Source organism: Antechinus flavipes, chromosome 2 (assembly GCF_016432865.1).
Source record: "Antechinus flavipes isolate AdamAnt ecotype Samford, QLD, Australia chromosome 2, AdamAnt_v2, whole genome shotgun sequence".
Taxonomy (NCBI): Eukaryota; Metazoa; Chordata; class Mammalia; order Dasyuromorphia; family Dasyuridae; genus Antechinus; species Antechinus flavipes.
The window spans coordinates 52,143,661-52,215,749 of record NC_067399.1 but is presented as its reverse complement, the minus strand read 5'-3'; the positions used below and the strand labels follow the sequence as shown (position 1 = coordinate 52,215,749).

Below are 72,089 nucleotides of genomic sequence, written 5' to 3'. Positions count from 1 at the left end.
TTTTTAATCCAAACATTTAACCAGTGTTTGCTATCTTACAGCTAAGACTTGGAACTTCACCACTAAAATACTAAAGACTGGGATTTGTTTTGTGTCTAATGGTAGCCATCTCTAAGGTGTGAGATGGGGAGGGGAAGGGAAGAAAAAAATAAAATTTCATAATAATTTTTATTATATAATTTTAAAAATAGCAAGTTGTACAAAACAGATTTCCATTTTATGAGCAGACATCTTTTTTATTATGTTATGTTATAGAAATGCTTGTTTTATTTGATAGATTAAAAATATTTTTTAAAAGAATTAAAGATGGTCCTCACACTCAAAAGGCAATGGTGAGGTCCACACATATACAACAAGGAAGAAGGATAACAGACAAGGCTATTATCCAAGAATTGTATGACAGAAAGAAAAGATGGACTGGCCATGTGGTGAGAGTTAGAGATGGCAGCCCAGAGTGTCTAGGGTCCAGAGAAAGCAAGAAAAGCCTCTATTAGGTGATCCCTCTGTGGTTAACTTGTGGGAGGATATAGATGAGAAATTCACAGAAAGGGCAGTCACGAATAAATTATGATCCACTTCTTGTGCCCTTCATTGGGTGGAACTCCAAAATCAATGAGGTCATCAATCCATTTTTAGGATTTTGTAGGAAATATGTCTTTAGGGAAATCTTAGCCAGTGTCTTCATAGAAGTAAAGAATCATGGAGTCAGAAAGACCCCCAGAGATCATTTGGTACATCCTATCTGTGCCAGAACAGAAATACACGTACAACATCTCTGGAAACCAACCATCTAGTCTTTACTTCAAGACTTATAGTCTTTCATTTTATAGCCTGATCCTTTTCTACTTTGCCAAAGTTTAAAAAAAATTATTCTAATTAGTTTTCTTGCAGATTCCCTGAGGTTTTCTAAGTACATCAGCAAGTCATCAGCAAATAGGAATAGTTTTTGTGTTTGAGACAACTTTAATTGGAAGGGAGTCTTTCATTAATCAGATCAAAATCAGGCTCTTTTTCCTCTGATAAATTTCCCCATAAGTAAGCAGATGTTTCCAAGTCATTCCAAGAACATCCAAAATACCCACAGCTGCATCCTAACTTTGAATAGTTCATTGAGAACTTTGTGAGAGTGTGAAGTGGGGGTGGGAAATCACATTATTTCAGAGCTGAAAGAGGCCTTGGAAATCATGCTATTCAAACTACTCATTTTACAAAGGAAAAACAATCTCAGAGAAATTCAGTGATTTGTCCCTGGTCACACATCAACTTAATGGCAAGGACAGGGATTCTCAAATGTGATATTCTTGTTCATTATTTTTATCTTTTCTCTTTCCAAATTCCTCTTCCATCCCACTGCCTTCTTTAGCACTATCAAGAATAGCTTTAGAAGGGTAAATAAGTCTCAGAAGGACATCCTGAAAACCCAGAACCTTGGTGGTAGAGAGAGATTATGATAAATGGGTGGAATAAATGGGAAAGCTTTGTTTTAATACAGGTGGGGATGGGAAATATTATTAAGTGCCTACTATGTGTCACACACTGTATTAAGACCAGACAGAGCTAGGGTACCTTTGACTCATAGAACAGTGTTGAGGGAAAAATCATGCTGTGACTGAATTTTTAAAAATGCAAGGAATTAGAGGCAAGGAATTAATGGTCATTTTAGAATAAGCAGAATAGGAAAATGAGACACAATTTTTAAAAATAACACTATACCACTAATTGGCTCTTCTGAAGTGGGAAGAAGGGGTGCTTTTCCCACGGGTGCCCAGCTGACTCTGTTAGTCCTAGAGAACTTAATGTGTGAATCATAGTAAATGGAATTCGCCTAATCATTCTTTTTTCCATGGGCCAGCTTTATCATTTCATTTATCCCATCATGTTTGCAGCTGGCTTTGTTGCCACAATTCCCCATGAGGGCCATGTTGTCACTCCCACAACACAGGAACCAAGCCGCTAAGTGAATTAGCCATATAGGGGGTCATTGGCATTATTAGCACACATTCACCATTCTTTGCCATCCACCATTGGACCACACCCAGATCAAATTCTGAAATAGTTTTTTTGATGGGAGGGAATTGCCTCTGGCTTCCTGTTTACTCTAAAAGATTTTATGTGTCCCAGAAAGTATCACTGCATGTTTGTAATTAGCTTCAGACTGCGACTTGTGGTTTTGAACTTAGTTGGGAAGATGGTTTCAACCAAAAACAAAACATTTCACTTTTATCTTTCAAAAAGGTTAGAAATGTATTGTGCTTCCAGCAAATATGGTAGAAGGTTTTGGTCATTTTAATATAACTGAGATGTCTAAGGAAAGGTCCAATAACACCTTACTTACCTGGATATCATTAATACAACAGCTTCACCTATTTGAAACACAGTAGAAAAACAAAAAGGAAATGTCTATGAAAAAACAAAGAGATATGCCACAAAATCCAAGCACTAAATCTTTATTGATAGCATAGACCACCACTTGAATCCTGTTTACTCTTGTTTTATATACAGTCCTAACCATTAGGAAATTTTAGGCAGGTGTATTTAATAAAAAGCAGTCTCTGCTTGTAGTCTTAGAGAATAGTGACATATCGAGATAAACCAAAAAGATTGTCTTAGATGCATTCTTGCAGAAAAGAAAAAGAAAGAACCCATTTCTGATCTTTTGGACAATTAAACTGATGTGTGCTAAACTTTAAATGCTATAAGTGGCAGATAATAAAGTTCTCCAGATGGTTGGGCAATGAGATATTCTGAAATCTAGAAGCATTCAACTCCCTTTTCCACACCCCTCAATACTTAGGATTGTTCCAAGATTCATGACATAAATTCTTGGCTGCCATCTCTAAAATGGGCATAATAGTTCAATCCAGATAATCTCTGAGATCCCTTTCAGTTCTGACATATTGTGATCCTCCCACTGATATTCCCACTGTCTGCCTCAGTGAATTGTGGAGAGCCTAGGTATTTTCAACTTTTTGAAACCTTGAACCATAATAAAGGGAATAAAACCCCATAAAACAAAATCCAAAAATGGTCATACATGATTTGAACATAAATATTTTAATTTAACAAATACTTCTCTAGGCTTTTTCTGAGGAAAATGCCTTGATTATTGAAAGTAAAAATTTAATTTAATGCAATATTATTGTAGTCATTCTCTTTAGGGAAGAAGTATCAGCATAGTTTCATAGAATAGATAAATGGTAGGTCACTAGCAAAAAAAAATTGAGCTTAGTTTCTGGAAAGTATTTTGAAATATCAGATAATCCTATATGATTATAGGATCCAATTTAGTTCCAAAAAATTTGTGCTCAGCTGTTCTAGACCCCAGCAAAATGAAAACAAAAAATAAAACAATCTTCTAATCCCAAGGAGTTGCCATTCTTGTACACTACAATATGTGTACAGATAAGTAAATGCAAAAGATATCCTGAGTAAATACAAAGTATTGGGAGGAAGGAGCAAGGAATCAGGAAAAGCCTCCTAAAGGAGATTATACCTGTAATATGCAAATGAGGAGAAAGAGCATTCCAGAAAAGGGAAACAGACCGCTATGCAAAAATATTGGAGGCGGGATATGGAACGTGTGGGAAATGACAAGTAGATTAATTGGTGTACAATCTAGGAATAGGGGTTCTTAATCTGGGGTCTTGTGAACTTTTTTTTTAAGTATCTTGATGACTATTTCAGGATAATTGGTTTCCTTTGTAAATCTTGGTGTTTTATTTCATGTCTTTAGAAATTATTATTCCAAGAATGGCTCTATAGATTTCACCAGACTTCCCAAGTGCCCCATCACACACACACACACACACACACACACACACACACACACACACACATCAATAATGTCTAATTCAGAAAATTAATCAGATTGTGAAAGAGGCTTTCAATAAAATGTGAATTTCTACTTTATCCTAGAGGTAATAGGGACCCAAGGAAGCTCCTTGAGGTGGGGAATGACACTATCAGTACAGAGAGAATTTCAGTTCAGGGAATAATTGGACTAGAAAGTCTCTAAAATTTTTCCAATCTGAGATTCTGTGTTTCTAAAAAATATTTCAATGCCAAAAATGTCCATTGCCTAAAGAGTTTCAGCGTCCCTGAACGCCCCTTAGGGCCTTCATCTTTTCTTGAGGCAGCAATGGTCCCACAACTATTTAGAAAAACGTCTCCTTGCATTATCAGCCACTACATCTCTGGCTGGTCTCCACCAGCCCTTTGCTGAGAGATCACCATGAGTCAGTGAGGCTATTTATAGCACTCTAGTAGGGCCTCCCTTCCTCTCCCTGCATTGAGGCTAGGCTTTCCTGGTGTTTCTCTCTCTCTGACATCATCCCATTTATCCCGGAGGGGAGTCCCTATCTCTGGCTTGGGCTCTGCCTACAACCTGAGCCCTTTAATCGCCTCAGCCTGGCCCATGGCACCAAGTACCAGCCGCTGGATTCCTTGGCCAGATGTTGGGCCACATCGCTCCTCTTTTCATCGGGCCCTTTGGCACTTGGTAGGCACAGCTGCAGAGTCTCTAACAAGTGAGGAAGAGAGCTTGGCTGAACCTAGGATTCGATGACTTTCATTTAAAGAAAGAAAAGGCCAGCAGTGCCTTCTGTTTCTGAGCAGCTCCAGACTCCCCGAACTAGAGGGAAGGTGGTGACATCCTTTCACTCACTCCTGGGGCTCCATCTTATTGCCTTTCTACATGCAACCACTCATGAACCACCCGAGGGGAGACGTCCTTCTGGCTCCAGGCCCACTCTTTGTAACAGAGCCCAAGAGTTCTTAGCAACTGCTGGGGATGAGGAGAGGCCTTATGGTACGTGGGACTGGAAGAGCATCACATTGGAATTGGGGTCCCAGCTCTGCTCTTGGATAGTTGTGTGACTTCAAGCAAGTCATTTAATCTCATTGGACCCCATCTATTAAACGAGTAGTAGCATGACATCACTCAATCAAGTATTTATTAAGCACCTTCTGTGTCAGTCAGTAAACATTTATTAAGTTCCTACTTTATATCAGGCTCTGAAAATGCAAGGACAAAAAACAAAACAATCTCAGCAAAGAATATTCAGCAAAAGTCCAAAATGAATGAGAACAAGTAGATTCAAAGTTGTTAAATACAAGTTCGGGAAGGAACATCAGGGATCGGGAAAAAAGCTGACTCAGAGATACTTGAGTTGCATCTGGAAGAGGTCAAGGTAAGGAGAGAATGCATTCCAGGCAGAAGGACCAGTGCAGAGACATGGAGATGGGAGATCCAGAGACACATGGGAGAAACAGAAGGACCAGATCACAGAATACAGGATGTGCCTGCAAAGATAGAGTGAGCCAGGTTCTGAAGGGCTTTAAAACAGAACAGAGGCATTCATATTTTATCCCAGAGGATTGACCTTGGAGTCAACAAGACCCTGGATGCCTAATCCCGTTAAGCCTCAGTTTCCTTATCTACAAAGTGAGAAAAATACCTCTATGTGTTATGTATGTATGTATGTATGTTCCATGTACCTCCCAAGAATCTGGTGAGAAACTGAAACAATGTGTCAGAAATGCCATATAATTATACAATATATATTTTATATACACAAATATATATGATATATATAATGTAATTATCAGCCATATGAGGTAAGCAGGGGAATCAAATTGGGCTTCAGAGTCCAGAAGATTTGAATTCAAGTCCCCCTCTATAAAAAGAAGACTGGATAAAATGATCTCTGAGGTTTTCAGGCAGCTTTGTCTCATGGAAAAAGGGATAGGCTTAGACTCAGGAGAGCTCTGGGTTCATTCTAAAATGACTGTGTGACTTCAAGCAAGTCATTTAATCTCATTGGATCCCATCTATTATTGATGTCTCTTCCCAAACATTAATCAATCAAGTATTTATTAAGCACCTTCTGGGTCAGCCAGTAAACAGTTATTAAGTTCCTACTCTGTACCAAGCTCTGAAAATGCAAGGACAAAGATCAGAACAATTTCAACAAAGAATATTCAGCAAAAATCCAAAATGAAGGAATACAAATAGATTCAAAGTTGTTAAATACAAGTTCAGGGAGGGACATCAGTAATTGGGGGACCAGGAAAAGGCTGATACACTAGCTATGTAGGCATGGGCATCTACCCTCCCTCAGCCTTAAAACTGAGATAATTGTGCCTGGAGGAATGGGTGTGATATCTACTCCTCAAGATTATTGTGAAGGTCAACTGGGACAATTCAAATAAGATTTTTTATAAATGTTCGTTATCATTATTATTGTTTGTTTGTTTATTTATTTATTGGTGATGAAAGGAACGTGTGGACATGGCAGAGAGAGCGCTAGCTTTGGAGTTAGGAAGTCATGGGTTCAGGGGCAGCTAAATAGTACAGTGGATAGAGCACCAGCCCTCAAATCAGGAGGACCCGAGTTCAAATCTGATCTCAGACATTTAACACTTCCTAGCTGTGTGACCCTGGGCAAGTCACTTAACCCCAATTGCCTCAAAAAAAAAAAAAAAAAAAAGGAAGTCATGGGTTCAAATCCTGCCTTAGACATATATTAATCATGTTACTATGGGCAAATGCTTTAACTCGCAGTGCTCTGCAGCCACTCTCTACTACTAGAAGTCACAAACACTTGCTGAATTACATATCTCCATCCCTGAAATGAGTTTCCTCCTAGCAAGTTTGTGATTGTGCATAAAGTCAGAAAATCCATCATAGGAAAAGACTTTGCATGGACTCTGGGCATCTAGCCCTTTCCCATTACAGAAATCAAACAGAAGCGCCCCTAGAGGTTAAAATGGGAATGGGCATTACGTTTCTTGGCTCAGGTTAGAAGCCACAGATTTTGGGCAAGAATCCCGGGCAAAGATGTGCTTAGATTTTCGAACCCTTGGCAGGACTGGACTCCTTAGCCCACCTCTTCCTTCCCTCAGCTCCCGATGCCACTCAAGCCCATAATTCCTAGCTTTACCCCAACTCCCCAAGCGCCTGTGTGGGAGCTCCCACTTAGTACATCCTCTGCCTGGCCCTGTCTCCAAGGACCCATTATCATAAACCATGGAATGGACAGAGCTGGAAGAGAACTTGGGATCATTTTATCCGACCCTCCCTCTTTTTATAAAGGAGAAAGTTATGGGTCTTGCCTTAGATTGCAGTTATTTTATGGCAAAGCCCAGGAGTTAACCAATCCCTTTGAGTTTCAGTTGACCAGTAGTCTGCCCTTCCTCCCCCGTTCCTCCCCTTTCCCCTTTTCATGATTTCAAACTTTATGGTGTACAAGGCTGCCAAAGTCACAGCTCCTTATTATGGATCCCAGGTCCTGGAAAAGCTAATGGACCTTCAGAGGGTAGAATTGGTAATTGCCACAAAGGGCAAGGATGTTTTTGGAGTTATTCAGCCAGTTACCGTGCACCATTACCCGGAAAGCAGTTAAAGGGTCATTTACCAGAAAGTTTGACACAGGGAGCCTTTAGCTAATGCTGTTCACACCCTGCTAGAACCCACAACCCTCGAAGGTATGCAGACTTTCAGCTGGCTCAGTGGTCAGCATGTTAGCACAAAGAGCAGAGTGGTCAGGGAGCTAGCGCTCAAGAATGTTCAGCTCACTAAGTCCCATGGCCCTCCTCGGAGTCGGCCCTGATGCAGTTCTGCAAGTTGCCACTGTGGTCGGCTACCCTAAGGGGACCAGGAATCTCAGGGGCTTTTACCTCTTCAAGTTTCAGGGGTTCTCAGTTCATGAATGATCTTGATTTGCACATTAATATAATGTCATCAGAGTAATCTGGCACCACTGGTGAACCTGGAAGTAACATAGGAAAGTTCTGTCTTCTCCTATTTCCATTATTCTTGGAAGGAACTAGAGTGTGAAAGGCGGAGTTTGGAACTGCCATCCCCATGAGCTCTCCATGCAGACTTCTGGCTTACTGGCCAAATTTAGCAGCCGAGAGCATTAGAAAAGAATTTTTATTCAATATCTCTCTGTGTCTCTCTTTCTCGCTCTTCTTTTCTCCCTTTCTGTCTGTCTGTCTCATAATTCTCAATTCTACCTCCAACTAAATTTAGTCCAGTGGCTACCAATGGAAGTAGGTACTCTCACTAAATATAGTTTCTCTCTCTCTCTCTCTCTCTCTCTCTCTCTCTCTCTCTCCTCTCTCCTCTCTTTTTTCTCTTTCTCTGTCTCTCTCCTTTCCCTCTTTTTCTGTTTCTTTGTGTGTCTCTGTTTTTGTCTCTTGTGTGTATCTTTTTCTGTCTCTGTCTCTCTGCCTCTCTGTATCTCTCTCTCTGTCTCTCTTTCTCTCCCCTCCTCCTCTTTGTCCATCTTCCCCCTTCTCTTCCTTCTCTCTGTCTTTCCTCCCTCTTTTTCTGTGTCTATCTTTCTCTCTTCTTTCCTCCCTCTCTTCTCTTTTTCTTTCTATCTTTGCTGTATTTCTCACAATTCTCAATTCTACCTCCAACTAAATTTAGTCCAGTGGCTACCAATGGAAGTAGGTACTCTCACTAAATATAGTTTCTCTCTCTCTCTCTCTCTCTCTCTCTCTCTCTCTCTTCTCTCTCTCCTCTCTCCTCTCTTTCTCTCTCTCCTCTCTTTCTCTCTCTCCTCTCTCTCTCTCTCTCCTCTCTCCTCTCTTTCTCTCTCTCCTCTCTCTCTCTCTCTCTCCTCTCTCCTCTCTTCTCTCTCTCCTCTCTTTTTTCTCTTTCTCTGTCTCTCTCCTTTCCCTCTCTTTCTGTTTCTTTGTGTGTCTCTGTTTTTGTCTCTTGTGTGTATCTCTTTTTCTGTCTCTGTCTCTCTGCCTCTCTGTATCTCTCTCTCTGTCTCTCTTTCTCTCCCCTCCTCCTCTTTGTCCGTCTTCCCCCTTCTCTTCCTTCTCTCTGTCTTTCCCTCCCTCTTTTTCTGTGTCTATCTTTCTCTCTTCTTTCCTCCCTCTCTTCTCTCTTTCTTTCTATCTTTGCTGTATTTCTCACAATTCTCAATTCTACCTCTCACTAAATTTATTAGCTAACCTAACTCTACTAGCCTTCAACCTGGGCTATGGCAAATTGGCCAGCTCAGCCCTCTTTTGATTCATATTAACTTGTTGAAATTTAACATAGAATTAGCACCTATATGTATACACAAGGACACTGCTGAAGAGATTGGGGAGATTGAGGAGGGGAGAGAAAGGATAAGGAAATCACCATATTTTTGCCTTGCTTTATCTCTCCAGGACTCAGCAGAGGGTCTCTCACATAGAAAGAACTTCATAAATGTTGACTGAATTACTGGGTATATGAGAATGAATAGAACACTGTTCCTGACTTCTAGGAGATTTTCTAAAGGAGATAAGACATATACATAGTTATTTTTTATATAGGTCTTTAAGATTTGCTTTCCATGTGCCATTTCATTTGAATCTCCCAATAACCCTGGGAGTTAAATGCTATTATTGTCCCCATTTTATAGAGATGCAAACTGGTACTGAGATAGGTCAAGACTCTTGTCCAGGGTCATATACCTAGTATCTGAGGAAGGATCTGAACTCAGTTCTTCTTGATTCTAAGCCCAAAATTCTATCTAGGATGCTTTCTGGCGACTCTTAATTATATCAGCAAATATGTTTCCTTCAAAATTTGCTTTAAGACATACACTTGAGATCTTTTCTGATTCCTTCCCACCCTCAGCTGCTGGTTCTGAAAATTTACCACATGTTCACTTTGTATTTTTGTATTCATTTAATATGTATATTACATTTATGTGAGTTGTTATTCCTTTCAATAAACCATATTCTTCTGCAGAGCAGGTAATGTTTCAGTTTTTCAGCAGTTTCTGGTGTACACAAGAGGTGCTTAGTAAATTCTCATTAACTGATTAATACAAAATTGAACCCATCCAATGACCAAACTATAAGAAGAGCACAATCAAGGGACCTGAATACACCTTGTAAAAGTCACAAAACCTTCATGGATTTGAGTTTTCTCCAAAAAAGAGGGAGTTGAAACTAGATGACTCTTATATCCCTTCTGCTTCTGGACCTAAAATCCTATAATCCTTATTTACATCATCTCTGCCTAAAAGAGATGTCCAGACAGAGCTCTGTGAAAACTCCCAGGAGGGACAGATTTTTTCCATTTGAGAACAAGAACGCTTCATGAGGACAATGGCATGGTACCTTCCATTCAGAGTGAGACTTGTGGCAATTATTGACATGAGAGAAATAGTCTTGTCTCTTAACAATGGGATTATGATAGGTCATAACAAAGAAAGGACATGGATAGATCTGTTGACTCAGCCCCCTGACCTCATAGCTTCTATTTATTTAGTTTCTTAAGGTTATCTCACATAATAAGTAGGATTGTTTTACCACTGAGGAAACAACTCCAAGATGAAATAATTTATCCAGGATGACAGATGTAGAAAAGACAGTGATACAGGTTGAAGTCAAACCCTGCCCTTCTAAAACTCCAAATCTAGGACTCTCTCCATCATACCACAGCTGCCCCTATGTAAAATATCATCTCCACTTACAAGACTGGGAAATTTAGATCCAGAGGATGAATGATTTACCTAAAGTCAAGTAACCAGCAAATGACTGAAAAGAGACTTAGAACTTCAGACTCTTGCGTCCTTAATGCATATGAACTTAGGCACATGGGTCACAAGCTAGGCAAGATGCTAGGACCAGTATACTTTAAATTCATCACCTTTCAGTTAAAGAACATTAGAGCTGGGTGGGACCTTAGACATCACCTAAGCTAGTAGTTCTCAAACTTTGTGATCTCAGAATTCTTTTATTCTCTCAACAGTTTATTAAAGATCCCCTATTGTTATTCTGGGTTGAATCTTTTGACACTTAATGGTATTAAAAATTAAAGCATCTTAGTTTTATTAGGAAAATTATTTGACTTTGAAGATTTCTTGAAAATGGTTTTAGAGACTTCAGAGTCCCAAGATGATTCTTTGAGCATTGCTGATCTAAGTCAACCTCTTCAGTTTGCTGATGAGTTTCTGAGCCCTTTCCACCTCCTGCTTTGGGAATGGTAATTGAATCAATGATATTATTACTCTAAAGGTTTTTCATTCTATTGCCTTCTTCTTCTACCCAGTATCATTTGACCTTCTCATCCAGAACACCTTTCCATGGCCACTCCTCCCCTCTATCTATTGTCTTCTGTAAAAATGAAAACTTCTCAAGGTAGGAACTTTATCTCCCACTGCATCCAGAACCATTTCCAGTCATCCTAATCTATATCTGGCCACTGGACCCAGATGACTCTGTAGAAGAAAGGGAAGCAGATGACTTTGCACAGCCCTCCCTTACTGCAATCAAATTCACTTGCATCTTATGGCATCACCTCCCTGATTTCATGGCCCTTTTTGAGAATGAAGGATAAGCAATGATAAGGTCTTCATCTCTATAGACTTTCCTAGTCCGGAATCTATGGCTTTTGGTCTTTACTACTCTACTCTCTGCTATTGCATATCTTTTTTTCTGATTCTTTCTTTCCTCCCATACTATCCCCCCTACCCCCCCAAAAAAGAAAATTGGTCAAATCATTCATGAATTGGAAGCTGGAGGTCTGGTGTGTTTCTATCTAGATTCTAAATAACAGGCCTCAACATTTTAACTTAATCCAGGAAACTGTAAGTCTCAAGAATATGTGACCACTTCAGAAGTCCTTAGATTTAACTTGTGTACTAAGTTAGGGCATGTGATAACTCAATGCCCAGAGTCACTTATTAGATTGGCTGGGCATAGTTAACAGAGCACTGAAGTTGAAGTCAGAAAAGATTGAGTTCAAATCCTCTTTAGATACTTTATAACTATGAAACCCTAAGAACCATGACTTCATTTTCTTCGTCGGTACAATGGGGATAATAAAGCACCCATTTATCAGGGTAATTATAAAGAAAAAAATCAACATAAAATAAAAGATTTGGAGCTGGAAAAAATCTTAAAAACCACCAAGTCCACTCCTTTCATTTGACAAGTGAGGAAACTGAGGCAGACAGAGGTTAAGTGACACAAGCTAATAAATATCTGAGGTAGGACTTGAACTTGGGCCTTTCTGACAAAACACAGAGCTCTGTCCACGGTGCCATCCAGCTGCCTAACTGACTCAGCTAATAGAATCAGCAGCTGGGTGGAGTTAAGAGTATCCCACTGCTGGAAAGCATTTTGCAAACTTTAAATCATTATATAAATGAGTTGTTATTATTATGTATGTCAGGGATTGGTACTGAAATTACTTTGTAGCAGAAAGCTTAGCTGAAAGATTTCCATGAGCCAAGGTGTATCTCCTTCATGTGCCGAGCATCACTCAGTGGGCTTCCAAACCAGCCATAGGCTCTGGCACTGCCGGGATGCACGTGGATACGGATATGGGTGGGTGTGGAGATTTGGCCCTGGGTGATGAGAGAGCTCCCTGGCAGGGCACCAGAAAGGAATGGTTTGGCAAAAAGCCTCCGACGCCTTGTGCTTTACTTGGAATTATTCGCCTGCTTGAAGCTGTGAACTTCTAAAGCTAATCTTCTACGTCCCTTGTTTTTGCCTCTTCAAGAGTCCCCCTTTGGAGCAAAGCAAACAGATGTTCTCATTTTCAGAGGAGCGTCTCCAGTTGGTCTTTCAGTTCCCAGCTCCACTTCACTAGGGGTCCCCCAGGCAGTTCCCAGGTCAAGGGAACAACATATGAGTAATGCAATTCTAAGCTGTGTTCCTGGTGGCTGGAACCACCGAGGTGCTAGCCCCACCGTAATCTGTCCAGTTCAAACCACATCTGGGACACTGTATTTGGTTCTACATGGCCCATTTCAAGAAAGACCTTAACAAGCCTGATCACATTTCAGGAAGGGATAACTGGGAAGATCCAAGGGCATTGGAAACTAGGATACAGGAATCAGTTCAATGTGGGAATGCTTGACTCAAGGGAAAAAATATTAAGAGAAGTTCAGAATATTCAAATAATACAAGGGTTTTCATAAAGAAGATGGACAAGATGTGTTCTTTTCAGTTCCTAGAGAACAAGGAACAAAAGGTAAAAGTTGATTAGAGAAACATTTAGGGCTAATAGAAAGTCTTCACAATGAGATCAGAATCAATTAATGACCAATTTCCTCTTAAACAGAGTTAATATAAACATATATGTGTATGTGCATGTTGTATGTACACACATACTTTCATAGGTGTACTTAGATTTACATATATACATTAGGTGTGGTATATACTTATCTCATATTGCAATATATATTATATATGATATGCATGTGTACAATATACATATGTATGTACACAAGCATATTTGCATCTATACAAGTCTATGCATAAATACATATATGCATGTGTGATACCTACATATAGATAATTCATAAAGATAATAAGATCATAAAATTTAAAACTAACTCTAGAGATTATATAGGACTCTTTTTGTGTCCTGGTCCCCTGTGAAAGTCTGGCAAAGTTTATAGACCCTTCTCAGAATAATTTTTTTTTTTTAATGCACAAAATACAACATATAAGATTGTAAAGAAAATCAATTATATTCAAATATAATTATCTAAATAAATCTTTTTTTTTAAGTTCATAAATCCCAGGTTTAGAAGCTCTGTCTTAATAGATAGGACAAATCTGATCAAATAGCAACCTTTAGTCCATCAAGGGTTCATCCATTTAGAAAGAGGAAAGTTGGATCTTCTGATCAGAACTGGACTCTATCCAATCTTCTAATTTTACAGACAAGGACATTAAGGTCAGGGAAGATTGAAGTAACTTACTAAGATCCCATAAGGATAAGAAATTATAGAAGCAGGATTCCAATGTATGTATGCTGATTCCAACCCCAGGGATCTTTCTGTGACTCTACTGGAAACAAAACAAATTACCATCACAGATGACATTTACATAGGACTCTAAGGTTTACAAATGACTTTTACATATCCTATTTGAGCTTCACCATAATTGGGAGGTAGATATTTTTGCTGTTCTGTCTTTAAAAGTAGGAAATTGACAATACAAAGGTTAAGCAACTTGGGAAGTGTTGAGAGCAGGAGCTGACTCCTCTCTCCATCTCCACGTCCACCTCTTTATCCATTAGCCACAGGATGAGGATTAAAAATTTTGGGATTTGGTCCTTTCCCTACTCTTACCCCCCCTGCCCCATCACTATGTTAGATGGGTGACTGTGACCAAATCATTTTCCCTTCCTGAACCTCAGTTTTCTCCTCTGTAAAATGTGTGGGTTGGATCAGACCTCAGCTTCCAATTCTAGCATGCACAGCTTCTATACGTAGGCTAACATATCTATGTCCCAAATCATCCATTTCTGCCTTCTCTGTGGTTGAAATGAAAAGTCTCAGCAAATTAAATGCCCCCTTTGGGGGATGGCTGATGATTGATTGAATATACAAACTTTTGGAATGCAGTTTCTCACATTTACTCTGGTAATAGACTCATAGCATAAATATGTTCTCCTGATATTAAATTCTCCCTTTTCCCTTGCTTAAAAGGGGTCCAAAGAGTGCTTGTTTTATTATTAAATCAAAGTCTAGTCCGGCTGAGGGCCAGCAGACTTTTAGAGGTAGCCCCAGGCTCTGGAATGCTCTGTATGCAGAAGGAAATCATCATGTGAGCTGATAAGCATGGTTATGATTGACATCTTGGCAATAGGAACTTTTCTCACTATAGCTGTCAATTCATGTCAGAGGCTTCAAGTTGCTTTAATGTCATCCTACCCTTTGGGCACTTGGTATCCCCATTGTTTTTTCGGGGTAATGTTCAAAAACCCATGGCAGCCTTCCCAAAGGATGATAATACAGAAGGTCTGCTCCTGTCAGTCAAAGATACCAAAATAACTCATCTCCAGAAACTCCTTCAAGGAGATTCTATAGTTCATCAGCATATAGGCTTGTGAAAATACACACAGAATAGGAATATTGTAGTTGAAACCGGGAGGAACTATCAAGAGTTGGAAGGGATCTTAGAACAAAAAATGGCAGAGAGGGTAGAAAATTCAGTGATCCACCAGCCCAATTGTTTAATTTTACAAAGGGGAGACCACCACCACCATCCTCCTCATCATCATCATAATCAGGGGTCCTCAAACTTTTTAAATGAGGGGCCAGTTCACTGTCCCTCAGACTGATGGAGGGCTGGACTATAGTAAAAACAAAAACTTTGTTTTGTGGGCCTTTAAATAAAGAAACTACATAGCCCTGGGTGAGGGGAATAATCACCTTCAGCTGCCACATCTGGTCCACGGGCCTGAATAATCCTCCATCTCATATTAGCACCAGAGTGCTAGAGTCTGAAAGATCTGAGTTCAAATCTGTCTCAGACACTTACTACTTGTGTGACTCTGGGCAAGCCACAACCCTATTTGTCTCAGTTTCCCTATTTGTAAAATGGGCAAGAAAAGGAAATGACATACATTCCAGTATCTTTGCCAAGAAAATCCCAAATGGGATCACAAAGAGTTAGACATGAAGAGAAAGGACTGAATGATGAATGAATAATAATAGCTCACAGTTATAGTACTTTGTATCCATGATCCCATTTAAACCTCAGACCTGGAATGAAGAAGATTTGAGTTCAAATCCAGTCTCAGACACCATGCGACCTCGGGCAAATTCCATCACTTCTGTTGCCTGTGTTTCCTCATCTATAAAATGAGGGTAATAAGAGCACTCACTTCCCAGGACTGCTATGAGGATCACATGAAATAATATTTATAAAGCATTTTATAAACTATATAAATGTTAACTATTATTATTACCACACTCCTATGAGGATATTGAAGCTGAGAAGAGTGACATACATAAAAGTTAAATAACTTTCCAAGACTGCCCAGTGATTGAACCTGAACTCTGACTCCATTCTAATGACCCAAGTCCCCAAAGAGATCCCATTAGTGACCCAGAACAGTTCCTCTAATTCCAATGTTTTCCTTTGGCTTAAGTCATATTCTCATGAATATGGCCCTTTTAAAAATGCACACGTGTCATCTGGGAGGGTTTACATGTTAATAAATCCATGAACTTGGAATACATTATCACATTAAAGACCTAGTGGGGGGGGGGGCAGGAAGGAAGCCTGAATTTAGAGGCTGAAATCCGAGTCAAATGCCAGTCAAATCTGGGAGTCTACCACCATGAGCCCAAAATCTGTAAAAATGGAAACACTGGCTAGATTATCAATAAAAGTCTACTCTAGTTAAATCTTAAAGTGTCATACTCTTAACCTATTTGACAAGGCACATAAGACAAGTCAGTCTTTTTTTCAGTTCAGTGCTGTCAGTAAATATCCAGAGCTCATGACTACATGAGAAGGCAAGATCCCAGTAGGGGTGGGGGCTCAGTGGCAGAGCCGTTGCAGATACAATCTGAGCTCTGCAGAAATCTGAGAAACAGGGCTGGAAAGGTAAGATGGAGACAAGCTTTTCTGGAGCCACAATTTTGTCTGAATCTATCCTGCTAATCATGGCAAAAGTACTGACATGGGCAGTATTGGTGGTGCTCTATGTAGTCTATACAAATTGAGATGAAAACAAAGACATGGTCGGGGCCCAGAGGAAGCATAATAATTACCCCAGGGGCCCCAGGTGTTGTTGGGAAACACACATTTCCCTAACTACTTCTGACCATTAGATTGGCTGTGGTCTTACTAGACATCCAAGCTCCATAGTTTCTTTGGAATGGAGAATTCTCTGCACTAAGACAGAACATAACCCCTTCTTAAATTAGCTCTGGAGGCTCAGAGGATTATCTGAAGCACAGAGAGATTAATCAGTTTAACTAGAATTACCCACCTAGTGCCTGATTTAACACCCCCACACACACACTTTATAAAGCAAAGGTCAGTGATCTACTTGCTCTATCTACCATGTTGCCTCTGAGTAAGGAAAAGAAGTAGGATGGCATATATGTGATTTCAATTGGAGAGAAAATTTTTTTTAATGATTTAGATGGAATTTCAAATGCATCCCAAACTACCACATGTTGGACTACGTTGTCTGAATTTACCTCATATATGATTTGTCTAGACTGGTCTTTGTTATAATGTAAGTTCTGTGAAAGCAGGGATTGTTTCATTCTTTGTACCTATAACCCCACAGGATGCACAATAAATGTTAACTGATTGATAAAAAAAAAAGAAAGAAATAGCATAGTTTGTTTATGATTCCAAATTAAGAAAGCAAAGTGAGGGAGGATTTGCAAGAGATGTCAGTTAAGAAAAAAAAAAAAAAAAAAAAAAAGGAAGAGGAAGCTGTAAGGACACCAGAGTGGATGGAGCACCAGATCTACAGAAAGGAAGACTAAATTCAAATCTGACCTCAGACTTTCACTATCTTGTGACTCTGGGCAAGTCACTTCACCCTGTTTGCCTCAATTTCTTCATCTGTAAAAGGAACTGGAGAAGAAAACAGCAAATCACTCCAGTATCTCTTTTAAGAAAACATCAAATGGGGTCACAGACAGTTGAACGCATCTGAAATGACAACAACAAAATCTGTTTGTGTGGTTATTTTAGGATCAAATGAAATATATTAAAACAATACTCAAAGTGTTATATAAACACTATCACTATTATGATTGTTGTCATTCTTTAATACAATATGTATTTTTATCTTTTAATATAAAATATAAGTATTATATAATGTGTATACTTTACTTTTCAAGTCTGCTGAAAGGATGGTTTCTAGCTTTATTCTAAAATGATTGTACAAAAAAATATTTTTTCTTTTTCCTCCCTCAACTGATATCCCTCACACACTCTCCCTTTTACTTTATTTTCTAAAATGGGAATCATTGGCAAACTACACTATTTCTTTTTTGTCAATTAACAAGTATTTATGAAGTACTAACTATGAGCTATTAAGCTCCATATGTGGAACTATGAAAGAAAAAAAAAAGATGCATCCTATTTCTCCCTCTCCATTTCTTTCCCCTCCCCACCCAAAGCTGAGGAATTTTCTTCATCGGTGGAACTTGGGTCAGTCACCACCCCTTGCCTCAGTTTACCACCATGGAATAATAACCAGTGTCTGGGGCCCAACATCTGCCCTGTGGTATAAGGGTTAGCCAAGAGTATTTGGAGAGACTACACTTAACAAAACTCTCCATAGTGAATTCCCGGGGTGATTGGATTTCATTTTCCCCACATTAGTGGCTGATACTATAAACTTGGCTCTGTTTCAATTACCAAATCACAAATATTTTCCACATTTAAAAAAAGCCACCTGTAAATCTGATCTGTGTAATCATTTTCAAAGGCCCCAGCATCACTGGGCAGCAGCATCCTTGCCAGACTTGGCTCTCGCCATTTCTCAAGGCTGCCGGCTTTCAAAGTGGGGGCAGGACCTGGTCCAGAAGCTCAGTCCAAATTCAGACTTCCCTTTTATTCCCCTCTGCTATCTGCTTGCAGAATCCATGTAATTCTAGACATGTGTGGCTCAGAAAAAAAAAAAAAAACCAAACATCTGTTTTAATACTCGCTCTCATAAAGCAGCATTGGGTGCCAAGAGCCAGCACTCACAAGCTCCCCAGTGATAACATGTTGGCATGTGGAACCCAGCCCTCTGAGTCTCCCCTGGAGCAAGCCGCCAGGAGCAGCCCTAGAAAAACAACCCGTGAAGAGGCAAACACAGCTCGGAAATGGAGTCTCGTGTCCACATCCTGGAGACCAGAAATAGCCCAAATTCTGAAAGGGTTCTTTGGTCCATGCAAAGATTGGGTGTCTAGGATCTGCCTCCAGGACACAAATTGGCTTTTTACTGCTTATATAATCACAAGCAAGTCATTTCTCATTAATGGGTCTTAGTTTCTTCATCTGTAAAATGAGAAAGTTGAACCAGATGATCTATACGATTCCTTCTAATATTGGGACTAGAGCTCTGATTTCATTAGAAGAGGGAATTGCTACAGGGGGAAACGCTCCTGATCGATGCAAGTGGGTGCCTTCTCTGCCAGTGATAGTTTAAAAAAGTTGTCTAGAGTACTTTAGAGGTTGACTTGCTCTGAGTCACACGGTCAGCTTACGTCTCATTTAGGACTCAGACATACCCAGATCATTTCTGGCTCCAAAGCTGGCTGTCTCTCTGCAATCCCATTCAGTCCCTCCTAAAGTTCTCCAATGTCATGATCAGGCCCTAACAAAGTTAAGGCTGGGATTTTTTTTTCTAAAATCTGAACTAGTAGTAGAGTAAGCACTTTGCCTTGCAGTCTGGCAAAAGTAGAAAGTGAGAGAACTTTTTCCCCCTCTCCCTTTAAACGGCCCTCTTATTGCATTTTCCTGGCACCTGTCCTCAGTCCTATTCCTACAGCTCCTTCCTCAGTTTCCTTTTCTGTAAAATGGGGATAATAATGTCCCAGGTTTTATAAGAATAAAATGAGATCATATATATGAAGCTAGCAAATATTGTCATTATTATTATTATTATTTTTTTTGCTGATGTAATTGGGAAATAAGTGACTTGCCCAGCGTCACACAGCCAGGAAATGTTAAGTGTCTGAGATCAGATTTGAACTCAGGTCCTCCTGAATTCAGCTAGTATCATTATTAATAATAATACTGATTCACCTTCTCTGAGGTACAAAACATCCCTTCCAACCCCACAAAGTTTGGATTTCATTTTTGTTAATCTCTTGAAGAACAGAGAAGCCTTCGGGATCTATAGAAATGCATCTTTAATTAATGAAACCTTCAACACTGTGATAGAGAGTGGGTAAGATATTTGGAGCAGGGAGCCCTGACGAGAGTCCATCAGAGCCATCCCAAAGTAGGCAGAAAAGGCAGTCAGTCTGGCCCAATATCAGTTCCTCTTCTGTTTTCTCTCTCAGAATGACTTTCGCACTGGAAGAAGTAGGATAAACATGATTAATCAGGAATTAATAGCCGTGATTGATGAGGAAATGGAGTACACCTAACTGCTTCAAATATGCTCAAGTTTCCAGGCCCAGCTGAACTACATTCCAGTCTCCTGAAAGACCTGGCAGATGTGATCACTTTAGCATTCTTCAAGGAATCCCAGGGAATCTGAGAAGGGCCCAAAGACAGGAGGCAGGCAAATGTTTTCCCAATTCTCAAAAAAGGGTGAAAAGGTAATTTCCAGAAATTATAACCAGAACCTGATTTTAATCAAGAGTAAAATTCTAGAGCAAATGATTAAACAGATGATCTGTGAGCTCTTGGAAAAGGAACCGATGATCTCTGATGGGATCACCCAAAACGAACCAGGCCAAACCAAGCCCACTTCTTTTTCTGACATGGTTAGTAGAGCGATGCATCAAGGGAACACTATGGTTCTCTTATAGGTGAAATTCAGCCAAGATTTTGACAAAGTCAAGGTATTCATATGGGCATGTGAATGTGAGAGAATATGGACTACGGGATAAGACCACGTGATTGAATGAATAAAAAGCATTTATTAAGCACTTTTTCTGTGTCAGGGAGCAGTGAATAGAGTGCCAAGCCTGTGATCATGAAGACTCATCTTCCTGAGTTCAAAGCTCATCTCAAACACTTACTAGCTGGATGATCCTGTGCAAGTCACTTAACCCTGCTTTCCTCAGTTTCCCAATCTGTAAAATGAGCTGGAAAAGGCATGGCAAACCATGTCATGATCTTTGTCAAGAAAACCCCCAAAAGAGGTCACAAAGACTCAGGCATGATTTTTAAAAAATGACTAAACAACAACAACATACCAAGCACAGGGGCTTTAAAAACAAAGGCAGAGACAGTCTCTGCCTTCTAGAAGGTTATATTCTCATAGAATATAGAAATAATACGCTGGGGTGAGACACATAGCCAGTGAGAGGTATTTTCATGCTGGAGGCTGGAACACAATCGACCTGTTTATGAAAGCTGACCTGCTTATAAGAGCTGATTGTTAAATCCAGTGTATCATTTATACACTACAACTCTACAAATCAGGTCTCGATTTTTTTGTTTTGATGATTGTCTAAATTAAAGAAATGATGAAAGAAACTATCAATAATTAATGCAGATTAAAATTCAAAGTCTGTCCTACATACAATTTTCCCACAGAGAACTGCTTGTTAAACCTTTACCAGAATTTGATTTGGAAACTTGGGGTATGGTGAGTGAAATAATATAGTAGAAGAATAGATTGGTATACACTGTCCAGGAATATTGGCAAAGTTGATTAATTACAATGGGTTAAAAAAAAACTATACTCAAAGAATATGGTGCCTTCTCTGCACTTGTTGTCTAGAGCACTTTAAAGGTTGACTTGCCCAAACTCACTTGGCCAGCATATATCTGATTTGAGACTCATACACGCCCAGATCTTTTTTGGCTGAAATGTATTTAGGACCTTGATTGTGACATTGAGGTTAGTTTTTCCTCTAACTGGTAATAGAAGGCAAGCACAAAGTCACAAAGGAGCAGACATCTGTTCTATGTTGTCCCCCTAAATAAAAGAGTGTTGTCCAGGAGAGATTGAGCCTATTTGTAAATGCTTGCTAGCTGTGTGAATATAAGTAACTAAAGTTGTCTAAGTCTTTGTTGTCTTGTCTGTAAATGTGGTTAATAACAGACTATTTACATCCAAGGATTGGGATAGGAAAAGCACGTCTTAATACCTTATAATGCTGTACAATCTTAAAATGTTCCAAGACTGTCTTTGGCCCTGTTCTTTTTAACATTTTAGATAGACATTTGAATGGCAGGATACATGAAAGATGATATAAAGCTAGAAGGAATTGTTACTATTGGATGTGGGAGAATCAAAATTAAAAAAGATGTCCACAAGGTAGAATGATGAAATGAACATAATGCCACATTGGATAGTTGGAAAGTCCTGAAGAAGTTCAAAAGACCAACCATACAAGTGCAGAATAAAGTAGATCTGGAATTCTTATGAATAATATCATAGGACTTTACTTGGCTTTAAGTTCGACATGACCCAGTAATGTGATATGGCAGCCCAATAATAAATTAACTTTTGATTATATCATTACAAATCAAGTATCTAAGAAAAGAGACATTCTGCTATTCTTCCATTGGTTAGACCCCATCTAAAGAATTGTGGCAAGTTCTAAATGTCACATTTTTAATAGCTCTTCTTTGATTTTCATAGCTAGAAATTATCCCTCCCAGTTCCAATCTCTCATCCCTCTCTCTTTGACTTCTTCTATATACCTGCTACATTCTATATTTTGGCAAATAAAATCTGCACTCATTTTTCCAGAAGACCAGATGCAGCTCTCCCTTGGAGTTCTAGGAATTAATAGTAATGAGACTTGTGAAAGTCATATAGCAAAAGAGATCCCTAACCCTCCACTTCTCCAGTAAGATAGTCACTGGAAACTTTTGTCCCTCCCTCTCCTTCAAGTCCTTGAAGTCCTAGTTGAAGGAAATGGCGACCGTGAAAGGTGGGTGGGACAGGCAGTCTCTTTATAGACCTGGATTGTGGCACAAGTGTCATTAAGAGAAGCAATAATCCTCTTTCTTCCCACTTGGAACCAAAATGATGAAGGAGGGCTGTGGTATTATTGTTTTTCCTCGGGTGCTAATGGCAGGTCATGAATGATGATGGTGAATGTAGCAGTCACCATTTCTACAAATGGCAGCTGATGCAGATGCTCATTGAATGAGTCACTGGGTTGAGTAATCAACCAGAGTAGGTGCCAGGACAATGATATGTGTGCCACCGGCTCATCCTTTCTCCCTTAGCAACGTAGTGGGGACCTTGGTTGTGACATTGAGGTTAGGCAATTTTTCCCTAATTAGTAATAGCTAGCAAGCACAAAGTCACAAAGGAGCAGACATCTTTTCTATGTTGTCTCTTCAAATACCAGTGTTGCCCAAGAGAGAACTGAGCCTCTTTGTAAGTGCTTGCTGGCTGTGTGACTATAAGTAACTAAAGTCATGTAGGTCTTTGTTGTCTCATCTATAAAATGTGGCCAATAATAGACTACTGTAAAGGTCTGAAACTCTGAGTTGCTGCACTGAGGTTGGACAACTGAGCACTTAAGGCTAATTACCAATTGAACAATACTCTATTAGCATACACTTGGAAAATGGTCCTTCCCACCATTCTGTGCTGGCTCGATCTGTTGGTGTATACAAAAAATTGTGGGAGGGACTAGGGGGTGGAGTAAGACAAGTGAGGGTCACTTTGGTGGTAGAGGAGGAGAAGGAAGGTCACAGAGATCCTGTGTCCATACCTTTCACTTCTCCCCCTAAAGACCAAGAATAAAGACCAAGGACTTTTGCTTATCCTGACTCCGGCTGATTCTGGGGCATCCAGGATGCTAACTCGGTCTTCACAGACTACTTATACCCAAGTATAAGTATATTTCAAATGCCATGCAAATGTGATTTCTTGTAATTATCATCACCTCCATTTTCTTGTTCTCATTTTTTTTTTTCAGAAAAAAAAGCAGTCCTTACAACAAGGTTGCACAGTGGATAGAGAACTGGAATTGAAATCAGGAAGACCTGAGTTCAAATCCTGTCTCAGACATTTACTAGCTATGAATCTGGACAAGTTACTTAACCTATGTCCGCTTTATTTTCCTCATCTGTAAAATGGAGGCAATCATAGCACCTCCCTCACAGGGTTGTTGTAAAAATCAAATGAAATAATATATGAAAAATATTTTGTAAACCTCAAAGTGTTATATAAATGTAGCTATTGTTATCTCTATTATATTTAAGGTTGTATGGAATATTGCACAAACAAGTTAAATTACTCCTTTTGTGATTATATACATGTATAAAATATATGTACATATATATGCATGTATATAACATATATATACACATATATATGCATGTATATAACATATATGCATATATATATACAGACATACACACACATAAATAAGCTTTTCTATAAACAGATAATCTTCCATTACAATTACATTTAATGAGTCAAGTGTTATTTAGCAATTGGCAGGCTTTATTTCAGTATTGTGAAATGAAGTCTATTAGTCTCAAAAGATTATCCTGTGTTCTAAGAATAGAAATCAATTTTCTTCCATCTATTGGATGAGGAATTTTGCATCTTCCTATAATGGAGCTGCCTTGGGGGGATGGGTTCTATTTCTGTATATTATATGGGTTTTGAAAATCATCTTCTTTATGTATTATTGTTTTTTACCTGCCAAAAGTATGTGTTAAGATTGATATAACATAGTTATAAATTGCCTTAAATTTGTTCCTATCACTAAGCTTTGACTGCAGGATGCCAGCCATTGTCTTAACATACATAATCTCGACTTTCTCCTCAATAGTCTAATGCTCGATATGTCTTGATTTGGAAAGAACACGGTATTTATAAGTATTGCTTTCATCCACTGGTTCAATCTGGTCTTTGTATTCAAGCTCAAAGAATTCCATCTCTATTTTCTTTTGGCAGTCTACACCCATCAAATCCAGATGATATTTAATATTGTTCAGGAAAAAAAATCATCCAGATAAAATAGCTGTTTTGTATATTTTTCAGTAGAGAAATATAACTTCGTGTTATCCAAATACATCAAGTAATTAACAAAATATCTGGTATTATTTCCTCTTTGACTTGAAAGTTATACTCAGTTTTGACTGAGCAATCATGATAATGGATGTAGGGCTAATCAAAATTATAGCAGGTTTAGACTTCCTGGAAGATGCCATATCTTTTATAATTATTGTTTTTGACAGTATTATGTTTGTGGCATATTATTACTAAAAAAAAATTTTCTGTGCTGATGGCAAATACTCTAACTTTCTCCTTATACTGGATCTATTTTGTATCTTTGGAGCTCATAGCTAAGCCATGAGTGTGGAACTGAATCAAAGGCTTTAATAACCAATAAAAGCAATATAAATGTTACGATGCTTTTGGGTATCTTTTACAATTATCATCAAATAGATGATGGGTTAGCCTTTTTCAGCTTGCCCTTTTTGTTCCTCAGCTAATACATTGTTATTTCTTATAAATGTTTATAGAATTTTTTTTGAGTGATACAAGCTGTGAAAATACATAAACACATAATTGGCCTATATTTAGAGGAGTCACTGGTATTCTCATCTTTTCATAATAAAAATATGTGATGTTATCTAAAAAGAAATATGGAATCAGGATTACATCAAGGAAGTTGGTAAAGTGTTTTCTAGTAATTCATCTGCTACTGTAAAGTGTCTGAGCCAGTAGTTAATGGATCTTATTTGGCCGGTGTTTTCCAGTTTTGCCAAGAAACTAGTTTTAGTCAGTTCACTGAAAGTAATCATTCTGTCATTCATTGTATCAATAGCAAACAAGTTTTCTTTGTCTCTTTTGTTTCAACTTGGGCTTTAATTATGCTGGACCACTTTCTACTTTATAGATAACCAAATATTTCTGGCAACCTCCTTCTTTAAGGGTTCTCTTCTTTAATTTATTTATTTTTTTATGTCTTTATAACATAACTTTTGGTGAAGGTCTAATTGTTTATTCTGCCTTTTGTGCTGATTTCACTCACATTATTTCAATCCTTTGACTTCAGTATTCATTACTGATATTACTGACCAAGAATTTTTGATACATTTTTGTATTTAGGATTCCATTTGTTATGCTTTTTTTGATGGCCTGTAATTAGATAGTATTATTCAAGTATTCATAGTATTATCCAAGATTTCTATTGTCCATTCCAGCTGGATACTGATGTCAACTTTTGATGTCTTTCTGCAGGTAGGTTTTCTGTGATTTTCTCAAGACACTTCTACCAAGATGACACTTGAATTCCTTTCCCTGGGAGCATTCCGAAACAACTCTTAATAACTTTTTAATGAATCTTACAATGGCAACAACCACAACATATGCTATTGTGTAATAGTCTAAAAATATTTTCCCACTCTGTCAATAATTATAGGAAAATGAATTTATTTATGATGATTAGAGTAGATATTGGATTTTTAATTGCTCTATTTAATATTTTTAAATTAATTAGTCTGAGTGTGCCTTTAAACTGAAAGGGAGCTTTAAAAGATTCTAAGTATGTCCATTACCTTTTCAAAAATCATTAAAAACACTGGCACTCTTTTGCCATGTGTTCCATAATTAGATTGTATTTCCGGAACTTCTATTACGAGGATTTATTCATTTTCAATTTTCAATGCCTTCAAGTTCTTTAACTTTTTCTTCTTCACATTCAAATGCTTACTTAATTTATTTTTAATTTTTTTTATTTATTTTGAACTTAAAAACAACAACAAAAGAAGACCATCTCCATGTTCACAACACAACATAAAAAGAGGATTCAATATAAAACCATGAATTTCTATTTCACACTGTTAACCTTTTTATGTAAAACCATGTATATATTTGTCAGTTCTTTCTCAGGATATTAGTAGCACCTTCCTTTACAGGTCATTTTTGTTGACTTGAGTACTTATACTATTCAAAATGACTTAGTCACTCAAAGTTGTTCTTAATATTGCTGTGTACAGTATTCTCTTGGTTGTGGCTCATTTCACTATTATCTCATGCAAATCTTCCCACCTTTTTCTAAAATCAGTCAGCAAATCATTTCTTATATCACAGTAGTATCCTATCACAATCATTTAGACTCCTCAATTTCTGCTTTTATTTATCCAATCTGAATTTAAGAATAAAATTATTTCTTATGATTACCTTATACTGATCAGTAACATATTGTATAATCTGGAGATGAGAACACCACTGAAAAAGTGCATACAGTATGAAATTGCAGGATGAAATCCTTACCCATAGCTGGTATGGTTTGTTTCCAATTTTATTGTGATATCGAATTGGTGCATAATAGAATCTTCAATCTATTTCATATGCATTTGAGACTTGACCATACTTAGTACAGTCAGCATAACTTGCTCTAAGCATTTCTGGTTAAGAAGATGGTGAGTGCTGAGAACTGATTGAATCCAACAGAAGGACACATCTGTTTTGTTCCAGTATACCTTGCCTTCTGGTATTATTCAAGGGACATCACAATATAGTATTATGATTGCTCAATTACTTTTTCAGTCATGTCCAACTCTCCATGACCTCATTGAGATTTTCTTGGCAGAAATATTGGAAAAGTTTATCACTTCCTTCTCCAGTTCATTTTATAGAAGAGGAATCTGAGACAAACAGGGTTAAGTGACTTGCCTAAGGTCACACAGTTACTAAAGTCAAATTTGACCTCAGGACTTCCTGACCCCAGGCCCAGACCCACCATATCACCTAGCTGCCCATCATGGTATAGTATCATAGGGTTAAACTCAAAAAGACAGATTCTTGAGGGTCTGATAGTGACAACTACAAAATGACATTATTTATGTTGTATTGTATTTGTATTTACTTTGTTCAACCATTTCTTGTTTACATTTAATCTAGTTCAGGCTATATTCAGTTTGTGAACAGCTTGCTCCAGAAGGCCTCAAGTTTGACACTTTATATAAAAATAGGTTTTCTCATAAAAAATAGGATTCCATACTTGGAATCAGAAAGTCCTTTGTTCAAATCCCATTTCCTAGGTGTATGGACCTGGATAAATTATTTAATGTCTCTAAGCCTTAGTTTCTTCATCTATAAAAAGGAGATAATAGTAAAGCAATCTCATAGGATTGTTGTGATGATCCCCTTCTTTCTTACCCTCCCCCTTCCTTCCTGCCCCCCTTCTCCTTTCCCTCTTTTCCCTTTATTCCCCCTCTTCCCCTTCCTTTTCCCTCTTTTCCCCTCCTCTTCCTCCTTCTTCCCCTCTTCCTCTCCCTCCACCCTCTCCTCCCCCTTTCCCTCACTTCTTTCCCTCTCCTCCTCCTTCGTCTTCTTCTGTCTTTCTCCCTTTCCCTCCTCCTCCCTTTCCTTCCCCTTCCTTGTTTCCCCTTTCCTCCTCCCCATTCCTCCCTCCCTCCCTCCCTCTCTCTCTCTCTCTCTCTCTCTCTCTCTCTCTCTCTCTCTCTTTCTCTCTCTCTTTCTCTCTCTCTTTCTTCTGACAGCAGTCCTAGTCTTGGTCACCACAAAGAAAGAGAGCAACTTGACCATTTTGTGTCTTTCATATGCACATTTGGCCTTGTCTATAACTGATTAAATAAGCGTTTCTTTACCACATAGTGAGTGGACAGTCATAGAATACCCACACATGGTCTCAGGCAGAGAACAGAGTCTTTCCATTATACATCATTTATACACATTTCCAGAAATAGACTCCCTAAGGCTCTACATGACTATATAGCAGGCACAATACTGTAAAGAATTGGGCCTCAGTTGGCCAGTCCCCCCCAAAAAAACAAAAAACTGAAGACAGAGCAAAGGAACACAGGAAGGCTTTGTAGCTGTTTTCTTGGGAACTGTGCTGATTGGAACAGGGGCATAGCTTTGCTGAGAGCTAATTGGATGGGAAAAGACTTAAGTCAGCTGAGAGAATTGACCATAACTCAGCAGGCTCTGTAACTGTTGGAATCTAATTAGAAGTGAGGTGAATTCTGCAGCTGTGACAAGCTGTCTGAACTTGCTTGCTGCCTTTAGTGCTATCTACAATGTGAGGCAGAGGAAACTCCACAGAGTACTTTTGTTATCCTTTACTTCCCTTCTGGCTTGAAAAGAAGAAACAAAATAGGAAAGAAATTTATCTGCTGTACTATGAGAAGAAGTTTGACTTTGCTGAGAACTGATTGAATAAAACAGAATGCCCTGCTTTTTGAGGGTTGTTAATTGGGGCTTGGGGGGAGCCATACTCTTCAGAATACCAGCAGACTGAGAGACTATGGTAGTGTTCCAACTTAAAAAAAAAAAAAAAACTGATTGTCACTAAAAGAGTGTAACACTTTCTCAGCACCCTTCCAATGGTGGCTGTGTCCTTTTAAAAAATGGTTCAGTGATCTAAGAACAGAAGAGAAGTGATTTTGTTCATTAGGAAATCCGTTCTTAAGACCAGACGCAAGACAAATAGCAGAGGAGCTGGCCTTGCCAACATATGCAGGTTGTTCTGTAAAGAGATTCAGGGCATTAAAGCTGGTTGTCCAGAGCAATGGTTTCCCTTAAAGAGAGGGGTCTTTCTACTCATATGCCTCCCTGTTAGTTTTCTATGAATGCCCACCTTCTTCCACAAATACTGTGTTTATTGGTAGGAGAGCTTGACCCAGAGTTATGGGTGAATAGATATATATATATATATATGTTTTTATTTCTGCTTGTGTTATCTATTGAGCAAATATAATAATGATTCCTACTCATTTTCTACTACGTAATACTATAGTTATTCTTGCTTTTTCTTTATCATTTAGGAAATGTTTCAAATTTAAGAGTCAAAGATACCATGACTGATTGATTTTATGTAAATGAAAAGGAAACAATCTCTCAGCATCCTAGGGCTATCCAAGCTGTATATATTGGGGGGAGGGGGAGAGAAGGGGCTTTGAGAATATACTATTGCTATTGGCTATGGTCACTTTCCTGGGGAGCCACTCTGACCTATCAGAAGTGCTAACAAGTAGAATGGACAAGCCAGCTCCAGGTCAGGAAAAGGGAGAGTAAGTCTGGGGAGAATTGGGGGTTGGGGCTACTTGGTATACACTTCCAGAGTGGGTGGGCTAATTCCACACTCAAATTACAGTGTGATTACAGGCTGTTATCTGCGCCACTAGAGAAATTATTTACATGAATAAGGTTACAGATCAGTATATTGTCAAGAATAACATTATTATTATTTGTTTATGTGATATATTAAAAAATTCATTGATAGGTTCCTTCCTTCTCTGCTCAGAGAGGGTCAGGCCCAGTCTGAGAAATACTCCATCTTCTTATTTGCATTGCTGCCTTGCTGCCAGCAAGGAAAAGCAGTGAGCTTTCACCTCTCAAATTTGGAATCTTCCCAGGCAACTCATTATAGCATCTGTACCTAGTAACCTCGCTCCCCAGTGGCAACCAGCTTCTTCCCTTTCATGACGTCCCCTCTGGGTGTTGATGTCAACAAAGCTTAAATCAAAAGAACACAGCCTCAGAAAGGTCGGAGCCTCCCGCACTGGGCGCCATGGCTTTCCTGCCTGTCCAGAATGAGTCGATTGCATCTTTGATGTCGGCCATGTCCCCTGACTAAGGTCAAAGTTACATGCTGGTTCCTGAGTGCCGTTCAGAGGAATTATTTATGAAACACAGTTTGGTGCCTCGGTGGCTCTTTTTAGTTCACAGGATGCAACTGTGATGTGAATTTGGGGAGCAAATCCTTAAGCCAGACGTCCCTCCAGTGGGTACTTGCCCACATGCTGACCCTTCAGCCCCTGTCAGGGCCTTCTTCTCAGGAATAGTAGTGTTCCTTGCGTGCATATTTCTTGGCAGAGTTGTCAGGAGTCTGAATGGAAATCCCGCCAAGCTATTAAATTTAGGAGAACAACAGTAGCATGAGAGCTATCAAAAGTCAACGGATCTGGGTATTCCTCTCCCTGTCTGGACCTTAGTTTTTTCACCCATGAAATGGGAAATTGCTACATAGCATCTGAAACATAATAGTCGATCCAAAGGTCATCCAGTCCAACACATCCACCTTGTGGATGAGAAAGCTGAGCTCTGGAAAGTTAAGTGACTTAGGCCACTGCTCCTTAAATGTTTTATACTCATGACCCCTTTTTATTCAAGAAATTTTATGTGACCTTGGTATATAAAATTGGCATACAAATCAGTAAATCATCATTTCATGACTCCCATACTCAGTTATGGGACCCCATGAAAGGTCACAAGCCACAGTTTAAGAAGCTGGGATTTAGTGTCACACAGATAACAAATAATAGCAGCAAGATCTGAATCCAGGACTTGGGACTCCCAGTCCAAAAAAAATTTGTTTTACATACACAATCTGGACTCATTTATCTCTAGCATCCCTTTCAGTGCTAATATGCATGAGTCAATCATTTATATATTGGATTAGAGACTCTGCGTGTAAATTTGTGGTTTTAATGGAGTCCAAGCAATAGGTCAGTTGTTGCTTCTCAGGGCTGTTTCAGAACTCCTAGGTCTTTGAACAAAGGTAGTTCCACACCCAGCTGGCCCCATGTGCAATTTTTGGCAGCCTCTTCATCCCCTCAGTTTAAAAAGCACATAGAACAAATGGGAAAAAGACTGCCGATCCCAAAGCTTTCCCACAGAACACCAGGTCTCTCTGTGCCGCGGCTCTACTCATCTCTCTCTCCCAGAGAAGCCACATGTACATAGCACAAGCCATCCCCAAGTCTGTTCCCACTTTGTCTCAGTCTTCATCACTCTGACAGACTTGAAGAAGCCCTCTCTGCTCCTGCCGGATCACACCGACCTATTGTTGGCGGAGCCTTTGGCCCTTCCCCAAACTCATCAAGAGCCTCAGCGGCTCTCTGTGTTTCAGTTTCAGCTGCCTGAGGGCCAAGCTTGAGGCCTGCCAGAGAACATTTCAGAGTGTCATGGCCCAGCCCAATGGCGGTCACATGTTGGCTCTCACGCACCAGGCATTCCACGGCTAGCATGTGGCTGGAACCTGGTGGACATTGAACCCTGGGGCGGTGAAAGAAAGCCTTGGCTAGTCTACTCCCCTCTGGGAATCGGTGGATGGGGCTGGCAAGAGAGCGAGGGGGCTTCTTGCCAGGATGCTTAACACAGCACAGAGCTGTAGTGAATTCTGCTGACCATGCTGAATTTCTGGGTGAGCATTCAACACAATATGAGCATAATAACATTGGATATGTCCTCTTGGGTCAGACCCCTGCTCGCTCCAGGCCAGGATTCTGTCTCCCAACAAGGGCATTGACGGATGGCTTGTGGGAGGCCGAGACTGACCTCCTCTGTGTCAGCCTCGAAAGATTGGCAAGTATCCTATAGTAAAAAAGAGAACTAGATCAGTGTCAGAAGACTTGATTCATTTATTCCACAAAAGCTTGTACTATGAGACCCAAACGAGAGTCTGAGAGATCGTGATTATTGCTGACCTTATATAGTGATTGATACACAATTTCTCCTTTGACTCTCACAGCAGCCTCTAGGACTACATTCTATTTTTATCTCTGTTTTATAAGATGAGGAAACTGAGGTTTGTCAAGGCTAAGTGACTTACCTAGAGTCACCCAGCTAAGGAACTATCTGAAGCAGATAAACTGAGTCAAGACCAAGAGCTCTATTCACTATATTACATTATCACACCAAGCAAAGTTTGAATAAAGCATTAGGAAGCCTAAAGTAATCTCATTAGGGGATGATTTACCGCATATATGGCACATGATATTTTTTTCTTATTTTCAATCAATAAACATTTATTAAGTGCCCACCATTTATTAAGTGCCCACCATGGACTAAGACTAGACTAGGAGTTATTTTAATCTGATCTGTTATTTCACTGATATAGGGAACTCCCTGGAAGAAACCTCCCTTCACCCATTTAAATCATCGACTTCTTTAGAATTTAGTATTGGAGAATTGGCTGATTTGCTGAGGGGTGAAGGGATTTAGCCAGGATCAGACGTGCTTTAGGTGTCATCCTAACTCCAAGGCTTGTTTTTTTTATGCCCTACACTTACAGTGTGCATACTAAAGAGTTCCAACTATGTGAGGAAAAGAAGAAAGAAGGGGAAGTTTGTTACTGCCCTGGGGGATCCAGGAAAACTTGATCGAGCTAAATCCAAAAGGATGAGTTGGATGTCAACAAGCTAAGAAGTGGGAAAGAGTATTTCCAGACATTGGGGTTCTTGAGCCTGAGCGTAGTCATTTCCCACCTAGCTAATAGGGTTGTTGTGAAGAGTGAATGATAGAACAAAGTGATTTGTAAATAGAAGGATATTTATATGAGTGATTATTATTATTGTTAATAATATTCAGGACCTTTTTTACCTTTCTTACCTTTCCCGAAAATCTATATTCCCCTTGAATTTGTTTTAGCTATTTATTGGCAAATACTTCTTCCCTTTGTCCTAAAACTAACTCTTCCATCATTAAAGGCTGTGAGTGTTCTGCAGTTCGATAGGCAGTGCATTCCAAGAAGCATAATAGGAGAAAAAATGGCTTGGAGATGAATCAAATTGTGAAATGATCCTAAGACACCCAGAGCAAAAGGACCCACAGGGAATGGAAATTGGCTTTTGCTTGTGTGATTCCAACCCTGCTTATCTCCACATGCTTCATGGCTTCAATTACACTGAGATTATAGGTGAGGACCACAACCATTCTCCATTTATGGATAGATGGGAACCTGTTTGGCTGACTTGTCCTCAAAGTCATAGGATCACAGGATTGTCAGGGACCTTGAAAAATTCTCAGCCTCTGCCTTGGTACTGAACCAATTTACATTACACCAAGCCAAAGAGATTCTCTTTTGTTTTTATGGGCTTCGATATCTTGGAATCAGATGACCTGGATTACAATCCTGCCTTCGTTATTGAATACTTCTATGATATGTTCTGGATCTAGGTTTCTTCTCAGTCAAAAAGAAGGAAATCAATTCGATAATGACTAACCTCCATTCAGCTTTAAATCCAATGACCTTATAAGGAGATTCAATAGATTTCTTCGTTGATGCATTTTCAGAGGAAGGAACAAAATGGGGTAGACTGAGATTCAGTGACTTGCCCAAATTCGTATGATGAACATCTCAAGTTGAATTCGAACACAGGTCTTCTTGATCCTAGACTCAGAGCTCTATCTACTATGGCAACTGAATTTCTCTAAGGGAAAGGTAATGTGGGGATGTGATCACAGCCCAAGATCCGGGATCAAAGAACCTGGCAATATGGAACAACCAGAAAGTTGAATGAGCAGGAATGGTCAGATCTACAGTCAAGAAAAAATCCCCTTGGCAGCTGAGTGAAGATTAGATTAGAATTGAAAGAGATCTGAAGCAGAGAAATAATTCAAATGCTGTTGAAACAGTGTAGGCGTGAGTTGAGGAAAGGCTAGATCAGGGATATTTAGGAAAGTTTTATAGGTGCAAATGGCATGAGGGATGATTTAAGAGAAGAGCTGAGCCTGGCATGTAGGTTCTGGGAAACGGGAGGGTGGTGAGTCTCTGGGCAGTAATAAGAAAGTTGGGAAGAGGAGAATTTTTGGTGGGAAAGATAATGAGATGTGCTGTGAATATACAGAAATTAAAATCATCTGGTTTGAGATGTCCAAAAGACAGTTTGTAATGCAAGACAGGAGAAAGATTTTCAAGAGAAAGAAGGGGACTCCATCTGTTATCTGGGAATCATCTGCATGGAGATGAACATCGAGTCCCCAGGAGCTAATGAGATCACCACAGCAGATAGTATTATAATGTGAGGACAGAAAGGGGCTCGGGATAGAGCAATGGAGGGCACATGACCTGGAAGAAGATCCGGCAAAGAAGACTTTGGATGAGAGATCGGATTTAAGAGCAGGTCCAGGAGAAGGTAGCATCACAAATACCCTGAGAGGAGGAGTGAGTGCATGAGAGTGTCCGCAGCTGCAGGGAAGTCAAGAGGGAGGAAGATCTTTAAAGAGGTCACAGTCCAAGGCCATGTGAGCTCAGCTGAGCGGAAAAGGAGTTCAGAAGTGCCCAGGGACAGAGCTGGGGATTAACCTGCCTGGAGAGAAGAAAACAATCATCCAGCAGACTGAAGGGTGGCCAGAACTCTTAGCACAAAGGATCAGCATCTCCCTGCTAGGTAAGGACTTTCCCTCATATACTACACATCTAATTTTGCTTTGTCACTCTTGAATTCACATACCATGTGATATCACAGGCCAGAATCATCATGTGCTTGTGCCTCTTCCCCTTCCTAAAATGTAACTCACCTGAAGGCAAAGATTCAAATGGCATATCTCACTCAGTGCCTAACACAGTGCTCTGCAAATAACAGGGGCTTAATGACTTTTACAGAGGAGGAAACTGAGTCCCAGGGAAGGCTCAAAGTCATACTGGCAGCATCAGGGGTAAGATTTGAACTCTGATCTTGTGACTCCAGTGTCTGTCTTCTTCCCATTGTGCTATTACCATCATCAGAGTGAAAAAGTCAACAGTGTTTTTAGCCTGGAGATTTACAGAGACACTTTATCAGTCTAGTATTTTAAGATCTAGTATATAAAAAGCGGATCAGACTTCCAGAAACAACAAGTAGAAGTTAAAGAGCTTGCTCCATATCAGTCAGTTAACAAACATTTATTATTAATATCTACTGTTTGCCAGACACTGTGCTAAGTGCTGGGATTACAGAGAAAGGCTCTTAGGGAACTCACAGTCTAATGGAGGAGACAATGTGAAAATGACAGGGCTCCTTGGAAAAGCCCCCGCTGTTGGGAAAGATTGAAGGCAAAAGGAAAAGGGGATGACAGAGGATAAGATGGAAGAATAGGATCATGGAAACAATGAACATGAGCTTGGACAGAGTTCAAGAAACAGGGAAGGAGAAAAGGGCCTGCCATGCTATAGTACATGGGGTCACGAAGAGCCAGATGCATCTGAATGAGTGAACAACCAAAAATAACGTAAAAAGCACTGAACAAGCAATATGTTTTACAGGATAATTGGGAATAAACAGTAGAGGGAAGATATTTGCATTGAGGGTGATCAGGAAAGACTTCTTGTAGAAGATGGGATTTTATCTGACACTTAAAGGAAATCAGAGAAATTAAGAGTATTCCGAGCACGGGGAACAGTCAATCAAAATACAGAGGCTGAAGATAGAGCGTCTTGTGTGTGGAATGGTGAAAAGTCTGATGTCACTGGATCATGGGCCATCTAAATATACAGCCATGGCTTACGAGTCTCATGGATAGGTATCTTCCAGAGCCTGGCCCAAATCCAAGGAGATGAGAGCCAAAAGCAGTCTTTGGACTGGCTTGCCTCAAGGGAACCTTGAAGGTGAGCACTTTTTTCTCCAGTTTCTGAAAGGAATATTGGTCTCCCTAAAATATAATCTAGGGATGTAGTTTCAGGTTCAGAAAAAAATTATTTCCCGTCACTCTTTTTAAAAAATATGTTTAATTTAATATTTTGTCTTTTCTCCTAGTACATATAAAAACAATTTTTAACATTCATTTAAAAATTTTGAATTCCAAATTCTCTCTCTCTCCCTCCTTCTCTTCCCCCACTGGCCATTCTCAAAGGGAGTCCTTAAATAAGGATTTAGCCTACACTCATCAATTTAGCTCCTTTCCACAGATTATACAAAAGACTATCACAAATAATGGATAAAGAATAAACCCATTTATCCAAAGAAAACGGCAAACAGAAATTGGACACGTTCCACGGATTGGAATATATGAGAACAAACACATGAGTGAATGAGCTCATCAGCTTGGGAGTGAGATAGTAGTATCTCAGCTCAAACCAAAGAGAGGGCTGCATCTCTCTGAAGGAGATCCATTCTAACAGTCCCTAGGGGGCCAAGCTAGAAATAAGGGATGTATTAAGGAGCCAGATTCCACTGCACGTCTGCCGCTAACCTCTCACAAGTCTCTCTCAAAGAGTCTCTGAACCATATGTGTCCATCTCCCCAGAAACTCTGGCACAACCCGAGCAAGACCCTCAAGGCAGATATATGTCGTTTGTACTCAGCATTCTCTCTGCTAATTAGAAGTCACGTCTCCTTTCCAGTTCTCAGCAGCATAAAAAAAATGCCCTGGTTTTGTTTGGAAGCCTAGTTATAGATGAGGAAAAAATTCTTCTGAAAATTAGAGCTGTCCAAAATTAGAACGGGCTGCCTAGAGAGAGAGTGAATTCCCCATTGCTGGAGGTCTGCAGGCAAAGGTTGAATGACGAGATCAGAGGGGCATTGGACAGGGCCTTCCTGTTCAGGCATGGGTCTGATTAGAATGCCCTTTGAGATCCTTTCCATTACTGACATTCTGTAATTCTAGAATTCTGTCTGAATCACTCTACACAGTCCCCAGCAATAGCGTTGACAAACTCAAATTAAAACTGAATCGGACATAATCCTACCTCCGACTGCATTATTAACTTAGAATAACACATTTATTTCTCCATTCATTCATTCATTCATTTGTTTGTTCATTCATTTAATCTATCCATCTATTTATTTATTTGGGGGAGGTAATCAGAGTTAAGTGATTTGTCCAGGGTCACATAACTAGTATCTGAAGCCAGATTTGAAGTCAGGTCCTTCTAACTGCAAGGTTGGTACACTTTTAGTATTTACTGGGAGGAAAGGGAGGAAGGGGAGGAGAGGAGATCCAAAGGCATTATTGTTATTCAGTCATGTTCCACTCTTTGTGTGCCCCTTTGGGGTTTTCTTGGCAAAGATATTGGAGGGGTTTGCCATTTCCTTCTCTAGCTCATTTTACAGATGAGGAAACTGAGGTAACCAGGGTAAAGTGACTTGCCCAGAATCATACAGCTAGTATCTGAGGCCAGATTTGAACTCATATGGCTTTAGATCTGATGTTGTATCCACTTCACTGCTGCCCTGGTGGGTGCTAACAATAGACCCTAGAAGTAGCTTGAGGAAATATCAGATTAGAATTATATCTGTCTCGTCTCCTTAAATATCTGTTGTCTATATTGGTTTCAATATTATTTCTTTATTAGAACAATTATTTAGGGGCAGCTAGATAGGTGCAGTGGATAGAGCACCAACCCTGAAAACAGCAGGACCTGAGTTCAAATCTTGGACACTTAAACACTTCCTAGCTATATGACCCTGAGCAAGTCACTTAACCCCAATTATCTCAGGGGGAAAAAGAACAATTATTTACATTTGGTTGTTTGTATTTATTCGGTTAAACATTCCCCCATTATATTTTATCTGGCTGTGAGCCCCATGGACACCTGAGGTCTCTGCCCAACACCATGACAATAAGTCATAGCTCAGTACAGTAAGATATACAAAGCATTTTTTTTTTTTTTTTATGCCCCACAACAACCCATCACAAGCCCATTTTACAGAGGAGAAAACCGAGACTGAGAAAGACTAAATTACTTGCCTCACATTCACAAGGCTAGCAAGATAAGATTTGAACTCAGGTCTTCCCGACTCCAAATCAAGACTCCTCCCACGATGAGATGCTGCCTTGATACAAATAAGTTCTTTAATTCATATGTTTTGGTATTGCTGGCTCTCAATACCATTTGCATGCTATAATAGGGCTTAAGGTTGCCTCTGTTCCCAGAGGGGAGGGCGCTATCAAAGGCAGAAACAATTGTTATTTATCATATTTTTCAAATGTCAGCAAAATATGTTGCCAAATCCTCTCCCCCTCTGTTTTTCTATCTTTATCTCTGGGACCAATCTGATCCATATGTTTGATTCATTCACACAGGGCCCATGGCTGGGCTGTTGTGCAAGATCTCCGTGGGAGTCCGCAGAGAGCGCTCTGGAGATAGGAACTCCTCCTCCCCCCATCAGAAAGGTCTCCTTCCTCCCCAGTCTTCCTCCTGGTGAATCAAGCTCCACCGGAAATTTGGAAGCCATGAGCTTCCCAAAGGCTCTCAGACTCAGGGAGGGCCATGGAAAGAAAGGGACACTAGGAATTGTGGAGCTGTATTATTATAACCGACCTGGAGGGGGAGGTTGTAATCCAGGTGGAGGGCCTGAGTTCAAAACCCAGTTCTGCTGACTCCTACTAATGTGGGAGAGTCACTTACCTCTCAGACCTTTTAGTGCTACATTTGGATTTGAATTCCATCTCTGACACTTGCTAGCTATATAACTCTGGAGGAATCATTTAACCTCTCTCAACCTCAGTTTTTTCCTTCTGTAAAATGGGGAGAATGGTACATCTAGCATTTAGCTTAAGGGGTTGTCTAAAAGATCAAATGGAATAATACATATAAGATGACTTTGTAAATCTTTTACAATCGTATACAATTATCCATGTGTGAGTAGCTATAGAAATACTAGTCATTATTATTTTCTGTAAGAGAAGTGATCTCTAAAATTTCAGTTGTGTATACTGGGATTCTTCCAGAATTCATCATTTCAAAGTATTTATTCCTTAAACTCCTTACACTGTAGTTTGTTGATCTTGACTACAGTTCTGAAAAGCAGGGAAACAACTTGTCATTGGAATTCCTTTTTTTTTTAACAGGCAAGGACCCTAAGCACAGTGTAATAGAATATTATGATTACTCAGTAATACTGTGACAAAGTTCATGACTGGAAGTTGGCAGCCAGTGACACTCCATGGCATGTGCCCCAGTGACCACTGACTTGTCTGTACCAATCAGGGAAAGGGCATGGCAGGCTGTGGGTACAGGAGTCACCAGCACGGGGGCTCCACAGAGCAAAAAAAAAAAAGTGCCAACTTTGTGGTTTTGTTGTTCAATCATTTTTCACTTGTGTCTGATTCTTTGTGACCCCGTTTGATGTTTTCTTGGCAAAGGTACTAGAACGGCTGCCATTTCCTTCTCCCATTTCCATACAGATATGGAAACTGAGTCAAACAGAAGTTAAATCACACAGTTACTAAGCATCTAAAGCTGGATTTGAACCCACAAGGAGAAGCCTTTCTGCTTCCAGAAGCTCTATCCACGCACCACCTACTTTTCCAAGTCAACTTAGAAGATTTAAAAGAATATTTTCACTTAGTTTGATAGAGAAGAGACAGGAGAGCTTTGGGTCATTGGATTTCAAGTCCCTAAAAGGCAGGGACCCTGATACACCCATGTTTCCTTTTATTTCCCACCCTTATCCTCTTCCTATAGTAATATTAAAAGTCAGGGATACCTCCATCCTGAAATAATCATGACACCATGGAAGGCTGTGTGGTGTGCAGGGAAGAGTGTGACACTAGAATCTTGGCTTTGCAATTGAGTAGCTGTGAGATGCTGAGGAAGTCACATCATTTCCCTGGGTCTCGATTTCTTCTTATGTAGAAGAAGCAGAGACAGAGACAGAGAGACAAAAGGGACAGAGACAGAAAGAGAGAGACAGAGACAGAGACAGAGAGATCACATGCTCTTTGAGACTCTTTCCCACACTATGATTCTGCAAAGTTAATGGTTTACTGGAACTATATTAATTTAATTCTTTGCTTTCCTGCCAATCTTTTATTTGTTTACCTCCTGGCTACCATGTTTGGAGCCCAAAGGACACATGAACTAAAAAAATTGGTATAACAGCCATGGCAATAAATGCCCTATCCTGGGGCCTTGAAGAGGTCAGCCAATGGGCCTAAAGGAAGTTGGATATCCTTCACCCATCTAACCCAAAGTATTTCCAAAGTATTAAAATGAGTTTTCATTGGAGTCTGCAAAAAGTTTTTTCAATGTGTTTGTAATAATAATAATAATAATAATAATAACTAAGTCTTTATATGGTGCTCTAAGGCATTCCATGCCCTCTACATGTTATCTCATTTGAGCCTCACAACAACCTTGTGAAATAAGTGCCGTTTTAGCTCCATTTAACAGATGAGGAAATTGAGGAGAGCAGGTAAGCTGTCTAAGGTTACATAGCTAATTGTCTGAGGAGACATTTGATATGGGGTCCATGGTGTTCTCTCTCCTGCCATTAGGAAGGAGGCACTCTTAAAACACTCTATACTTTAATTTTCTTGTCTGTACAACAAAGGGGTTCAATTAGAACAGGAGTTATTAACCTGCGATCTATTGATTTTTTTTAAAAAACCGACCTATTTTGATAACTGTACTTCCATATAATTGAGTTCCTTTGCTGTCCTATGTACTTTATGTATTTAAAAACATTTTCTGAGAAATGGATCCATGGAATTCTCCACATGGCTAAAAAAGTCTATTACACAAGGTTAAGAACCTCTAGACTATATATATATATATGATCTCCAAGTGTCATTCTGGAGTTAGCATTCATTTATGATTCTTCTGTTCTAAGACAAAAAAAAGTCTTAGGGAGGATCTAGCTTCCAGGAAATAGGGAAGGAATAGGCCCCCTGTACTCTAGTCTCGTTAGATCTCATCTGGAGTGTTGGGTTCCACTCTGGGCATTGAAAAACTGGAGAATGGCCAGAGAAGGGTAACCAGCACAGACAGATGTGATAATGCATGGAGAAGTCAATTGCCAGCTTAAAGCAACATAGAAATGCTAGCTCCTGCCAATCCAAGGAACTGGACTTGTGTAGCTTGCAGAAAAAAAAGATTCAAAGGGAACATGAGAGCTGGGTTTTAAGTATCTAAAGGATCACCTTGTGACAAAGAGATAAGATTGGCTTTCTTTGGCTCCAGGGGAAATAACCAGGAGCTAGGGGGGAGGGGAGAGGAAAGGCAAATTGAGACTGGATATCTTCCTACCAGATAGTACAGAAGTGGAAGAACCTGCCTAGAGATGAGGCAGGATCTTGCATTTCTTTAAGCAGAGGGTGACCAATCCCTTGTCAGGTGTGTTATAAGGGGATTCCTTGAGGGTTGCCAAGGTCCCTTCTAACTCTGAGGTTCTAGACTCATGTCATTCAATGATCCAGGTCCAAATAAATGAATGACAATATAAATAGTAAGACTTAGGAAGGATCAAGAATAGAATAGAAAGATTTTCAATTTCCATCTCAGAGTTTGATAGGAAAGAAATGTGAGGCTAGAAATGTTTTTTTTTTTTTTCTTACAGATCACACCACATAGGACCTCTTACTCCATTTGTTAAGGTCACCGGGATAAGAATCAGAGAATCTCAGACATCCTCTTGGTTAACCCAACCTTGAAAAATTATTTTGCTCTGCAATATCCCTGGCAAATGACTATTTAGTCTTCAACGATGGGGAGCTCATTACCTTGGGAAGTAATCTGTTCCTTAGCTCAAATCTGCCTATTTAGGGGTAGCCTAATCCTAATTCTGTTATCTGGAGTCAACCAGCATTTATCTAATCCCTTTCCCATGTAGTAGCCCTTAGATATTGGAAAGCAGAGATCTTTTTTCCCTCTATCCCCAAGACTTCTCTTCTCTAAATTGAAGAACCTCAGATTCTTAGACCAATCCTCATAAAACATGGTTTCAAATTCCCATGTTTTATGACCCTTCATTATTTCCTCCTCTTTATTTAGTACGTGTATCATCAAATTCCCAGATGGAGTCTCCTCCCCAATTTAGCCTAAAGAGGTGTCAGAGCTGAGGGAACTTGGACAAATGTGGTGAGTGGAGTGGGGAGAGAGGTGACTGGAGACAGGGTACCCCATTTGGCTCAAACTAGCTACCAGGAAACTTAAAAGCACACCGAGGCCATTCTAGGGCTGCATAGAGTTTTTGATTTCCCCATCCATATTTATGGAATATCATGATTTAATTAATCCTTTGTTGCTTGTGTGTTGGAGAAAATATGCAGCATGTTTTAAATGCTTCCCAAACTGTGTTAGTTATTAAGTTGTTGACTCAGATTGGATGGTATAGTCTAGCAGAGCAGACTTTTGGCAGGAGGAATAGTAAAGACTCAGATAGCTGTCAAAACAGATGGACACATTTGATCAAAAAAAAAAAAAAAAAAAAAAGCATAGTTCGCCTGCTGAATACATCCACACCTCCATCCTCTTCTGTACTTTGATTTTAAGACTTTCACTTCTGTGTTTAGTCTGTAGAAAGGGTGCTGCCCCCTACTATTTATTTAGCAGCTGTCCCTTCCTCTCCTATTTGGGGGCTACTTCCTTCTCATTTGTCTTTGGGAGTTGCACCTTCCTTTCCTCTGTTTGGAGGCTATTTCTTTCTCTTCCATATTTGGGTGCTGCCTCCTCCTTTTTATTTAGAGGATGTCCTTTATCCATCTCTCTCTCTTTGTGAGCTGTCTTATTCTTCTCATCTGTATTTGAGAGCTCCCCCAACTCTTTTCTCTATTGGCCTAGGGGGTGCTGCCTCCTTCTGTATTTGGGAGTTACATTTTTCTTTCTCCTCTATTTGGAAGCTATTTCCTTCTCTTTTACATTTGGTGCTGTCCCATCCTATTTATGTAGAGGCTGCCCCTTCCTCTCCCATTAAGATTGTTCCTTCTTCTCCTTTCTATTTGGAGGTTGACTTCACTGTCTGTATTTAGGAGCTAGTCCTTCATTTCTTGTTTATTTGGGGGCCGCTTCCTTCCTATCTTCTTCTGTAATCATGGATTGCCCACTTCTCTCTTTTTTCTGTATTCAGGGAGTCCTTTCTTTTCCCCCAGTATTTAGGGACTGCCTTTTTTCCTTCCTCTGTATTTGGGAATGGTTCTTTTCTTTCTTTGTATTTGAGAGCTCTTACTAGAATCTTATATGGGGTCTACTTCCCAACTCTCTTGAGAGCTTCCCGGTCCTTTGTATTCTGGAGCTACCTCTTTCCTCTCTGCTCTGTATTGAGAAGCTCCTTTTCCTTCCATGAAATTGGCAGCCTTCCTTGTCATGGCTGAGCAGAACATCTCCGGCCTTCTCTCATGTGGACTTCCAGTCTCCAGAAGCCAACCCCTCCAAGCATCGTGCAGCCAATGAAAAAGAGAATAACAGCTCCCCTCCCCCCCCAAGTTAATAAGACTTTTACTTTGATTTTCAAAACTACAAATCTTACAAGTTTGAAGGCTCATGAGTGAGAGGCAGGATATTCCTCTGGCCCTTATATCCTCAACCACCATGACTCCCAAGCTCATCAAAAATTGGGGAAATGAACACCCTCTCCTTTGTAAGTCTCATTCCCGCAGTTAAGGGGTTAGCTTTTTTTTTTTCCTAAGTCTTAGAGACCATTATCCACAATCAGAATTCTTAGAGACTGGTGGGTGACTAAGAACCACATTACCCTTGATTCAACATTATAATTCATACAATGCCTAAGCGGCTCCCTCTAGATAACTCCCCAGCTCCTGTAGGATGAGAAGGCACCATCTTGGAAACTCTACAAATTAATCCTATTTAATGTGGCCCTTTTAGAGTCACTCACAGGTCCCTGCTGGTTCCTGGCCCTGTGCTGCAAAGTTGTGTTCCCGGTTCAGCTTCCTAGTTAGGGAATTTTCACTGCGAAATGGAAGCTAAGTTATTTCAATCTGCCTGAGGCCTGGCCTTCTCCACTTGAAGACTTAGCTCATCTCCCAAAACTTCAGTTGGCTCTTCATTATTCACATCTGAAATCCCAAGGGACTCATCCACTCCCTCATTTAGCTAATGGATGGAAGGATATCTCCCAGCACTGAACAAAGCACAGAACAAAGCTCATCAAGTGTATGTGAATGGGATGGAAACTAAGGTTTGCCTGGTTTCTACAACTTTAGACATATCATAGTCTCGGTATTTTACTTTCAAGTTTGATATAAAACTGATCTAGGACTCAGCCAATTAAAAATGTTGACATTCAAATGGTTTAGGTTTGAGAGTTGGAATGGACTTGGGAGATCATACTATTCCTCCCAGTTCCGGGCTCCCCCTGAATCCAGAGTTGTAAATTTCCTGCCTGAGGTCCTACAAGCAGGGAGTAGGAGAGCCAAGTGACATGCAGATCCAATTCTTTGGAGTCCCTAGTCTGTGTTCCTCCTAGCAGATGACAGAGTACAGGGCTTCCATTAAAATGATCAGCCGTAGATCTTCACCTTTGTACTCTTTTAGGGACACTGGAAGGATTCCTGGGTCTTAATCATCTAAGAAGCAGAAGTTCCCTCTCCAGGCAGCCAGTCAGTGATATTTATTAGCCATTACTATGTGCCAAGTACAGTGTGAGCACTTTGTCGTTCAGTCATATCCAGCTCTTTGTGATGGGGTTTTCTTGGCAAAAATACCAGAGCCATTTTCTTCTCCAGCTCATTTTACAGCTGAGGAAACTGAGGCAAACAGGACTACGTGACTTTTTCAAGGTTACTCAGCTAGCAAGTATCTGAGGTTGGATTTGAACTTGATTCTAGGCCCTGTGTTCCATCCACTTCACCACCCAGCTGTTTGCTCTAAGCACTTTGAATACAAAAATTCACAAAGGGACATGTTTGCATGTTGACTCCCCCATTAGATTGTGACTATCTTTTGCTTGCACATATAGATGTGTATCATGTATGTGTATATACATATATATGTGCATATATGCCTATGAACACATAGATCATTCTCACTTTACATAAATTCACATTATGTAAATTCAAGTTTATATAAAGAATCCTAGAAGAAATCCACATTCAAAAAAAAAAAAGTATGTTAACTTTCCTGAACTATACTGTGCTCTCCCTATTCCCCATCCCCACCCCGTGTGTTCAGTCTGTGTCTATGTCCATGTATTGTTCATACACACACACTTTTTCCTGTTGGTCCCACCTCTTCCTCCTTCTGCTTTTCATGCCAGTGTCTTCTCTCTAGCATCTTTAGTCTATATTGGATAGATCTATAGGATAGGATATCTATGTTGTTTGCCCATAGTTATTTGCATGTTATCTTCTCCATTAGTTTTCAAGCTCCTTGAGAAAGGGATCATCTATCCTCAGTTTTTGGCACAGTGTCTAACACATCAGAGGCACTTTATGTTTATGGACTAGGTGATCAGAGATAGGGAGAATGAGATCCTTTAAAGCTGGCTAAATTGTGGCATATGAATATAATAGAATGTTTTGTGGGTCCCAGATCATTCTGGCAGTCTGGTGAAATCAGTGGAATTCTTTTCAATATCATGATTTTTAATTTATAAAATAAATATAATAGGAACTTTTTTCTTGGACATGACCATTTTTTAAGTTTATTGTTATTGTTTTATTTTTCCATCAACATCGATTTCCCCTTTAACCTTACTCCAACCTGTAAAACCATCCCTTGTGAGAAAGTAACAGGATTATATCAGAGCCAGCTGATACAGCTACCATATTTGACAGCATACACCCCATCCCATGTTCACAGACTCCACCTCTTTGAGAGGAAGTCAGTATATGTCAGTTTTTCATAGTCAGTTTTTGGTGACAAGACTGGTCACAACAGCCACTCACAGTTCCACAGCTTTTTAATGTAGTTTTAATTTGCATAATTGTAAGCACATATTTTGTTCTGATTCTGCTTACTTGACCCCAGAGCGTTTCATTTTGTAAACTTCTGCCTATGTTTCTCTGGATTACTCGTGTACGTCATCTCTTATGGCATAATAACATTCTATTATATTCATATGCCACAATTTAGCCAGTCGTTTGTAATTGCAATGTTTATATTTTGCTACCATAAAACAGGCTGCTATGAATATTTTGGTACATAAGGAATGCTTCTTTTTTATTGATGCCTTTTGTTTTCACCTCATATTCTTTTTCAGACGTATCCCTCCCCTCTTCAAGCAATTGAATCATCTCTTGGGGAGAGGAGAGGGAAGCTTGAAAAAAAAAAAAAAGAGGAAAAAAAAGCATCTCAGAAAAACCAACTAATAAATTGACTGTCTTTGACAGTATAAGTAATATTCCATACTCCTAGTCTCTAAATTCTAAAAGGAAGCGAAAGAGCTACATTTCCTCAACTCTTCCCCAGGGTCAAGCTTAGTCATTATAAGTATACTTAATTTGTTTTATTGTTCTTTCCATTAACATGGTAGTCACACACATTGTTTCTGTCATTGTATACATTGTTGTATTGGTTCTCCTCACTTCAAACTGCATCAGCTTATATAAATTTTCTCATCCTTCTATGAATTCTCATATTCATTGTTTCTTTCAGCACAGTAAAATATCATGACACTCATGGGCCACAATTTCTTTCCCTCTCTTCTTTGTTTCCAGGTCGTGGCTACTACAAAAAGCACTGCTGTCAATATTTTGGTATGTAGGGAACCTTTCTTAGACATCCTTAGGGCTGTATCTTCCTGAATTTGAAGGTTTGGAGAATGATCTAAGGAATCCTAGATCCATAGAATATTTGATCTCAAAGAAACTTTAGGAATCATCTATTCCAAATCCCAAATTTACAAACAAGGAAAACAAGAGGCTTCTTCAGGGACATAAAATAAGTAAGTAATAAAGCCAAGAATAGGATCCATGTCACCTGGCTCCCAGTGCAGTACTATTTCCATAAGAACTGCTTTTGCTTAGAAGCCTCAGAACATCCAACCATTATCTTGGGCTCAGGGCCCATCATCCAAATGGGACCAGATCCAAGAAGCCTGGGAACAGGATAATAAAGTCCTGTCCCACCTCCAGATTAAACCCAGTATTTTTATGGGGAGCTGGGGTGAGAGCCTGTCTGCATCCTGCTTCCTGCCCTGATTTGGGCTCTCTAGCCCCAGACCTGAAATCCAGTTCTCCTTGCAGCTGAGTGGATGAATCAGCCATAAAAAATGCAGGTCACCTCTGTTACAGCCTAAATGGCCTCTCAGAGACTCGGGCAGGTTCTGACCTCATTTAGCTATGAATCAGGCCTTTCGTTCGATAGCCCCCACAGCTGCTGCTGAGCTCTGAGCTCCTTGCTCCAAGCAGGCTTTGGGAGCTGAAGGCTCTGTCATGATCTGTGGCCATGACAACCAGGGAGTGAAGGAGGAAAGTGGGGGAGGGATCTTATTCTCCGAGAAGCTTCAACCCAGTCTCTTTGAGGCCCTGAGATATTGAAGGCCAGGGGACAAAATCACTCTAAAGGAGGAAGATTAATGATTTCCCTGATTTTCCCACATCCAGCTCTCCCTGTCTACACACTACCTCACAAGGGCTACCTCCCACATCACTCAGTTGTCATATGTTAAATAATCATTTCTTAAAGCCAGAAAAAGCCACCTGGCTGCTGGTGTGGCACCTGAACCAGAGGGAAGGATCAAAGAGTGTCAGCACTGGAAAGGACCTTAAAGGTGGTCTAATTATACAACTGGGAGGGGAAGAGGGGGAGGGGAGAGGAGGAGAGAGCAAAAAGGGAAAGGAGGAGGGAGGGAGGAAGGGAGGGAGGAAGGAAGGAAAGAAGGAAGGAAGGAAGGAAGGAAGGAAGGAAGGAAGGAAGGAAGGAAGGAAGGAAGGAAGGAAGGAAGGAAGGAAGGAAGGAAGGAAGGAAGGAAGGAAGGAAGAAAAGGGAGGAAGGAAAGGGGAAGAAAGGAGGAAGGGAGAGGGGAAGGAAGGGAGGGGGAAGGAGGGAAGGAGGGAATGAAGGAAGGAAGGAAGGAAGGAAAGGGGGAAGGAAGGAAGGAAGAAAGGAAAGGGGGAAGGAAGGCAGGAAGGAAGGAAGAAAAGGGAGGAAGGAAAGGGGAAGAAAGGAAGGAAAGAGGGAAAAAAGAAAAAGAAAAAGGAGGGAGGAAGGAAGCGAGGAAGTGAGGGAGGAAGTAAGGGAAGGAGAGGAGAAGATAGAGACATAGAGACAGAGAGAGGGAGGAAAGGAGGGAGAGACTTTTACAGATGTCCCTATAACCAAAGCCAGAGAAATAAGATGAGCTGGCCAAAGTGACACAATTTATTAGAGAATTAGAGGTAGTAGATGGCATTTTGGACTGGGAGTCAGAAAGAATTCAAACCTAACCTCTGATACTTAATAGCTGTGTTGCTATTGGCAGATCCCTTAACCTCTTGGTGCCTCGGTTTTCTCATCTGTAAAAACGGGGTTGAGACACTGTAACATCTATTGCACAGGATTATTGTGAAAATCAGAAGAGACAACAAATTACATGAAACACTGCTATGTACATATCCCTTATTACAGATAGATGTGAGGATGGCTGTGTAATATCATTTTGCACTTTGCAAAGGACTATATGGATGCCAGCTCTTCTTATTTTATTGGTACAAAGAACTCCTGGAACAGGAAACTTTCTCTACCACTGTAGGTGGCTACCTTCTCTGGAATTCATAGTCTTAGGTCATGCTGTCGCCTTCCCTAGTATCATCATCATTATGTCTTCCTTATCATCATCATCATCAAAGGCAGGTAGGTGGTGCTATGAATAGAGCTGTGGTCCAGGAATCAGGAAGATGAGCTCAAATTTGGCCTCAATGACAAGCTCTTTGACCCTGAACAAATCACTTAATCTCTGTCCTCAGTTTTCTCAACTGTAAAATGGGAATCATAATAGCATCTACTTCCTAGAATCATTGTGAGGACGAAATTGAATAATATTTATAAAGCACCTTAGCACAGAATCTGGCACATGATGTTCTTTCCCTTTCCCTTTCTTATTATTAATAAGAATGTTGTTATTATTACTGTTAAGCTAGCCCACGTCTAAGAACTCCCAGGGCTGTGTTCTATGCATGAGAGCACAATGCCTCATTATTGAACACAGAGGCTGAGAGCCCCAAATTCATTCTTCCAAAGAGGGCGATGAAGAAACCTCTCCCAGAATATCCTTAATTAGGAACAGTGGGAACATCTGTCTCAGTCCCTGACAGGCTCCCTTCCCTGATCCTGTATTTGTATTTTGGTCAAAATGAAAACAAACGTTAATTCCATAGGAAGCAGGGAACTAAACAAAAACCATTTTCATTGGCTGGGGTTGTCCAAAACAGTGTGAGGGCCCGTCTCCTCTTCGGGAATGGTCTTCAAAGAGCCAATGGCAGCCAGCAGCTCCTGTTTCTCTGTCATCCTGGCCAGCCTTTTTTCTCCCACATTAATAAAATCTGCTCCCACACACCCAGGTGCCATCTCGGGACAGATTTGTTGAAAGCACGAGATAGCTTGAGACTGACTCAGACCAATATTTGGACTAGATCTTGCTGCCTCTGGCCTGTCTGGTTCTTTTCACCCTTAGCCACCCTGTTCCCGGTGTGGGGATGATTAAAATTCAGTGTTTTATGACATTTAAAAGATTACAAAGTGCTTTCCCCATGATAGCTCTGGGAAGTAGGTATACAGAAGAAGAAACAGATGGGTTAAGCAGCTTGCCTTGCTGAGGGTCACATGTAAATATCATGTTTGAGCCAAAATCAACTCTTATTCCCCCAACTCTCTGGAAGTTCTCTTCTTCCTGGCCTCTGTGTATTCACTCAGTCCCCTCCCCCCCCCCCATCTCTGTTATAATCATTCCTCATCTCTACCTATTGAAGTCTGCTTCCTTCAAGGCTCAGCTGGTTTCACCTCCAGCATATCCTGGCCATATCCCTTCTCTCTGCCTCCACCTCCTCTAGCCTCTCCCTGAAAGGGTTTGCTCCTTCCTCAAATTTTCCCAGAATCCTTCATCTGGATCTTTTTTTTCCTGCCTCATTACCTTGTTTTATAGACTTCTAGAGGCCATCTAGTACTCCTCTTTAAATTTCACAGATAAGGAAACTAAGACTAATGGGGACTTAATGAATTACTTTAAGGTAAGCATGAGAGATGGAAATTTGAAGCCAAGTTCTCTGACTGTGGAGCCAATGTTTGTTCTATATTAGGCCTCCTCATACTTAACTATCTCATTCAGTAACCTCAACAGCTCCCGTGGATTTAATTATTTTCTTTATACAGATGAGTCATATATGTGTGTACACACGTGCATGTGCATGTGTATGTGTGTGTATCCCTATTTATGCCTAGTTACATATAAATATATAGAGGCAGCTAGATGACTTAGTAGATAGAGAACAGTGGATAGACCTGGAATCAAGAAGACCTCAGTTTAAATTCTGCCACAGATAGTTACTAACTGTGTGACACTGGGCAAGTCACTTACGTTGTTTGTCCTAATCCACTGGAGAAGAAAATGACTCGAGTATATTCGCCAAGAAAACCTCATGGACAATATGGTTCATGGAGCTACAAAGAGTCAGACTTGACTGAATAACTACAAAATACATGAATATGGGTATTTTTATCCAATTCTACTGAATTACAGTCACACATCCCCAGGTTGGGGGCCTCTCCAACGGGATGTCTCACAGGCACTCAGAGTCAGCATGTTTAAAACTGAACTCAATAACTCTTCTCCCCCCGCCCTGACTCTCGCTTCCCTCTTTCAAACTTCTCCATTACTGTTGAGAGCATCAACAATGTCCCAGTGACCCAGGCTTAAAACTCAATGTCACTCTCCAGTTTTACTCTGATTCAATCACCGGATCCATTTTGTTGTCAAATCTGGTCACCCCATCCTCCCAGCATCTCTTGTGTGTGCTCCCTTCACCGCAGTCTCCACCCTGGTACTGGTTCTTATCCTCAATCTCTCCTGGACTATCATAGTAGCCTTCTGCTTGGTCTCCCTGTCTCTAGACTCTCTCCCTTCCAATCTAGCCTCCATTTAATTATCAAAGAGATTTACCTCAAGCACATTTCTGAAAGCATCCCCCCAGACTAATATCCTCTTCACAAATCTTACAACTTCCAGAATCAAATGTAAAATCCATTGTTTGGCTGATCCCTTCCAATATTTCCTGTCATTTTAAGCTTTCTTCTCCTACCCTAACTCTATGACCTAGGTACATTACCGTGTTTCCCTGATAATAAGACACTGTCTTATTATTTTTTTGGACAGGAAAAACACCAAAGATTTTAGAGGAATCTTACACAGTAAGGGAAGGGCTTATTTTCGGGATGGGTCTTATTATCGGGGAAACACGGTAGTTTCTTTGCTGCTCCTTGAGCAAGACACTTCATTTCCCAACTCCATATATTTGTACTGTCTATTCCCTCTGTTTGTAATGCCCTCCCTCCTCCCTTCTGTCTTTTCTTGTCTTCGAGACTAAATTCAAATCCTACCATCTGCGGGAGACCTTTTTCCAATCCCCCAACTGCTAATACTTTCCCTTTCACCATTACCCTTTATGTGATGTACTGTCTACAAAGCATTTGTGTCAGGTTATTGACAAGCCCTGTCCCCCAATAGAATGTGAGCTCTTGAGGGTAGGGACTCTCTTGACTTAGTCTGGAACCTCAGCAGTTAGTGTCCTGGCTTAGTGCTCTTGTGGATTGCTGGAATGAATGACAGTGTATGAAAAAGTCTGGAGCCCTGCCAGTAAGCTCCATGAGGGCAGGCCATGTGTACTTCTTGATCTTTGATTTCCCCAGCACTTAGCACAGTTCCTTGAACAGTTTTTTCCCCGTGGATCAGACCTGATTAGTAAGTTTCAGGCAAGGAACTTCCTATCAACCACTGAGATTCTGAAGGCTTTAGAGGACGTCAGAGGTAAAACTTGAACCCAGGTCTTCCACCTGCCGGATCAGTTCTCCAGCCATAAGTCAGATTGCTTTAATAGATGTGCATTGAACTGAGCTGAACTGAACTGATTCGAACTGAATCGAAATGAATTCAAACCCAGGTTTTTGTTATTGTTTTTTAACGCCGAGGAGCAGGAAGTGGGGGCGAGGGGTGGGGGTGGGGCGGCGCGTCACCCCTAGAGTGAATAAATGGTTAAGCGATGGAGAAGTTTGATTAGGAAGAAACTTCAAGTTGGCCAAAAGACAGGCAGAGGGAACTCTCAGGAACATGCAAATGAAGTGATGTCATCCTCTCCAGCAGCGGGAGGCTCCTCCGGCAGCGTGCTCCGGTCCCCACCGAGCTTCCCCCGCTGCCACTACGTGAGTGCAGGTGTGTGCGGAGCCCGGCGGAGCCGAGCCGGACTGGGCAGGGCTGGGCCGGGCCGGGCTGGGCCGGGCCGCTCCGGGCTGAGCGGGACCGTTGGGCTGGGCTGGGCTGGGCTGCGCCGGGCTACGGGCAGCGGCGACGACCCCCCACTCCCCAGCCGGCCAGCCCGCGGTGATGCGCCCTCGGGCTCCGCGGCGAGAGCCCCCCACCGCCAGCCTGGCCCGCCGGGCAGCCTCTTCGGGCTCGTGGGGCTGGGGCCGCGCCCCCGCCAGCTGATCGGAGCCCCTGGATGTGTCTGTCCGTGGAGGAGGCCGCTGCTGCTGGCGCTGCGCTGGAGGTCCGACAGGGAGCCCGCGGGCTTGGAAGGCAGCGGGCCGCTGCGCTCTCGGGAATCCGCCTGGGGCCCAGGTGAGGAGCCGGAGCCCGGGGTCGGGATGGGAGGAGTGAGTGGGCGCGCTCCGCTCCGGGGTTCGGCAGGGAAGGGGGAAGTTCCGGGGCTCCGAGGCACTGCGTGGGCTGACACTTCCTTATCCCCCTTCTTGGTCCTCGGGAGAACTGGCTGATGGATGGGGGATCTTCGGGCTGGCTCCGGCAGGCAGGCAGGTAACCAGGTCACTCAGCCTCCCGGCAGAAAAGGGGCAGACCAGCTCCTGAGGCTGCGGGGGACAGACGGGGGCGAGACGGGGGATTCCCGCCCCGAGCCTCATCTCCTGCCCCCGTGCGGACGGTTCGCAGCAGCCAGCTGCAGCTTTCTCTAGCCGAGCCGCCTTGAGCTAGTCCCGGGGATTCAATGACATCCTTTAGCGTTTTCCTCAGTCATCCTTTCAGCCTCAGCTCAGTGAGCCTCCGAGGCCGAGTTGGGGTTATCTTTGTGTCCTCAGAGCCTAGCACGTGTCTTGCTCATAGAAGGAGCTGAATAAAATGCTTATGGAATCGAAGGAATTGGATTAAGCATCAGAAATTCCAAAATGCTGTTCATAAAAATCAGTTGATGTCTCTGAAGAAGTTCCTTCTACTCAGAAATACGCTGGTCCCCTAAGAAGGTAGCGTTGGGGGGGAAGGCCACAGAGAAAATTTGTCATTCCTCAAAGGTGTCCAGATTTTAGAAGAGAAAAGATTTTAGGAGATCACCAGGGCCCAGAAACCCTAGGTTTGGATATGGTTCTACCAGTCATTATGTCAACCTTAGCTTACCTTTCTGGGACTCAGTTTCCCCCTATTTAAAATAAGGACTTTGAAACAGATCCTTTGCTCTTCCAACTATTATGTTCTCCCTCAGCTTCCAACCTAATTCTTGAACTTAATCTTTTTACAGATGGGGAAGCTGAGGCCCAAATTAGGGAACTGATTCTCTCCCCCCCCCCACCCACCCAAGATCTCACAAGAGAGTTAATAGAAAAATCAAGACCAGAACAGCCATCTTCACACTCCTAGAATCCACAGTTCTCTCTACTAGCTATCATATTGCTCTCCAGATGGCCAGGACCTAGCATAGGTCTCTTAAGAGAAGACATTGTAGCCTAGTGGAAAGACCAAGGTGGTCTGAGAAGACTGGGAAAATGTTTTGTCCATAGCTGTGTGAAAAGTCATTTTCTTTTCCTGAGCATCTATGTAAAATGAGTGGCTAGGAATTAGTCTAATGACCTCAAAAGTTGACTTCTTCTATGGCTGCTTATGCTATTGATAACCAATCCAGAAAAGGCCTGCTCCAGATTACTAACTCTGGAGCCATGAAAATGTGTAACTTTTTTCATTAGTCATGCTTTCTAATCTTCAGAGGATGTGGCAAGGCTGTCAGCTAAGACCTAGTTCTCTACCCGTCTAATTCTTTACTCATTTCAAACTTCATCATCTTCAAAGAAATCCATCAGTGAATGTCTTGCAACTAGTCAGAGACCTAACCTAAGTCAAATGCACTTATTTTTCGGTGCATGGAGGGAATTAAGTGCATTATTCATACCATCCGGAGAGTTCTCTTTTAACCAAGGCAAGAAAAGATGATCCCGACTGTGTAGGATGATAGAAAGAATATTGTCCTGGGAATAAGGAGACCTGGATTCTAATTCTGGCTTTGGAAATTAAGAAGCTGTGTGACTTGGGACACATCACTTTGCATCTCAAGGCTCAGCTTCTTCATCTATAAAACAAGGAGCTTAGATGACCTCTCAATCCACTTCCAGGCACTTTTATGGCTTTTCTTAGATTATGTTCCAAAAATGGCCAGAAATAGCCCTTCAAAAGGCTAATAAAAAAAAAAAAGGCAAAATTTATCTCTTGTCCTTTCCAGCCTTGTGGTGTCTCCTTTATGGCCTAGCTTCTTAAACTTTGGGTCATGACCCCATATGAGGTCTAACTGAAAGTGAGGGTTGTGAATTTGTGATTTATTAATAGTAAATGTTTGATTTGTATACCTATTTTACCTATATATTTGGGGTCATATAAAAATTTCTCTGATGAAAAGGGGTCATGAGGGAAAAAAGTTTTAAGAAGTCCCGATCTGTGGGACCCATTATCATGGATAGAATTCGGGACTGGGAGTCAGGAAATTCAAACCCTGCCTCAGACACTAACTCAAGAAGATTTCCTTGAGCCTCAGTTTTCTTTATCTGTAAAATCTAAATAATAGCCTCTACTTCATAGGGTTGGTTTGAGGATCAGATAAAATGATAAATGTGAAGTGCTTTGCAAGCCTCAAAGTTATGTTAGCTATGCTAATTATCTACCTATAGAGTGAATGTTAGGAAATCTCTGATGAATTCATCCCAACTAAGGTATCCTTGACTGATAACAGTTTGTTACTTATACCAGGTAGGGTCGCATTACAGGTGACAAAGTCCCCATTTGATTTAAGTTCAAATGGTGGAATATCTGGCCTTGGTGAGACCTGTGAGACATAATTGGGGGTGGGAGGACCACCTTCTTGGTGGCTCTAAAAGTACACACAGTTTTGAATAGAGTGCACTGTGCAAGAAATCAGCATTAAGGAAAAAGCTATCTTTTGAGGCTTGAAGTACTGCCCTGCTTGATGAAAGGTCATCTTCAAAGTCCACTCCCCATAGCTCTGATGACCACTCATTCTGACCTGGTATCTCCCTAGAAGCCTATGTTTATTCTTCCTACACAGAGCAGAAGCTGACACAGCTGTGATTGTCAACAGAGAGGGGGAAAAATATGGGGGAGATGGGCAGGGAGGGGACAGAAGAAGCAGCTGGTCTCTCAGGAATTCTAGGATCAAAGATTTTAAAACTGGAATATACTTTCGATGTCAGCTAGTCCGACCTTTTCATTTAAAAGAGGGAAAATCTGAGGAACAATGACAGGCAGGGGTTTTCCCAAGGTCACGCTGGTAGCAAATTAACTAAGTTAGGACCCAACTCATAACTTCAGGCTCCAGATCCAGGGCTCCTGGATACTGTAAGTATCCTAAGATACTTACAGAGGTCGCTATGATGAGCTGGAAAGAAATCTAGCTTCTGAGCCAGCAAAATCTGAACTCGCATCCTTTCTTTCTCATATAGTGACTGTGTGATCCTGATCATGTCATTTCACTTTTCTGTACTCTAGACAATTTGCTGGGAAGATGTCAACCTACACTGATAAAGCTTTCTCTATATATCAATGAAAATACAGGTGACCGGTCCTTGTCTTTACTAGGCTGTTCAGAGATGGCTGAATCCTAACAATTTCTAACCTCCTCTAAATTTTTTCCCTTCTCCCAAAATCAAGTCCAACTAGGTTACATGTCTACTCTAGTCAGTAAATGCTTGTTGATTCTCTTTAGACAGGCAGATAGAGCTTAGTTCACATGAGCTCTTAGAGCATCTGGATTTTCTTTGTCACATGCTTATCTGGTGAATGCCTTGAAATGCAAAAAGGAAAATACATAGAATTATAAAGGAAACCCAATTATACTGAAAAAAAAAACCATCCTGAAAATACTTCTTTTTAAAAGCTGAAGTTCAGGTTCAGAACCCCAGGTTCTGAGAGGGGTGGAGAGAACATAGTCACATCTGGCCATAGAGAGATATTTAGTCCCCCCCCAGGGGTCACCCCTTTATGAGGAGGAACAATGGGCTTTTCCAAGCAGGAGTGGATCTCGTCCCACTAAGGGATTGATTTTTATTAGTCATGAGAGCCTCATTTCAGCTGGAATCGCATCATAATTGGCCGGTTGGATTATTCTTGTCCGCAGCCAGATTTGCCAATAACAGGTTTTGCCGTTGCAAACTGCAGCCTTTGGGATGTGCCATCCTGATTATAGTGTTGACTTTGGGGAACGTATCATTCAGCAGGCCAGATGCGAAGCAGGAGAGAAAGAGTCCTGGGTCCTTCACTGCAGCCTTAAATATCCTCAGTCTTGCTTTCGAAGAAGGGGGGAGGGTAAGTAGTGGGGGAGATCGGGGAGAGAACATGTACAAGTTCAAGGGCCTTGCCCCTTTGCTAAGCAACAGTTACCAACAACCTTAAGCAAATAGAATAGTGGAATTGTGAAAACAGGGGCCTTTCAGCTGATTCCCTGCATCTCTCTCTGGTGAGTCAGCAGGGAGCCTTCTGTCACTGCCCTTCAGTCTCTGTGTTGTTATTGTTATTATTGTTTTCTGCCCAAGAGAAGATCGTCCCTTCGGCATATCCCCCAGGGTCCCCCTGTAAGAGACTCTCGGTTCGGAGACGTCTCTCGGTGCTCCGTTCCAGTAGAAAATCAGAATTTGGAAGGAGGTTTGGCTTCTAGCTAGAGGAAATTTAAAGGTGGGCTCCCCCACGTTGGCTCCCTTTGTCTCCTTCAAGGATGTTGCTAGCCCGTCATCCAGGAGCTGTCAGAGTTCTGCTCTTGGTCAGAGAGGCCGCGGAAATGTTCTCACGATAGGTGAGCCCCTTCGGAATGAACAAAAGTATTTTCTGGGTGGGCAGGGGGTCGCTCCGGCCGGGGGCGTGGGGGGTGAGCCACGGGCTCCTTAGGATTCCCCACAGCGTATATCGGAATATTGGAGGAGATACGGGTGGGGGAGGGCATCATGGAGCAACATAAAAGCAAACACATCCCAGCTGTTTGCGAAACCTTTTTCCCCAGCACATGCTTCACCCCCCTGTGCAACGTCACTGGGAGGGCCGGGGCTGGAGGCCGAGCCAGTTGCATGCCTGGAGCAGGAGCCGCCACTCAGATGCATCCCTTGGCAGCAGCTGGGCTGGCCATATTTCATCAAGTTTTGGCCTCCTCATCTCCTCCTCAAACAATTGCAGCCTTGAGTGGCTGAGAAAGGAAGCATTAAAGGCTTGAGAAGTGCGTGCAGAGAGTGGCCTGGCAGCCTGTAGGGGCCCTCTCTCCAAAGCTGTTCTAAATCTCCGCATCACTTGTTTGGTTTGCATTCAGAGACTTTAATTGTCTTCCTAGGACACGAGAGAACTCGAGGCAGGCTGGCTTTATTTAGAACAGCTGAAATACTTGCACATTTCCACTCCTGGGTCACCGGAGACAGGAATGCGTTTCCTGCAGCTTCCTAAGAGGTCGGACCATGGGGAAGGAGGTCTCGGGACCCTACGGACCTAACTCCCTGATCTTCCTTGTCCATTGTCATCCTGTTCGAGGCTGAGGGAGATGTGAGAGGTTGCATCTGTCCCCCACCTGGAAAGGATAAAATCAGCAGGCACAGGACATACCAGAGAATGGACCGATAAAAGAGTGCAGGATGCAGGGGAAAAAAAAAACAATGGCCGCAATTGAAGCATCAGAGGGCCAATCTTGCCATTTGTATTTAATGTCTATAGAATTCTGAGCAATTGATTTAACCTCCCCGGCTCAGTTTCCTCATCTGTAAAATGAATAAGTTGAAACAGATGGTTTCAGAGATTGCCAGTTCTAGTTCTAAGACTTTAAAATCTTAGGAGACAGGAGATCATTCTGTGCAGCAACAACCAGATTATACGATCCTCAATTCTGATGGACATGGTTCTCTTCAACAATGACATGATTCAGGCCAGTTCCCATGGCCTTGGTTTTTTTTAATTAAAGCTTTTTTTTTTATTTTCAAAGCATATGCAAGGATAATTTTTCAACACTGACCCTTGCAAAACTTTGTGTTCCAAATTTCCCCCTTCCCTTTCCCCCATTCCATCCCCTAGATGGCAAGTAATCCAATATATGTTAAAATATTGAAAAATTATCCATGCATATGCTTTGAAAATAAAAAGCTTTAATAAAAAAATAAAAATTACACATTAAGTCCAATATCTGTATACATATTTATACAATTATCATGCTTTACAAGAAAAATCAGATCAAAAAGGGGGAGAAATGAGAAAGAAAACAAAATGCAAACAAAGAACAAAAAGAGTGAAAATGCTATGTTGTGATCCATACTCAGTTCTCATAGTCCTCTCTCTGGGTGCAGAAAATGAGTGGATGCCCATCAGTTGGGGAATGGCTGAATAAGTGTTGGTATATGAACGTGATATAATATTTTTATAAGAAATGATCAGCAAGATGATTTCAGAAAGGCCTGGAGAGACTTACATGAACTGATGTTGAGTGAAATGAGTAGAACCAAGAGAACATTGTACACAGCAACAAGATTATGCGATGATCAACTCTGATAGATCTGGCTCTTTTCAACAATGAAATAATTCAGGCCAGTTCCAATGGTCTTTTTTTTATTAAATCTTTTTTATTTTCAAAGCATATGCAAGGATAATTTTTCAACAATGACTTTTCCAAAACCTTATGTTCCAAATTTCCCCCCCTTTTCCACCACTCCCTCCCGTAGATGGCAAGTAATCCAATATAGGTTGAAATATTGAAAAAGTATCCATGCATATGCTTTGAAAATAAAAATCTTTAATAATAAAAGAAAAAATACATGTTAAATCAATATACGTATACATATTTATATAATTATCATGCTGCACAAGAAAAATTAGATTAAAAAGGAAAAAATGATGAAACAAAATGCAAGCACACAACAATAAAAAGGGGGAAAATACTATTTTGTGATCCACACTCAGTTCCCACAGTCCTCTCTTTGTGTGCAGAAAATGAATGGATGCCCATCAGTGGCTAAATAAGTTATGGTACATGAAAGTTATAGAATATTATTGTTTAATAAGAAGTGATCAGCAGGATGATTTAGACCTGGAGAGACTTACATGAACTGATGCTAAGTGAAATGAATGGAACTGAGAGAACAATGTACACACAGCAATAAGAAGATTATATGATGATCAACTCTGATGGATTTGGCTCTTTTCAACAATGAGGTGATTCAAGGCAATTCCAATGATCTTGTAATGGAGAGAGCCATCTGCACTCAGAGAGAAGACTGTGGGAACCGAGTGTGGTTCACAACATAGCATTTTCACTCTTTTGTTATTGTTTGCTTATATTTTGTTTTCTTTCTCTTTTTTTTTCTTTTTGATCTGATTCTTCATGTGCAGCATGATATTTGTGGAAATGTGTATAGAAGAAGTGCACATGTTTAACATGTATTGGATTGCTTGGTGTCAAGGGGAGGGGATGGAGGAAAGGGAGGAAAAATTTAAAACACAAGATTTTGTAAGAGTGAATGTTGAAAATTATCCATGTATATATTTTGAAAAATATAAAGTTTTAATAAAAAAAATCTTAGTAGAGATGAAGAGAAACTATTCTCAGAAAAGCAGGTAATTTCTCTGCAGAAAAATAAAAGATGGCTTTCCTTAGATGGTTAAGGGAAAAAATCAGGAAAGAGAGAAGAAGGCCAGCAGGGAGTTTTTCCTTTGTTTTGAAACTGTAATAAAAGCATAGCCTTCTTGGTTCTGTGCAGCAATGAGGGATGCAAAGAGAATCAGAAGGAACTGCATCTATATGCCAAGCCTCGCTTGGCCCAGTGATTTCAAATTCTTTCCTAAGGTCACTAACGATTGTCAAATGAAAGAGAATTTATCTTGTTCTTCTTGGTCCCAGAAGGCAGAACTGAATAAAAGTTATAGGGACGTAGATTTCTTCTCAATATAGGTTGAACCCCCTAGAGATGCTGATGATCAACGGTTGAGTCCTTAAGATTGAAGTTCTGCTCAGTATTACCTAGGAAGGTATGCATTCTACCCAATATTAAGAAGTATTTGAGAGAGATGATCAGCTCTGTCTTTCTCAGAGAGGTGCATTTCTCTCCTTTAGCTTTGCCCCTTTCTGGGTGATAGTTTCACTACATAAATCCTAGGCTTATAGCCACTATTATCTGATTTTATGAGAATATGGATTAAGCCTCCACCCACCTTACTTTAATACATCAACTTCTATAAAATCAAATCATATAAATAGGGTCAATTAACTAATGGGGTTAACCCCTCAAAAAACTCAACACTCTTTATTCATGGCTGAAAAAAAGGAATATATTTAAAATATATTTAAAAAACAACTTCTAACTGATTGGCTACAATAGTTTTATTGGCATGCATAGTGGGCAAAGCCCACTATGAGCCTGGACCCTTAGAAGTTTAGATCCCATATTGGAATGAAATGAGACTTACTAGGTTATCCAACGGTTAACAAAAGGAGGCGTACCTGGCCATAGTGTAGAAAAAATATTCTATAAGAATGCAACCCTTAGTTTTGGTGGAACTTGGCAAAAAGATCCCTTAGCAAGATATGGTGAATTGCTGGCCTTAATACAGCCTCTAAGTCTGAAGGGCATTGAATAGCCTTCTTAAATCTTAAAACCATTAGCTTTATTGAAGTTATTCCATAGATAACCAGCAAGTTACATCAATGTGTCCTGAGACCACAAGAAACTGTGTTATCAACTAGCTTCAAACCTTGGTCTTCTGGACCAATCCAGTATTAGAGTCAGCTTCTTATTGATTGATTGATCTCTGCAATCTTTTCATAATTTTTTGCTTTTCTAGTCTCTTAAAACATGCTTGGAACATGGGAAAGGCTTAAGAAATATTTGGTGAATGTTTGGCTGACTGACTGATGGATGGAAGAAAGGTTTATCTTTTGAAAAATATTTGTTGGATTGAACTGGTTTGGTTTGGTGTTCAACTTTTAACCTTCTCTTGCTGTAGCCCCAATGTCACATTCTGAGTTGCCCATCAGACATGTCCAAGAGGTAGAATTGTTCACTAATCATCCATCTAGAGTGAGGGATAAATACTGAGTGAACCCTTTGTGAAGAGTTTACTGGAAGACAGGAGCAAGAATCACAGCATGAGAAGACAGTAATGTATTGTGATCTGCCCCATGAGAGGGGATGCCCACATCTCTGAGATCCCGAGTCCACGGAAGCACATTTCTAAAATAAAACTTAGGAACTCCAGGGGCACTGGTTGAGGAAAGAAAGGAACCATAGTTAACCCTGACCAAAACAGTTTTAGTCATATATTGTCTTCAGGATCTATAATGCAGGGGATCACTTTGTCAATAAGCTTATATTAGGTATGTGCTAGACATGCTAGGGGTACAATGTGCTAGACACTAGGGGTACAAATACAACGAATCCAACAATTTCTATTCACAAAAAGCTTACATTCTGATTAGGGAAAGCTTAAATACAAGTACAGTAGACAAATCAGTGTAGTTTTAAGCTAATAACTTAAATAAAGCTAATAGTTTTAAGCTAAGAACTTTAAACCAATAGCTTAAAAACAGCTAGAAGTTTAAATAAAGCCAATAATTTAAGTAAAGCTAATAGCTTAAATAAAGCTAATAGCCTTGAGCTAATAGCTTAAATAAAACTAATAGTTTTAAAGTAATAATCTTGAGAATAGTTTAAATAAAGCTAAGAATTTTAAACAGTGCTTAAAATTGAGTTAAGATTTTTGGCGGGTATCTATGTATCGAATAAGTGAAAAAAAAAAGAATATATTCAAAGCAATTGAATGCAAGTTAATTCAGGAAGGTGACCACTAGCAGTGTAGGAATCTGACACACTGTGTCACCCTAGGAAAGTCATTTAACTTTTCAATGCTCCAGAGCAGAGTTCAACAGGCACAACAGGAGCCTGCTTTTATGTGGCCTGTGAGTTAAGAATAGTCTTTACATTTTTAAGGCTAATAAAACTTTATTTTAAAATGAAAAAAACATTCCTAGAGAGAGTACAAAAATAGATAGTGGACCATATTTGATTTATAAGTCAGAAACTCCTGACTTCTGCTATAGAACAAAGTTTCCTAAATTATGGGTCACCATGCCATACAAGATCTTGTAACTGAATGTGAGAGTCAAGAAATTATGATTTATTATCAGCAAATTTTTTATTTGTATACCTATATATAATAGGTATATATATAAAATAGGTATACTTGAGTCACTTAAAAATTCTTAAGTGAAAAGGGGTATTAGTGAGAAAAGCTTAAGAAGTCCTATTCTAGGGGCAGCTAGGTGGTACAGTGGATAGAGCACTAGTCCTGAAATCAGGAGGACCTGAGTTCAAATTTTTTTAATAACTTTTTATTGATAGAACTCATGCCAGAGTAATTTTTACAGCATTATCCCTTGCACTCACTTCTGTTCCGATTTTTCCCCTCCCTCCCTCTACCCCTCCCCCAGATGGCAAGCAGTCCTTTACATGTTAAATAGGTTACAGTATATCCTAGATACAATATATGTGTGCAGAACCGAACAGTTCTCTTGTTGCACAGGGAGAATTGGATTCAGAAGGTAGAAATAACCCGGGAAGAAAAACAAAAATGCACACAGTTTACATTCATTTCCCAGTGTTCTTTCTTTGGGTGTAGCTGCTTCTGTCCATCCTTGATCAATTGAAACTGAGTTAGATCTCTTTGTCAAAAAAATCCACTTCCATCAGAATACATCCTCATACAGTATCATTGTTGAGGTATATAATGATCTCCTGGTTCTGCTCATTTCACTTAGCATCAGTTCATGTAAGTCTCGCCAGTCCTCTCTGTATTCATCCTGCTGATCATTTCTTACAGAACAATAATATTCCATAACATTCATATACCACAATTTCTGAGTTCAAATCTAACCTAAGGCGCTTAATATTTCCTAGCTGTGTGACTTTGGGCAAGCCACTTAACCCCTATTGCCTCAGCAAAAAAATAAAAACAACAACAAAAAACAAGTCCTGTTCTAGATAAAAATAATACTAACACAATAACAGCAACAAAAATAACTGTTAGCATTTATATAGCACTTTAATGTTGTCATAGAGATTTCTTTCCAAATCTTATCTCACTCAATCCTCTCAATCCAAATCCTCAAGGAAGAGCTTTCTTCCTTCAGGGTACATTTGAAGAACAGCCTCATATAATTGGAAGCCCTGCAGAATCTCTGTGAGGTAGATCCTGTTATCACCCCCTATTTTACAGATGAAGGAAATGAATGAGAGAGGCTAAGTTTTTTGGCCAGAAGCATACAGCTAGTGAATTCTTCTGGGGCAGAACCTGAACTCCAATCTTCCTGATTCCAATTGCAAAATACTACCTAGAAACCCATAATGCAGCCTCAATTTGGGGGGCAATGGAAAGATCCAATCAAAGTACTTTTGGGACAATTAAGATGGAGAGAGAACTTTCAGCTCAAAGAGATCAAGGAAGACTTTGAGTAAGAGGCAGTTTTTGAATTGTACCCTGAAGGAAGAAAGGAATATTAACAGGTAGAAATGAGAAGGGGTTATACTTCTCTGGCAGGGGAAGAGTCTTTATAAGTCTTTGGAGAGGTAGCAGAATAATAAGCTCTTCAGTTTTATGGAAATGTTACAGTTAATTTAATCAAATCTAATAAATATATGCACCTACTATGTGCAAGGCACCATACTAAGGATATAAAGCCAAACAAAAAACAGTCCCTGCCTTTATATTCAATTTTGGGGCAGGGGAAGATAGAGGGAAGAAATATCTAGTCTGTAATATAAAATCTGAGAAATATATACATGGTATCTTGAAGAAGGAAATTACACTAATCACTAGGGACAATCAGGAAAGGTTTCCCATCATTTTTATAGAACTGAAGAATTTAATATTATTTTGCTGCCTCCTCTGCACAATTACAAAGGCTCTTCCTCTGCCAGAGAGTATAACCTCTCCTCATTTCTACTTGTTAATACTCCTTTCTTCCTTCAGGGTACAATTGAAGAACTGCCTCATATTATTGGAAGCCCTCCAGAATCCCCTCTTTAAGCTGAGTTTTCTCTCTCCATCTCAATTGTCCCAAAAATACTTCCCATGGGAAATGGGACGTGAACTGATGTTTGAATTCTAAAAGGCAGAGAGTGAGGAAGAAATGCATTCCAGACAGGGGAGATGACATGAGCAAAAGCAGATAGGGGATGGAATGTTGGTTTGGTGAGCAGACAAGCCAGTTTCTCCTTAGAGCCATTTTCACTGACAGAAAAAAAATCCTATCAGTTAATGATGTTGAACCTTTTAGCAGAACCAAGGATTTGGGGGACAAGAATCTTCCTTTCTTCTTCAGTAGCTGTGGTTGTAATACCTGCAGGAACACCCCCAACCCACACATCCCTAGACGCTTCCCATGATGCATTCCAAGATACGTGTCTGAGGGCACTGGGCTAGAAAGCTTCTATTCCCAGAACTATGGAGTTCAGAGTCCTGGACTATCTGCACCCAGGTCTGAGGGGAGATAGTGGTCAAGGTGGTAGGAGTGGTCTGCCTTGCTTGGGACATGTCGCCTCCTATCTCTCCTTCAAGGACCCTTGCTGCTTAGTTTAGTGTCCTTACCTTCTTGATGGGTGGCAGTTAGTGAGCATTTGGTGAGGATGGTGAGCCCCTTCTCCACAGGATCTGGTTCCTGGATTATGGCAGTGAGGGCTAGAACCTTTCCATTCTAAGTTCTAAGGTTCCTTCCCATTCTGACAGTCTACATTCTAAGATTCCTTCCCACTCCATGATTTGACAGTTCTATAAACTCCAGATCTCCTTAGCTGGGGCCTCATTATGGCATGGCAATGACCCTGGACTCCTACAACAACAAAGCACAATAAATCAATCAACAAGTACTTATCAAGCACCAACTATGAGCCAGGAACTTAGCTAGATCCTAGTGTTACAAGCAAAGAATGAAGCAATCCTTACTAGTGACATTTACATTCAAATTGGAGAGTTGACAAGTATGTGTATATGTGTACACACCCAACATACACTTATGTAAACATGTTGTTTGTGCATATATACATATTTGTCCTTCCATATATATATCCATATACAAATATAGCATAAATATAAAGTTAATGAGGGTAGATATATACAGAGTAGTTAACTAAGCTGGAAGACTTTAAATATGGACCTAGCAATAATCTTTATTTTTGTCATCTGAGCAAAATAATAATAATAATAATAGCTAATATATATATATACATATACATACATGTGTGTATCTTTTTATATATCGTACCTACTACGTGCCAGGCATTGCATTCCATATTTTGCCAATATTATCCCAAGTTGGAGCCAGAAGGTTAAAGGATAGTTTTTTTTAATTTAATAAATTTTATTGGTATCTTTTTTATAATACCTAGATTTCTTCCTCTATTCCTTCTATTCTACCCTTCCTTCCTTTTTTTGTCAGCCAACAATTAGGCATTTATTAAATACCAAGCAATGTAGCAAGCAAAGAAAAGGGCAGGGGACATAGTCCTTGCCTTCAAAGAGCTCACAATCTGATGAGGAAGACAACCTGCAAAGCAATGTAATGTGCATTGTAAATGCTAGGTAATCTCAGTGAGAAGGCACTAGCAGGAAGGAAGGGCAAGTAGCAAGTAGGAGTGGAGCTGAATCTTGAAGAAGGTCAAGATGAGAAGAAGAAAAGAGAAAGATGGGGAGGGGGAGGTAGAATTATCATTATATTAGAAAAAATAACTTTACATACAGTGTTCCACAGTGTGGACCCCCATCATTCCAAAGAAGCAAAGAGGAATAACTGTGCGTCATAATTCTGCAATTATCCATTTCTATGGTTTTGTGACTATTGTTCTTTCCATTTACATTGTTGTAGTTCTTGTTTTCCAGGATACAATGACTTTATTTTACCTTAGTTCAAGTCAATCTTTCCAGGTTTCTCTGGATTCATCTATTGCAACAAAATAACCTTCCATGACATTCACAGCATCTTTAACCAGCTATTTTGTTTCTGACTTCTTTGTCCCCCACGGAAGTGATGCTACAAATATTTTAATACATGTGGAAACTTTCTTTTTGTCAGTGATCTCCATAGAGGAATATATGCCTAGCAATAGAATCTTTGAACATTTTGATCACTTTATTTATATACTTCCAAATTATTTTCCAGAATGGTTGTACCAATTTACCCACATTGCATTAGTGGATCCATCTTTCTGCACCCTCTCCCAAACCGACTATTCCCATCTTCTGCCATATTTGCCAATTTGCAGAGAAATTGTAAGATCTTTTTGGATTGCATCTTTTATTAGAGCTTTGGACCTTTCTTTCATATGACTCTTAATAATTCACAATTCTTCTTTTGAAAACTATTTTTTCGTGTCCTTCGGATTTTTCCCCTCTGTTGAGAAAGTGAAGGGTTTTTAATGACAAGTGGAGGATTTTGTGGCAATAGGAATCACAAGTCAGGGGCACGCTGTCACAAGAGAAAAAAAGGCTGAAGGAGGCATCATACAGTAGGAAGTCTAGAAATTTCCTACCCCAGACTGGGCACAAATGTGTCCCCAGCCATGTGTTTCTGCCAAAGGTTAATTAACATCTTCGGGGGAGTTGGAGAGGAGAAACCCCCTTAAACATATTGCTATCCCCTCCCAGTTTGAAAGTACTAAAAAGGAACTGTACTTGAAAAGTATCCAAAAGAGATGAGATCCCTTTGGATGTCTTCTAGGGCAGGAAAAGGGAGGTTCCCCCGATGAGAGACTGTCCTCCTGGCTTCAACAAACCAATTATTAGGAGACAGCTTCCAATCAGTGGGGCTCACCATGGCCTCTCTATGAGGAGCATGTCCCCCAGCAAGGGGCCAAGTAAACATGTCCAGCTCCATGGGAGGTGTTCCAGTAAAAACAAGGTCTGTGTCCTACAGTCTCATCGGGTAGACAGGGCCCCACCAGATCCCCCAGGGCTTCCCCCGACCCCCTCTAGGACAGACAAACATCATTTCCCATTGCTCTTCTCTACAAAAAAGCCCTCTCTGCTGATTCTCCCTTCTTCTTATCAGGTTTCTATTCTGGCTTCCTCCTCATTCCTTTCCCACTACACATGAAATGTGGAGTTTTCTCTTTCTTTCTCTTCCCCAGAACACCCAGGGGAAGTTCAGGCCCCAGATTCCTGCTGGGAAACTGGACCTAAAGCTGATGTCCTGGCTCCCTTTGGCTACTGTTTATAGTGTATGCAGCAGGAGTCCCTTCTTGAAGCCTGGCCAATGGATCTTCAAGGCTGACCAGGTCAGCTGAGGACCAGCAGCTGCTGAAATACTCCCCTCCCTGACAGGAAGATTTTCTGATTTGTCCCATCATAGACAGACCTGGGTTTGGCATTCACTCTCCAAGAAACTAAGATTCTCTCTTCTCTCTTTTTTTTTTTTCTTTCTCTCATCTCAGACTCTGCTTCCCTTCTTGGCTATCACTGACTTCCGTGTCTCTTCAATGACTCCAATCTAGCTCTGGGTGCAGGCTCCTTTTCCCCTTACGTTGGGAAGAGCAGCTCTCCCTGGGAGTCTGACTTCTTGTTAATGATTTTTCTCTCTTTCTTTAATTGGCTTCTGACTTCCCACTTGCCTGGGTTTCCCCTTTGCATTTATTCACTCCCTTGATCCTAAGCTTTTTTCCCATGATGAACCAACAATGTCACCTAAATGTACTATTAACAATTAAGAATATTGCTATTCTTGACACTAGTAAAAGCTCAGAGAGATGGAATTGGGTAGTAGCTCAGAATTGAGAAGCCTTATGTTCAGACCCCATGTTTGACAAGTCACTTAGCCTCTCTCTGCCTCAGTTTCCTTATCTGTAAAATGGGAATAATGATAACACCTGGACTTCAGTTGATAGTATATAGTAATATAGTTGATAGAGTATAGAGCCTAGAGTCAGAAGACCTGAATTAAAAACTAACTAGATAATCCTGAGTGTCACTATACTGTTTGCCTCAGTTTCCTCATCTATAAAATAAATTGGAGAAGGAAATGGCAAACTATTCCAGTATCCTTATCTAGAAAACTCTACAAAGAGACACAAAGAGTCAGACATGACTGAAATGATGGAATGATAACAATAGCACTTAGCTCCCTGGATTGTTGTGAGCATAAATGCAGTTATTTGTAAAGTGTTTTGCATACATTAAAGCACTGTGTAAATGTAGCTGTTATTATTATTTTAGCAAAGAAATTTCTCAAAACCTCAACTTTTCCATCTATAAAGTGGGGAGCACAGTAAATACACACATACATACACACATATATCACAGGGTTGTTGTAAGAAAAACCTTTTATAAACCTTAAAGCATTATAATATATATATGTTAATATATACATTATCATTTGTATATTGCAAATATATTTCTATATTACATATATTTATATATATTTATAATAGATACTTATGTGCATTTATATACACATATATATTATATACATTTATGTATTATTTATATATATACATATATACTTATATGTATTTATATGTGCATGTAATATAATATATATGATATCATTTCTCTATAAAGATTATATAAAATATACATTATATACATTTATATATCATATTTACAGTATCTATTAATATACAAATACATGTAAGTATAGTTATATTAACATGTCATATAACTACATAAATGTATGATTATCTTCAATGTTCTGTCTTTATAAGAGAAAGGGAAGGGAAAGACACTGAGCGAGGTATCATAGAAGTAAAAGTAGAAATTGTGTTTTCCTTTAACCCAATCTCATCATAGATTTTAGAGCTCCAAAGGACTGGAGGGGTCATTATGTCTTCTCCCGGTTCAGTGATGCAGTCTCTGTTAGCCATTTTTCAGAATGAACCAGCCCTCCCAGATCGCCCCCAGGCCAGATGGAGTTATAGTCTGGTTCCAGAATGCCCTTTGCCAAGTTCAAACATAAATTGGCTGTAAAGATTTTTTCCCTATTAATGAATCTGGCCATGAGCACTGAGGTGACCTTCTTTCTGTATGTGCCTATTTACTTACATATTGTGTCCCCCATTAGTAAGGGTTTTGAGAGTATACCATTTTAATGTTTTTTGCCTCTCTAGGGATCCCCGACATTTAGCATACCACCTGGCACATAGCATACACTTAACAAATGTTCACTGACTGGCTGACTGACTGACTGATGAACTTGGGGGAATGGAGCTTCAGCAGCTTTCAGAAGCCAAAGAAGGGAATGGTACAAGCCAGAAGAATGTATAGAGAGCTCATTAAGAAAGGGATCATAGATTTAGACATTGAAAGGTGACAATCTAATCCACCTTAGCCCCATTTTGTAGATAAACTGAGGCACAGGGAGGAGAAGGAATCAGTTGCCTAGAATAACAAAAACAGGAAATAACAGAGCCAGGAATTTATTGCATGCATGCATCTGATACCAAATCTAATATTCTTTCCAGGACATCATGATGTAGTCCATATTTTCTACCTTCAGATCTCAGGCAAGAAAGTTTTGGCTGGCCCCTCTTGTGTCTCTTATCATGATGGATAAATAGAAATTATTATGTATATAAATATATTGTCATTGTGGATAAATAAAGAGCCTGCTCTATGCAAAACATTGTGATAGGGATGGTCCAGAGTTTAGACAACAATTTACATTAGACAACAATTGTAATACTCAAAGGTTTACAGAGCACTTTCCTTATAAAAACCTTCTGAAGGAGATAAAAACAAAAATTGCCCATCATTTTTTAGATGAGGAAACTGAAGAGTTAAATAGTTAATGGATCCAAAATCACATAGTATAAAAGTGTCTGGGGCAGCTAGGTGGCCCAGTGGATGGAGCACCAGCCCTGAAGTCAGGAGGACCTAAGTTCAAATCTGGTCTCAGACACTTAACATGTCTTCGCTGTGTGACCCTGGGCAAGTCACTTAACCCCAATTGCCTCAGCAAAAAAAAAAAAAAAAAAGTATCTGAGTTAGGATTCAAAATTAAGTATCCTGATTCCAAGTCCAGTGCTCTATCTACTATGTTGTCCTTTCCTTCAATTCAAGGCCCTTGCTCTCAGGAAGCTTACATTCTAGTAATGAGAGAAGACAGCAACAAAAATAAATGGCTCTAATACTCAATAGCACATAAAGTTCAATAAATCAGAACAAATCAGCAAGCATTTATTAAGCACCTCCTTTGTACCAGGTACTGTGCCAAGAATTAGGAAAACAAAGAGTAGTAAACAACATGTACATAGGGGAAAACATACATAGAAAATTAATATAAAATCTCCACAATTTCAGGAGAAGACCCTCTAAGTCAAAGATTTGAGAATAGAAGCTAATTTCAAGGGATCAAATATATGGGTTTAAAAATAAGTCAGTCTGAAATCTGATTTAGAATATATTGCCTAGATACAAAATATGGGAGGGGGAGAGTACAGCATAATGGATAGATATGAAGAACACCAGAGTAAACAACACAAATAAGCATCCCATTCCAGGTCCAATGCCAAAACAAAATGATAGCTGGCCATCCAAGGGCCTCCCATTCCACTTCAGGAGTTTATTGACTGTGCGGTCTTGGCAAATTACATAATCTCTCACAGTCTCTGTTTCCTCATCTGTAAAATGGAGATAATAATAGTTTTGAGGATCAAATGAGATAAGGTGTAAAAAGTGTTTTACCAACCTTCAGCTGCATAAAGATCAGTTAGGAAAGTATTAGAGAGTTACCAAATGAGCTGTGGTGTGAGGTTTAACATAGAGCAGCCCATCAGTGATGCCCAATTTTCTGAGAAGCCCTTTTTCCCCTCCCGAGTTCTACTTGATTTATTTTGACATCTCCTGAATGAATCCCTTCACCTCAAGGAGTTGCTTAATTGTGGATTGAAATTCATTCAGAAACACAGAACAACCAGGAATGGGGAAAGATTGCTAGTGTGAGGTATATCTCCTCATAAAAATCAGTTGTGAAAAATTAGCACCCTGGGTAAGAGCTTTTCAAATATAAGTGATTATGGGACCTAAATTTCCTGAGCCTCAGTTTCCCTGTGTAAAAAGTAAGTTACTTCCCAGAGTTATTGTGAAGATCAAATGAGAGAAAATATGTAACATACTATAAAAATGTCAGTTATTGCTATTGAGTTATGAAAGCCTAAGCTGATTTTAGGTCTGCATCAGCTTTACTGAATTTCCTTGTTAATCATAGTGACAATTTTCCTCCTCCTTCTGCTTTCCTTCTCCCCATACCCCATTCTCAACTGCAGCAACTTCTCATATCGTATTCCTTTATTTCTAGGTGACTATGTGATACACATACACAAACACATACACAGAGAGAGACAGACAGACAGATAGAGATAGAGAGACAAAGAGGCAGAGACAGAAAGACACAGAGAGAAAGATACACACACACACACACAGATAAAGACAGACAGATAGAGACAGGGAGACAAAGAGAGAAGCAGAGATAGAGAAAGACAGAAAGAAAGATACGCACACACATATACATACAGAGAGACAGAGACAGACACCCAGAGACAAAAATAGGCAGAGAAAAAGAGAGACAGAGACAGACAGAAAGACAGAGAAACAGAGAGAAAGAGCTAAGTGTGTGTGCACGCGCGCACACACACACGCGCACACACACACACACACACACACACACAGGCACCACCAAAGGCACAAATGCCTACATTTTCTTCTGACACTTACAGGTACCAACAAGATTCTCATCAAAGAAAGTCAATTCCAGCTTATAAAGTTCTGCCCCTGGCCAAGAGCACAGCTATCAGTCTAAGCTCCATAGACAGTGGCTGGTGAATTCCTTCCAGTCTCAGGGGACCATGGGATACATCAGGGTCAGACAGGGAATTCTTGAAATACATCTGTTA

General features: G+C 40.3%; 1 long non-coding RNA gene across 1 annotated transcript; it reads right to left on the bottom strand.

Annotated features, from left to right (window-relative positions):
* Positions 1–19,605: 19,605 nt before the first annotated feature.
* LOC127547804 (uncharacterized) lies at positions 19,606–26,812 on the bottom strand. The gene is made up of 2 exons (XR_007950270.1): positions 26,651–26,812; positions 19,606–19,788 (listed from the first exon to the last, which is right to left on the bottom strand). It is a non-coding gene; the product is annotated as an uncharacterized LOC127547804 (long non-coding RNA).
* Positions 26,813–72,089: the final 45,277 nt, after the last annotated feature.